At 37.1% G+C, this 72,089-nt stretch overlaps 1 long non-coding RNA gene across 1 annotated transcript; it reads right to left on the bottom strand.

Annotated features, from left to right (window-relative positions):
• Positions 1 to 16,077: 16,077 nt before the first annotated feature.
• On the bottom strand, positions 16,078 to 59,745 carry LOC146545217 (uncharacterized). Its single transcript, XR_014881600.1, has 6 exons — positions 59,356 to 59,745; positions 56,789 to 56,870; positions 47,330 to 47,524; positions 21,947 to 22,970; positions 20,506 to 20,553; positions 16,078 to 18,614 (listed from the first exon to the last, which is right to left on the bottom strand). It is a non-coding gene; the product is annotated as an uncharacterized LOC146545217 (long non-coding RNA).
• Between the last annotated feature and the right edge of the window lie 12,344 nt (positions 59,746 to 72,089).

The raw sequence follows: 72,089 nt of genomic DNA, 5'->3' as shown, positions 1-72,089 counted from the left end.
CTTCATAACAAATGCACTAACTCAGGATGGTTTATCAGGAAAGAAATAATTAAGGAGAAAGTCATGCAAAAATGTATTCTACTTAGGAAAACACAGTTATATAATTTACTACCCAGATGAGTATTAATGCTGTTTTCTTTTGTTTTATTTTCTAGTGAAATGAAAGATAGCAACATTATAACACCGTAATGAACAATCTTTACAGAGACAAGCCATGCAGATATTTATTTGGAAGGAGATAGCATATTATTGAAAAGTACTGAGTTAGTTCATAGTTATGCATGCTTGATTTGCTACAGGTAACAGATCACACTGTACACAGGAACATGTCCTTGAAAGAAAATAATTTCAGTCCGTTTTTTGATTTCATTCTGGCATATCAAACTATGAGCTGGAGTGAAAGCTTCTGAATGCATCTACCCTTCCTTAGTGAGAAGTCTGAATTCCATTTTTCTGCTTCAGAGTCATCAGTAGAGGAGCTGGAAAAGAAGGCTTTCAATATCTGCCTTTGGTATTTGCATATGTAAGAAAGAAAAGAATCTAAGTCATAGGGAATTTTTTCCCATACTGTTTGAATCACTGATGACTGATTTTTTCCACCAGAGTGCTTGACCTTGCAACCTCAAATCTAAGTGACCTCTCACAAAATACCATTTCCAGGACTTGGGAAACTACAGTGATGCAAGTATTATGTTTGCTGATTTTCATTTGAATTTTATTCATGCTAGACTTCATGCCAGGGTAGTTCTAGGGGAACTATCCTGGATCGAGAAGTGGAAATACTTGTCCATATTACACAATAATTAAAAGCAGAAAAGAAGAACTATGTGCATCTGATGCAAGTCTGGAATATTTTACTACATACTTTAAGGAGTTATATTAATAAGCAAACAGCAAATACATCGGCTAGGTCTATCTGACACATTCTGCACATCCTGTAATTTCTGCAGTTTCTACATAGACACCCTTATTAAGGAAATAAGTAACAAGTTTGCATATTTACCTTTAAAGGACACATCAGTTTACACCTGATGTCACTATGCAGGAAGTTTTCTATGGCAATACAGTGATTTTTCTAGATGGAAGATGATTTTTGCTGCTTTTTTTTGTTTTTGTTTTTGTTGTTTGTTTTTTTCTGTTTTTGTTTGTTTATTTGTTTTTAATCTTATGTATGGACACTGGACTGGGTTTAATTGCTGTTTCAGTGAAGAGTCTTCAGCAAATTCTTTGTTTCCTCTTGGTAAAATGGGGATTTCTTACTTTGTTTAGTCTGTCCTAGTGAGAATCGAAAATATTACTTTTTCTTCAAGTGTAGAAAAAATTCCTAGAATAGGACTGGACTCCATGTCTGTCCATAACTCACAATAGTGTTTTTGCTTACTACTTGTCAGTTCCTCTGATTGGATTCTCCTAAAGATACAGGGGTAACATGTCCGAATATTTGCTTGAAGTGTTTCACATGATGCAAAATGCTAGATGAAGCAGGAAGAAAACTGTGGTCATTAACATCCTCTTAAAATTGCCTTTAGCTTTGACTGGAAGCCATCAGGATACATCCTGCACTCAAAATGTAGTGTAGTCCGACTCTCAATACTCCCCTACAACGGCTCTTAGGCATGCTCCCATTCTGATTCACCTTTTGTGTGAAAGAGCCAAATAGCAAATATATATCACAAATTTAGACTGGATCTCCTCTTTCTCCTTTTTCAATTCCCAGAAAAGCAACACACGGCTGTCCAAAGCACTGCAGGGATCCAAAACAGACAAACAAACAAAAAAAGAAAAAAAAAAAAAAAAAAAAAAACCACTACAATTCTTTCTGAACATTTTCTAGAGACATTATTCCCATTAAGAAAGGATATTTCTCACTGCTGAAACTCCACAGTTTGTAGTAACAAGTACAAATTGTTCATTTGAAATTGATATTGAAATTAAATGTTAAATAAGTACTACACTTGCTAACATGCATATGCCCTCAAAATATGCTAAGAACATTTAATAATTTGTGATTGAGAATCTGTCTCAGTTTACATCCATCTGTCAATCTAATGAATTCAGCACAGACATTCTGCCTTATACAGGTATTATGTTTAACTGAGAGAAGAATCTGAACTCAACTGAATTTATTTGATTTTAAATACAGTATTTGTATCCTGGAAAACTTCAGAAAACAAACATGCTCCAGTTTAGGATAAAAAGCTGAGCCCATTAATCAATCAAGAATACATAGTGCATCTTTCTGGCAATTTCCTCAATTATCCTTTTTGTTGACATTGTCAGTCATTTGAAATTTCAATTTAAAATTTCAATTGTCTATGGAGCTAAGTAAGTCTCTCTGTGTAACATCTTCTTTCAGGGTTTGAATCACCAGCTATGGAAGAAAAATATATATATAAGTTGTTTCAAAATATAAAGATGCATACTGTACTTAAATCATATCTTTTGGACAGTTTGTGGAATTAGAACCAGAGCTGTTGTTGAGTATGTTTAAGTTCAGAGATACCAGGCAATGCACATCTCTCTTGATATCATCTTCCCCACTAATGATAAGTGAAGGTCAGTTAACAAAAAGAGGAAGAAGCAAAACTCAGAGGAAACTACCTGGGATTTTCTATAAAAATTTGACCGCCCATACATGGATTACAGCCTGAATGAAAAACACCATCTGCTTTAGAATTCAATAAAAGAGAACAAAGGGATCACTTTTGTCTTGTGTTTTGTTTTCCTCATCTAGTATCATTCCATAAAAGAGAACATAAAACAGTGAAAGATATTCTCTACAAACGTAGCACCACTTTTTTCTCTTGATATTTTTTTCCCTTTAGCAGAAGAAAAGGGGAAGTTGCTTTTGTGCTGCTCCTCCATTTCTGAGAATAGAAGGTAACATTATGGAAAAGAGGGAGACAAAACATAATCGTATCAATAGTAGATTTCTAAAGGAGGAGAAAAAGTTTTCTCTTCCACCTGTCTCCTAGTAGTCCTTGTTTCTTCTGATCAATTACAGGACTGAGTAGAGGCTTTAACTAGCCTCAACCAGCAATTCACATGATTATGAAATTGTTCTTATTTCCAGAAAACAAAATCCTCCAAATGATTAATTGTATTTATCTCCTTTGTACGTGATATCCTACCTTGAGGTAGGATTTAGCTCTCAAATAAAGACACTAAAATTGAGTTGTTCAGTCATGAAATACATCTCTCTCTTGGCAAAGCATTGGGATTTGATTACTATTGTAGTGAAATTTTAAGAAACAAGATACAAGAAATCTTAAGATGTATGCACTTAGGTATGCACATAAAGTTTTGTTTATCTAGATACCTAAGGACAGGCATTTTACTTTGCATTCGGAATTCTATCCTTGAAGTGGGATCCAGCTATCAAAGCATAAGTGTTAAGTGTTGTTCCTCTTGCCTTACTCGGGCTATCCTATCTGTCCTCCACCTGCTACTTGGCAGAATGATGTCTCTCATAGGCCCCATGTTGTATGCAGCTGTCACTGACAATCTAAATGCTGAAGTATCAAATAGCACATGACAGTATTTTAGGGCAACTGAGTCTTACACAGACACTTAAGCAAAATTTAGAAATTAATGCTTATCATGATATAGTTCTGCCAACCTTGTCTAACCAATCTGTCCATAACTTGGGATAGAAGAAAATGGCAGTGTTCTGCAACAAATAATTTAATTGTACTTAATTATTTTTTTCATAGCTCTAATTATAATTTCATCATTACTTTTCAGATATGTTGTATGTTATTATGCAAAATCCCTTGGGTTTTGTATTGCTTTATTTTTTTTAGCCCAACCATTAATCTTCCGTTTTCCTAGGAAAGGGTGTTTATTCTTCTAGTGGCATTTTGTGTTCAACGACACTATAAAGAAAACATAACACCATACAATCTGGATAAGAACCCATGTGAAAATTAATATCTAATGCAGATATTGCAAACTAGAGTAGTGTCCAGCTAATGGCCCTCACTTGTTTTCAGATGGTCACCAGAGGTCAGTTCAACAATGTTCCCATTGATCTCTTTCTATCCGTTTAACTTTCACTACTACAAGAACCAAGCACACAAAAGAGAGAAGGAAGAATGTGCTCATTGTGGTTCAGCCGGAATTCACAAACACAGAAAAGATCTTCTCTATTGACTGTTTCCTCCTGCAACTTCCGAAATAAGGCTACCCTTTTGTACGAGATACAAAAACAGAAATGCACCAGAAAGCATGTGACTTCCAGAATTGCCTGTAGCTTTCCTGGCACTGAATTGAGAAATATTTCTTCATCGCATGTTACATAATCATCCCTGACGCATTGTTTGTTCCAGTTCAGTACTGTTTTCATCAGATAGGAACCAAAAATCTAATGGAATATGAAGAGTGCCCCCCTGACTTCTTTCCTGCAAGTTTCATAATTACCAAAGTTATTTAAAAATGTGTGCTGGAAGGAGTACTTTTTGAAACCGTATTTCTTGTTAGCTAATGTTCTTCTTCATAGTGCACATTTCCTCTTTTTTTCCAGTAAGCGTGCAGTTTACTGAACACTGAGGTCTTGTTCGAATGAATGAAAGGAAGAGTTAGTGAATGAATGAATGTTTGCAGGTCCCTCCAAAAGTAATGCCTCCTATTTTTTTCCATGGAAGCAACAACATATACAAAGAACACAGTAACACCATTTGATAGAACAAATTCTCAGCCACAAACAACTGTTTTTCAACGTAGTCACCACCTCTGATTCACCTACGTGAGCTGATCCAGGTCCTCTTCATTTTGTGATGTGACACCTGTGCATGTCCATCTGGAGCACTGCTTGTCTTTCACACTGCTGTTGCCACTGCTTAAACACATCACTCACTGCCTCACTATGTTCACGTCCACTGTTTGGTCTCCATATTCATTCAGCAATCATCAATGAATATCAGTGGGTGCAAATTTTTCTGCATGGGGGAATTCTGTTTCACATTTTCACTTCATACACACTTCCATGTCAGACACTGGTCAGACAACTGCTCTGCTGCCATCTATCACATAGGAACAAAACTTATTGGAATGTTGGTGGGAAGGTGTAACCTCTACTGCCAAACCACTAACATCCTGGTGACCATCCTCTGATCTCGTAGGACAACATAATAAAATAGCAGGCATTGCTTTCAGAGCAGCCCTTTTATGATTTACTCTTAGAATAAATTAGCAGAGGAGTAACTCAGTTTACTTGAATAAAATTAAAATCTGGAGATGAATTTGTTCTGTAGTGTTTCAATGACACATTTTAAGGGGTCTGCACATGAAACCATATGAAGTCATTGTAGCATTTCCATTAATTTCTATTGGTATAAGTGAAGTTTCAGAAAAATTAAGCAAATGACTCTTCTTTTTTAATTCACTAAATAAATCAGTACAGGCAGACCATTTCACTAGTTCCTTGAACTGTGTGTGAAGACAGCTCTCCAGTATCCTTATCAAACTATGATTTCCTTCTGCGTACTTTTCTTTAATGTTCAGCTGCTCAGATGTTCTCAGCTGCAGTTAGGAATATAGTACAATTATTAACCTGTTTGAATGTTACATTTCTGAAATATTCTATGGCATACTTTTATTGCTTTGTCTACCAAAGAAAAACAAATACATTTTTGCTTACATTTCTCCCCCAAAAAAAGAAAAAAACAAAACAAAACATATAGCTAAGTTCTAACACAATGGACATACACAGAAATAAGTCCGTGTATGAAGACCCCTCATAAACCTTCACACTGAAAAGTCTCTAGTCTCATGTGTCTTGGAACTCAACCCATCAAGGAAATATATCTTATTTATTACCTCTGGGAAAGAAACTTACTATTTTTACCATCTTTATAGTTAGGGAAATAATAGTGATGGAATTGAATCAGTTTCTTAGAAATAAAAAAATATGTAAGAAAGATACACTTCAGAGTTTGAATTTATATCTGTTAAAAAATTCAAGAGAATCTTATTGTAACCAAACTAAACTCTTTGTCCAGAAGCTGATGGAACTGGGGTTGTATATTCTGGAGAAGCAGAGGCTCAAGGGAGGCCTTATAGCTCTCTACAATTACCTGAAACGAGGCTGTGACAAAGTGGGGGTCAGCCTCTTCTCCCACATAAGTAGCAACAGGTCTAGAGGAAATGGCATCAAGTTGCACTAGGAGAGATTCAGGTTGGAACCTGAAAGAGCAATCTGGCAATGGTGGTTGAGTCGTTGTCCCTGGAGTTGTTCAAGAAACATTTAGATGTTGTACTAAGGGACATGGTTTGGTGGGAAATACTGGTGGTGGGTGGATGGTTGGACTGGATGATCTTAGAGATCTCTTCCAACCCTAGTGATTCTGTGATTCTATGGACATTCTTAATCCACAAGATAAGGCACTCATAGAGAAGTACAAAATTTAGAAAATTCAGGATAACATTTGATAATTTGTAGTGGTAGATTTCTCCTGTTATCAGAAGAACTGCTAAGATCTAGGAAAACTCAGGTTCTCCTTTTTTCAGAAAATATTGCAATGAAGAATATAGTATGTAAGGAGATAGATAAGAAATGACTGGTCTACATCCCTGTTGCTCAAAGCTAGAAGCTGAAGACCAAATGTTACTTGAGAAATACCAATTTTTTATAAAAGTGTTTTACAGTGTAGTAAAATCAAGAGGATATAGGCTTGAATAAATCAGTGACTCTTTTATTTTTCCCGTGAAATATAGTATGTTACTGAAGATAGTATGACCATCTGTAATTCAATTAACTTTTCCATGTTAGTATATCCATTTTCTCTCTGTAACAATATTTGAATCATAGGCAATTACTATGAATATATTCAATTTAGAATACTTCTATGAAATATATTTAGGTCTTACAAGGTGGCTTTTCTGAATTGGTCTCTAAGTCTTGATCTTGCATAATCACTGTTCAAGGGCAAGTTTTCTTCCAAAGATGTGAGTAAACAGAAGAGAATAATGGTCTCAAAGGGAATCATATTGCAACTGGTGTTGTCAGAAAATAATCTGATTTCTCTCGATTTCTTCTGCTGGGATATAGAGAACTCTTCTGCTCTCAGAAAGGTGTCCTTAAAGACTTGCCAGCTCTGCTCCATTTCATTGTCCCTAAGAATATTTTCCCAAGGGATTTCATCCAATGATTCCTTATACAGCCAGACTTCTGCTCTTTTGAAGTTCAAGGTCCTGAGTCAGCTCTTTCCCAGGTTTATATTCTTTGAGATCACAAACTCATCCTCCTGTCATAACCTCTTTAATGATCTCCTCTGCATTAGTGAGCACCAGGTCTGGAAACAATTCAAGTCTGGTTTGCTTTGTCAAATACCTGGACCAGTTATCCTCAGTGGACTCCAGAAGTCTCCTGGATTTCTATTTATCAGTTGGCCTCAAATACTGACTAAAAGGTGCAGTGGAGAGGCTGATTATAGATGTAAGTGAATTCATTCAAATCCTATAAGTTTTTTGAGCCTTAATTTAGTCAAGGCACATCTCTGTACTAACCTGAGTTATTACTACTATCCAAGCTGGATTGTCTAGGGTTGGCTCAGGTATTTGTGCGTGATACTTCATTATTTCTACCACTAGGAAGAAGTCTCATTTGTTATCCTTTTCAAGGAGAGAGAAAGCACAGCTTGCGTTCTCTAAACTGTGTATAATCTAGAGCAATGCGTGGAAAAACAATACAAATACAAATATCAAAACTGCAGGCCTACAAAATTATCGTTAATAATGGACTGACATTGTTTTATACACTGAACATCTGAGAAACATGCCCTTAAATGGGATGCAAATTCATTCTGAAAAAAAAAAACCAACAAAAAAACAACATTAAAATCACACAGAAAGGTCATTTCCACATAAATAAAAAACTAAGAAATGCAAGCAAATACCAGGACAAGAGACTCACCATACTGATAATTTAGTATGGACTGTAAGCCATGCTTCAGCTGTTACAGCTACGATGATGAATTGGAATGCCAGAAAATTGATCACAATGACTATTAGCCATATTAGCTTGTCTGAATTCCAGTTTGCAAGTTTTATCTGTTCTTGGCAAGTACACACTGACAGCAAGGAAATGTCAGTGTTGGCCCTTTTACCTAAGGGAGGCAGTTAGCAATGTCAACCATGCAAATAAGAATAGTAATGCATCAGGTTCAGTTTCTGTAGACTGTTACATTTACCTCTTCCACTGCACCAGTGCAGAACTGCACAGCATAGAGAAATGCAGAGGAGAGATTACAAAGATTAATGAACATTGAATGGTTAACAGTCCATATTTCTAACTTCTGTGCACAGTGACCAGCAAAGAACAGGATTCCTGCACTGTGAGCAAATGTGTTGTATGCCTCGTCCTCCTTTTGGCATGGAGATACATATGCACTCTGTGAAGCAATGCTTTTCTTGGTCAACAGGCTTCTTTTTTCTCTAGCAAGAATCATGAGTAACCTTTGAACGGAGTGAGAAAATCAAGTCAGCTGTCAGATATTAGAGCAAACTAGAGAGGAGGCCTGAGAAGTGGGCCAGTTTTATTCACTTAGCTGACTGCATGATAGAAGTTGCTGATAAAGGAGCCATTGGATGATATAAAAAGGTCCCAAACATTCTTTGACAAATCCTCCTATCAGGCTTTCATTAGTTCACATCAGGTCACTGTGGGATTCTTCTTGTCTCATAACACTGACTTCATTAATTTTCATGACCTATCTGAAACAGTATCATTTATGGAAAAAAAAAAAAAAACAAAACCTAAATTTAGATATATGACTAATCTGCTTTTGTTTTCCCTTTCTTGGGTTCTCTTTCACATACAAAGTGCTGCAAAACATTGTTTTACTAGTTATATTTCCAGAACATTGGTCTTATATCTGGTGCTTTTTGTGCATATTGACACTAATTGAAAGTAGCAGGGCTGTGACACTGCAGGAAGTTTTCCCACAGTACAGGCAAAGCCACTGCAGGTTAGGCTGCCAGCCAAGCCAGTTAATGCTTCCCTTTGCATTCCTTTCAGCTCCCCAAGGGAGAGTAATTTTATGGACACCTGGCAGCATCCAGGACATTATTGCCTTGGTCTTTACTGTTAAAAAACTTAACTAGAAATGATATTACTGCACAGTCCTATTTCAGACACTGTCACAAAAAGATCTGAAAGACTTTAGCTACACAGTTTATCATTAAAGCTTTAAGCTAATTTAAGGAAAATTACAGTTAAACATTTTTAAAAATTACAGTAGGATACAGCTTGGCTCAAAACTGATAAAACAGTAATGAAGTGAATAGAACATATTTTTCTATGTACAGATACCAACTTCATACACTACTATCTGATTATACGACAGTGTTATTCTTATGTCTTCTAGAGCCCCTGCTTGTGCTGCAGTTTCAAAGGCAAATAAGAATAAATGAGTGGCTGGTTCACATTAATGCATTAATTTAATGCATTTAAAGTGCCTATTTTCACATAACTGAACTTGTTTATTAATCACTGCCCTGGTATTTGTGTATGCAGATTTGTCTGAGTGTCCTCAAAGTAACTCCAGTAGAAAAAAGAGTCTTGGAGCATTAAGTCATGTGATGCCTTTTTATTTTTATTTTCCCATCCATCAGATCAAAATTCTGGGATATAAAATCTGACCTACTTCTTTTCTAGCCTGACCTGAAAAAGCTTTTACGTAGAGTAAACAGAATTTTCACCCAGACAGGCAAGCCCTGGATAAGTTCCCAAATGCAAATAAAGAGATTCCCAAGATTACTGCATAAATATTGACATAAGAGAATTAATCTGCAGAGGAAAGGGGTTAAAGAGATCCGTATTCAAAGGTCAGCCTTCTAATAATCCTAAACTACACTACTCCCAGAAAGGGCACAACAGGTATTGATTAGAGGAGAGAACGGAAAAACTAGTTCTAGGTTATATACCTGATTGGTGGGGAAAGAAATTATGTGTCTTTCACAGTTTTTAGATCCAAGGCTGCCCTGTTTCAGCACTAACACGTAGAAGCTGGGGCAAGTCAGAAATATGTCTAGTAAAAGACCTGGAACATGTTGCAGATGAAACTGAGGACAATAATAATAATAATAATAAAATGTCCTCTTCCTTCTTACCCTGGAACAGTCTCTGTACAAGCTTTTGTGTTTCACTTTTAAAACTCTTCCAAGGGCTCTTCTCCATTTAAGTGCTGATGGCCCCAGCCAGAGCAGCTCAGTCAAGGCTCTGTGAAGCGCTGCTGCAGGATAACTACTATTTATTATGTTGCCTGAATTTTCTGGGGCAGTTGGTGCATTAAATGGACTTCAAACTGACCATACAGGTCTGGCGCAGGGCAATCACCTGCTAGCCAGTTAGACAAGAACATATTTGTCCATATGTCTCATGCTATGAAGACGCTATTGTGGTGGGTTGCATCAGTACTCTACAATTAATTCAGGAAGTTCCAATGGGGAAAATAAAAAAAAGAAAAAAAGAAAAAAGAAAGAAAGAAATAGAAACTTCAAAAGAAAAAAATCCATTGAAGGTTTTGGGGCTTTTGTGGGTCAAAGAGAGACACAGAGCTAAGTCATATGTTATATGGGCATGATCAGCCTGTGTCAGTTGATCTCAAAAGCAGACGAAAAGCAGAGGCATGCCCTGCTTTGCCTTGCAGTCTAGAACTGCTTGAAGTCTCCCAGTCCTGAATGAGTGCTCTCACTTTGCACTAGGACAGTGCTGTGTCCATCAGCTGTATCTTTACATGAGCATTTGCTGCCCGGTTCTTTGAAAGAACATCTCCTTCTATTCTCTAGAAAGGATGTGATAGGAATATACAGTCACATATTTTGTTACCATCCCAGTGTTTAGAAAATATTTAGAGCACATATGTAAATATGTAGCAGAATTCCCAAGCAACATTTGTCTATTATCTGTATATTTTCTATATATATATCTCCTCTTGGAATCTTAGGGCTGGTTTGTGACAGATCATCTGCACCTTCTGGAAAACATCCATGCTTCCATATTTTCTTGTCCTGTAAAATCTATGATCTTTAGCAAAAGACTAGAAGGAAGAACTAACTACACCATCACTGCACTGCTATATGATGATCTTTGTCACAGAACATTCCCCTCATCACTTCTCAGGAAAGAATAATGATACAAAGTATTGTAATGGACCATACTTCCTTGAAACTGAGTGGAAATATAAAAACAGGAAACAGTGTGACACACCCCTGGTACTCACATTTTAATTCACAAAAAATGTCAAAGTGGAAACAATCATGGAAGATGTAACCATCATTAATTTATTTATTTATTCAGATTTAGCTTTGTTCCAAAGCAGCTGCTGATGGCAGTGTTTCTGAAGGTCTTATTTTACTGTGCTATCATGAAGAAAGAATGATCACAAAAAGAAAAAACAAGCATGACAAGATCCTTGATACTACATGGTTATTGATTTTAGTTTAGCAGAAAGCAGTGTCATGGTGAAAAGAAATTGGGGAGTGTGGCAACAGAACAGGATACAGCCTGGAAAATCAGGAATAAAATGAGCTCTTATATATTTTTATTTTGCCTTTAAGGCTTTTTAATTTACAGGGAAATTACTTCCTTCTCAATCCAATACAGCAAAGCAGTTATTAGTGGCTAAAAACCAGGGACCAGAAGTGTCTAAAGGTTTTTAAGTATTTGGCATAATGTTTATTAGACTTCTAATTTTACACCTCAGAAATATATTCTCAAGGGTATCAATATAATCTAGATATGTTAATATTTGTAAAATATTGACTTTAAATAATTTTCCTTTTAAAACTACAATGCTTTGTTTCAAAAAAAAATTTTTTTTAAAGATGTATTTCTGTTTTCAATTAGGAAATGTTGTTTCATTCAGAGATTGAAGCATTAAATGAGAGAAAAAATCACAAAAAATGATATAAAATATTTAACTGAGTTGAAATCATGCTCACATCACCATTGTTAGTTATCACTGAGTTATACACTGAGGTGCTCTACAGTGTCGGTGACTAAGTTTTGGTCAAGATGCCCTTCAACAGTTAATTTTTCTGCTCGGGGGCTGCAGCAGAGAAATCCTGAGAATTCTTAGTTATGATTATTTTAGGAACAATTTTTTTTCCTGTTTGTCAAAGGAAGATGAAATAGATGGTCTGTTTAACAATTCATTCTTTTTTGCTATCAAGAACAGCAAGTGCATTTGATTAACCAACACTTTCTCTCATCAATACTCAGTTTCAAAGCAGCAGAAAAAAAAGATAAATTATGAATCAGGAGAGTCAGCTTTGTTTACATCAACAGATTCACAAAATAAGTTTCCTCCTCCCAGCTGTAAACTTCAAGAAAAGTAAATACATCAGTGTATCATTTATCTTCCGCCTGAAATGAAAATTAGGTTTAATAGGAAAAACAAACCTACCATCTTCTGCTTAGGAAGTAAAAAACAATCCATTATAGCATAATGTTATTTGTTTGAGGATTTTGAGGCAGTATAATTCTTTAACAAGATCATGCTGTGCACTGTTGATGTGGAGAACATTGTTAATTCCATTTTGTCTAGCTCGTACACAATATAACTTGTGACACAGTATTGTGCTGTTTTTGTCTGGAGAAGTCACTTGGTATAAGTGACATTAACCCTTCAAACAACAAAAACACAGGCAAAAATATTGATAAACCTGTACCTTTTTCTAATGAATGAAGGAGATAGCAGTGTCAATAATGCCATATCACCAGCTATGAGAAATTTCTGTCATCTTATTAACTCTTTTTCTGTTCCATCAGCATTTGCAGTGAAAGCCAACACATGACCCATTTTTTTCATCAAAATGCAATAGGGTCCACTAGGTATACTCATTACATGTTCCACAACTGGAAAATTATTGTAGCAGTTCGTAGCACAAGCATCTTTGCCCTCACATGATGTCAACAAGAATCATTATCTGTTGGCTGTTTCTTGAGCACACTTAATGGTAATTCTAGAAGGGAATTCAGATAAGCCGTGCCAGCAGGAGGGTACTAAAATGTGTGCAAAATTTCTAATGTGATACAGAATGCAAGCAGCTCTATGTCAACATGCTGTTTCGTAATGCTTCTGTAGGTCTGCTCATGCTCCTGTCAGTCTATTTTTTTATACCTCCGTGGCTTTTCAGTCACATTTGAATTTTTTTTCCTTTGATATTTGAATGGTATTTAAATATAAATCCCCTTACTGCTAGTATATATGATGTACATATTGCATATCTGATATGAAAACCTGATACATACACTGCACATCAGTCCTAAAATAGCATGCAGGCAGGTAAGAATTTCAGAGTCAAAACACCTAGAACACTTAGTTTGAAATGCAGCATTTTCTGCCTTGGAAAAGGCTTTTCCTCAGCCTTGGAAAAGCAAATGCTAGAAAAGTGTTTAATCTGTGTTTGTGAAGATAGTCTTGTAGAAACTCCCATTTAAGGTCTGTTGTCCATTCCAGAGTCAGGTGGCAAATACTCTCCCGTGGCTTTTTCGACATCAAATTACACATTCTGTAAGACTTAAAAATAGGTCCTGCTCCAGTACAGCTGCTGACTCAGACTGCAGGAAGATAGGGTTTCTGTTTACAGAGACAACGTAAAGCTGGTAGGCCAACCCAGTGACATATTGGAGTTCATCTGGGGGAGGAGTGCTTGAAGTGACATTGCATGTGTTAAACTGCCATACTGCACTTATTAAAAATAGAAGTGCAGTAAAGCAGATGGTTCACTTCCACCACAGACACCATTTTGATAGGCACAACTGAGAAGGAGCTTTTGATGATATGCACATATATGCATATGTACAAGCTCTCATATGTACAGTGTATGCGAGTATATGCTAGCAAGTGTACCTTGAATATGGACTATGATACAGCATTTTTGCTTACTTACATATTCTTTCAGGATACACATTTTTTTTTTAGACAGAATATTTCTTCTATTTTTAGTTTCTGCTAAGAAGTTTCAATTCTCCCACTGTTCAGATACCTCTGATGTTACAGACAGTCCACAGCACATTAACCACTTACAAAAATATCTTTTCTCATCACCTCAGCTCAGGGCAGCATTTCATCAGCTTTGATACAAGGCCCGGAAGAAGTTCAGGGATTTCTGAGTGGGGATGCATGAAAATGAAACTGTTGGGAGTGGTTATAGCTGGCAGGAGGTGGATACGAGACCCTAGGATGCATAGGGTCCTCTGGGCACCATCATAAATTCCAGCTGGGGAGCACTTTGGTTTTTTTTGGTCTTGAGGTTCTAGTAGTAAAGATCCTCATTAAAAATCTATTTATTTCCTTAAAAAAAAAAACAACACAACAACTGTCAATTTAAAAAAATATATAACTAATACTGAAAAGACACCACTTAAAACTATATCACAAAATTTTGAAAATGTTTCATTATGGATCATTTGACGTAAATATAAGTCAAAAGCATTTTGCTTATCTTAAACTCTTTTGTAGATTAAGTTTTAAGTTTAAAATAATTATATATCTTTAAGTGAAAATAAGTTAAAAGACACACATACATTTAAAAGTGCTTTTTTTTTCTGTCGTTTTCTTTTTTTCAAAATAAAATTTCATCAACATTTACATGTTTTAACAAAAAAAAAACATTGATTCTATATAAAAAGCATTTTTTTCATGAATGCAAAAAATGTTAATCATAGGAAGCAAAGTCTGTGTCTATACAAAAAAAAAAAAAAAAAAAAAAAATATATATATATATGTCATCCTTGCCAGTCCTAAAACTGGTAGAACTATAATGACTAGGAGACACCCAACTTCCTGCCTGGAAGCTTATGCCAGTTTTTGGGTAACACCACACTACTTCGCCAGGAACCAGTCAATATGTCAAATCAGCTCATTTGGTCAATTTCACATCACATCACATGGTCTTAACAGCTTGTATTTTAATTTCCTTGGGGCTCTCTGTCTGCTAGTGCATTTACTTATTTGCTGTCTCCATCCTCAGGTAGTGGGTTGCATGTAAAGCAGCTAATAATCTGAGATTTGTGCTGCCTGGTTTGTGTGAGCTTGTCCTGAGTAACTGTTGTTTGGGAGAAACGAGTTAAAATAGATGAGAAAGTAGCTCACCTCTGAAAGAAGTGGGCAAAATGAAAAAGTGAAAACAATAATACACAAATGTGTGTTGCTGCATGTGTGGCAGCAGATGGTAGCCCTTTGCCATGGCAGTCATCAGGAATTGCTCAAGGACACAGACTGCACAGCAAGAGAGTGATCACTTGCAAAGTACAAGATCCTTTGAAGCAGCGATGGGAACAGACAAGGAAAGCAAACAGGTGCACACATGCATTTGCTGCTGAAAGTATGCTGAGGATAAAAGGTGCATTCCACAGATACCACGCTGCATTTGGGAAGTGCTCTGGCTACGTGCTTGTATACAGTTGTGTATCTGCACCAGCAGAGTCATATAGCTGTGACTTGTCAATATCACCCAATAAATTTCTTGGAGACCAACTTAATATTCTGATCTAAAGATTAGAAATTATGAACTTTCTCCAGTCATGTTCTATCTGTTCAGTAGCTGGATGAGTTCTGCTTCTTTTCAGTGCACATGAATTAAAGCTATACCTCGGGATACTTATCTCAAACTCCATTCACAAAATATTCTTGTGAAACCACTCCTTGATATGAATAAGCTCCCTTTCTGAATACACTGATTGCAGATCTGAGATTCAAAATACCTAGATTTAGCACTTGACTTTGATAATGAGTTGAAATCACTATTGTATAAAACATTTCTGTGTTCTTTTTTTCACTTCTTGCTTTTGTCTTTTGAGAATCTGTTGCTATTTGTTATAACATGTATATATGCATTGGAGTTAGCTTCTACTAAGAAGGGAACTTTTAAGCAGAAAACTTTCCAGCTGAAGGGGATTTCCAGGGTGGAAACTGAATAAAGCCTGTGAATTCATATAATGCTTGGCCTTGTGAATTTATGATACATACTATTTTATGATGTTCAAAAAATGTTTGGAAAGCCATTTCAGTCTTTTGCAAGGAAAATTTCTCTACCTCTGCATTAGACTATGCAGATCAGATTCTGTCAGTGGCTTCCAAAAATCTTGGGACATAGCATCTAACTGCACAATTCATCCAAGGTCTGTAATAGGTCATTTGTGCTATTCTCTAAACTTGACATAGACCATTTCAAATCGACTTGACTATGACTATGTGAACAGCAGACTTGCCTTTGAACTGTATTGCAAGCATACCTTAAGAATTAAACAGCCAGCAATTCTCAGCCTTTACTTTTATACTGCTTATACACTGTGTTCTGACATTGTAAGAATTGGCTGACGAGGATTCTATAATACAAATAATCCACAGAAACAATTTGTGTGAGGAAATAATTGTGTTTAGAACATGGTATGTGTTAGAATTGTGACTACAGTTTCCTTTTTAAAATAAAGCTTTGCCTGCTCTTCAATGAAATATTTAAATTAATTTTTTTGGGCCATATATCACTTAAAGCTTTTTTTTTTATTCACAATTTCACAGAAAACACCCATTAAAAAACATTCAGCCATTTGAATAGAAAGGTGAACATGCATCCATTACCGCTGCTTTCTTTTACATATCTGTCTTACTTCTCACTAACTCAACAAATTCTTTATATTTTTGTACATTTCATTCCAGTACTGAAGGAAAAAAAAAAAAAAGAAAAAGATATAATTATAAAAAAACCTTTCAGAATGGAAATTTTAGTGACCCTGAATCTGACCTGGCTCTCTGAAGAGGACTTAGATGACTCCAAATATTTAAAAGCATATTTCAAAGAATTATGTAAAGCCATGCAAGGAATAATATTTCCACACTATGTTTCTTAAGATCATAAGATAGAAATGACTTCTTTGTCCCATAAAAGCTGACATCTTGGTTTGCAACCAGATGCACCAGACACATGGAGGGGCAAACAACAGAATGCAATCAGAACCCTTTGTGTTGCAGGCAAATATCCCAGTCCAACATCTGTTCAAACTGGTGTACTCAAAAGAAGTCAGTATATCATCCCTGCCCACGGCAGGGGGTTGGGACTAGATAATCTTTAAGGTCCCTTCCATTCCAAACCATTCTGTTATTCTATGATCATGGTCCTAAAAGAACTGCAATTACCCTAAGGATAACTGCACCCACACTTATGGTCTATGGAGACAGACAAGTGATGATAGGCAATTACATGGGACTCCTATGGCACATTCACCTTGGCCTTTTCTTGAAGTACTCCTAACAACAGAGAAGCAACAGGTTGTGCTGCCCAGTGGGTAGAACGGGGAGCAGCATGGAATAACAAAGGACCTTTACTTTTCCTTTTTTTTTTTTTTTTTTTTGGCAATCTCCTCATTAACATTTAGCAGGACACTTGAATCCAGAATCTGACTCTTATGCCTTTGGAAGAGGAAGTCATTATCAATTTCATGGAATAAATTTTTGTTCCACAAATTTGATTCTTGGTGTAATGTGTCACGAGTAGTAGGAATTTGTTGTTCTCCAAAAGGATCATCCTATTCATGTTGCAAAAAGTTTGTTTTCATAGCAATTGACAGGTAAAAGAACAGACCCTACAAACAGATGTGTAAATATGGCTCACTCTTCCCCAGTCTAAATGTTTACTCGGTCATCTGCATACTAGGATTGCCTGTTCCAGCTATCTGCCTCAAAAGATCTCACTGTTCCTACCACTAGTACATGGCAATAGTGTGGGTCAGCTGACTGTGCTTGAACCAACACTGATTCCAGCTAGAATTAGTTGGCACACTGGCTAACACAGACATTTACTGGTATCTCATAACTCCCGCTTTCTCATTCCAGCTACTTTTATCTAAGCTAACAGCAACTGCAGAAAATGTAACTTGATGTTTGAAAGTACTATGGCTTAGCATGGGATAAAGGGTTTGCAGGAATTGGCCAACTCTTCATGCAAAACTTTTGTTATTTTAACTATGGCAGAGCATAGCAGAAGAATTCCCTTACAAGTTTCTGTCTTTAATTTCTCCTTGGCTATACACATGTGCATAAAAAATATTTTCAGAGGAAGGAAAGGCCATTAAAACTAAAGGAATTAAAAAGGCACAGAAGCTATTGATGTTGTTTATTTCTATGCTCAGTAGTCCAAATATGATTTCTTCACACTTCATATGTATGATGGCTTTCCTACCCCATAGCTGCAAGACTCTAAAAGTGTAATGTATCCTTTGGGCATAAGTATTACAATATTTTTGTCTCCAGCACTGTTGAAGCAGAGATAAAATTATCTGCCAAGAACTGGCACACAAGAAAAAATATGTAATTCACAGATATTTTGCCTCTGTACAATGAGTTTTATTTCTAGAAATGACTTCAGGCTGTGAACACCAAATTGGGTTTTTTAGGTTAATGGAGGAAAAAGGTATTTCATTTCTATTGAGCTCACTCAAAACTATATGTAGAGCTTGTTCTACTAACAAGAGGTTTTTTGATCAAAATATTTTCTTCATAGACTCCATATCCTTAATGTAATTCCTGTCAGATGCAGACGTATTTTGCTGCTATATACAGATCCTTCATGATGTACTGAATTACTGCTGTTTCATCCATGGATCTCTCCTGTCAGTGGAAACAGAGACCAAATGAGAACCTTAGGTGTTTGGCTCAGCTAACAGCACTTTTTGGCTGCTTCTAGCCAGTATACACCAAAACACCATTTGAAAATCTCTTCATAGTTTGTCTGTTGGAAAAAAATGATTTTTTTAATTGAAAATACTGGAGGTTGGGATGTATATATAGTATATCTGCGCATATATAAACATGACGACAAGGCATGGCTGGTACATAGTAACATGTTCTTACAAAAATTGCTTTGGCTTCTGTAGTTGCTTGAAATATTTGGGTTTGTTGCTTGGCTCTTTGCCACACAAACCAGTAGCCCTGCCATCTGCCCAATACTGCTCTAACACCCACTGCAGGGGACAAATCCTAAATGAGTCATCACCAGTGAATCATTGTCCTGCTTGGGGATTTCCTCTGAATTTTCCCACTCCAACTTATCAGGAGAAGGATATTCTGCTCCTTCAATATTATAAATAAGAATCAAGCTAAAAGAGAAGGATTAAACAATGCATAGCTGCTACAGCAATAGGAAATGTGCCCAGTTCTTGAATTTCAATATCAGTTTTGCTAACTACAGTACTATCTTTTGTGGTTTTGCCTTTTTGGAAAGGAACAAAGGCCTTTGAGAGCATTCACTTAGTGTGACAGTTTTACAGATCACTTTAATCACTTCAGAAGTTGTCCATTTGTATAAGATACTAATTGTTCTCCCCTTAAGCAGTAGCACTGCTCTCTGAGGTGTGCTGTTAATCGATCCTCCTAAAGACATGAATATTTCCTCTAAATGCCAATCTAGAAGGAGTAATTAGATCAACAGTGATTACGGTGGGGATCTGTTGCCAGGCAGAAGCAAGGCAAGAAATGAGATTGCTGATACTAAGAACAATTAAGGGTGAGCCATGTAGGCAGCAGGAACAGTGGTAGACAGAGAAGAGATGGATGTAGTGGCTGATGCATGGTGTGAGGAAAGACATGGACAGCGATTTGTAGATGAAAGAAAAAAAAGAGTAAAGGGAAATTTTGGATGGAACAAATATTCTGGAGTCTTCAAATCTCTCAAAGGAATTAGTTATTAATAAGAATGGAGACTGAAGTTCTTTCTACAGCATTCATTATTATTATGTATAGCAAATCATCTGGAGAAATTCTGAAGCTTGTGCAAAATTTAATTGAACTTTTTTGCTGATGTAGCAGCAGTTGCAGTGTAACACAGAAGCCTGGAAACATTCAGCATGTGCTGATGAATCAATACACCTTTGATAAAAAGCTTTATCTAAGGGCAATTTTCTAGTTCATGCTCAGTGGCATAACAAGGTTGCCTTAGCAGATCCATGTTCTGAGCTGGCATATCTCTGTCAGCCCAGGTGTCTCTGCATCTTGCTTTGTTGCAAAATAAAACCATATCCAACTGAGAATTTGCATTGTTTTCCCTCAGTTCATGACTATTAAAAACAAACAGAATGTTAGATTCCTATCTACCTGTTCTCTCTCTCCCAAGATATATTTTTGTTTCTGTAATTTTTGGCATATAGTAATACGATCAAGCTTTTGTACTATGCTTTATGCTGAATGCATTGTGCACTAGCACAGTCTTAATGCGATGAATGAGATTATAAGTATTATAGAATAAAACCTAATAGTAATATCACAATCCAAGGTAATTATTAGATATTACGTAATGATGTATTATGTAGTTGATGACTTTTGTTTTATTTTATTTTCTCAAGGGAGGTATCAAATTTGTTCCTGTTTTTTTAACTGATTTGGAATAGGAGATCAGATCATGCTGAATTTCCAAACAATACAAAGCAAAATGAGTTCAGAACAGTCAAAGGTACAGAGTTAGCAAACATGACAAGTTCCAGACTGGCAGAAGTCCACCACTTACCTAATCAACAAATAATCTAAAGTGGGGATGCCCAGTGAAGTAGAGATGCTTGGAAAAATGAAAGCAAATTGGAAAATTGTTAGTAAACCGCAATTGTGTTAAATGTAGTGCTCTCAAAAAACAACCAATATCATTTCAGGTTTTGTGTAATCTAGGGGATCAAATAGACAATGTTTATTTTCCTACAACTTTGTCAAAAAGTTTTAATTTTACTAAGTCAAGTATTTTGGAGCTCTTTATCTGATCAGACATAACTAGTCTTTAAAAATGTAGGTGCTTTGTCTCTTCTTACAGCCTTTTTTTTTTTTTTTTTCCTCAATAATAAAGTAATTGCACACCCGAGCAATAATCCCTAAGCCATTCACAGACTCTGGTTGAAAAATTATCATGAGCCAGATTTTCATTTTGTATGACAGCCACATGGGTGACCATCCAAGTTTTAAAGTCTGCCTCCACTTTGAACAGAGATGTGCCAGAAGCCATTGGAAAAGACTATAAAAGGTGAAGTCCATTACTAGAGCTCCTTCTCAGTGTAGATGTATTAGAGAACTATATGTTTTTTTCTTTTTTTCTTTTTTTTCTTTTTTTTTCTTCCGGTGGATAATGATACATGACAGGAGATTATTCTTATCTTTCAGTAGCAAAATAACAGATTAGGAAGCAAGATCCAATGACAACTCTTATGATTATTAAAATCTTTTTAAAGTAGTGAGAACTTATATTTGAAGTAATTCATAATATGGGAGGTACTGGTAATATATACAGAAAGACCTTTATTTCTCAAATGTCTAAAATGCATTGTGGGCTGATTATTCAAACATAACAATATCAGATTAAAACAATATCTAGTTATTGATGTGTAGACACCCAACCAAAGTATTTCTGTAGAGAACAGAGCCTAATGAGAGCCCTTATGAAACTAGGACGGCCACTCATTAACGTATTGTCAACTTTCCTTCACATTGCCCTCCACCCAAGAGTATCACCAAAAAAATATCCACTTTGGAAGAACACTGTGTCTAGTCAGAAAGTTCAATGACATCTGGCTGTAAAGCAGGTGAAATTTTTTCTTTTAGGAAACATTGTTCTGCCTATGTGAAAGAAAACTACAGTGTTCATGAGTGCTAGGAAATGCTGATCTCAATCACAAAATAATTAGACTTAATAACACCAGTAAATACTGTAAGTGTTAATGCTCCAGGGGATATTTAAAGATTCCTCTGATTACAACTACATTCAAGTCCGTGACAGTCAGAGCACGTAACTTACAGTAATGATAGTAAGTATTGACTGGTAAAACCAAAAATATAAAGAGAAGAAAATAGAATTTGTTTATCATTTTTAAATCATTTTCAGACTACTTCTTTCCTTTTTATTTTATTTCCACAGTAGATGCTGCAATATTTCAGAAGGAAAAGTTACACCACGTTATCCAACTTACTTTCAAACAATTGAAATTGAGCTTCCCAAGATGACACCACAGTTTAGACCTGTTGCTAAAATAGTGATGAAATGTCTTCAGACATGCTGTAACACTCCCAGGTGTGAGCTGGAACCTCTGTGAGAGACATTGCCTCATACTCTTGTCAGAAATACCTTCTGTAGCTGAAAGCAATACCTTCAGCTGTTCTGGTCAAAATAGAAGCTATCATTTTATCTATGCTTAGCCTGGATAAGATATTTGAGCTAGTTTCCAGTCAACAAACATGACGCTACATTCTCAGCTGGTGTAAACCGACTTCAATGAACCTACATCAATTTATACAGGTGGGGATTTAGCCTGAGCTTTGTTTTCTTTTAAATCAAAGTTTCAACAAAGATAAACCCCAAACCTGGTCACATGGACTCAAAGCTTGTTGACATTCTCTGGAAGTGCTGTCTGTTGTGACCAGTATATTGCCTAAATATGAGACAGAGCAAGAATGCCTCTGTGTTTATTGACTGTACTTGTCAGCAGTGCTGTTGCACGGGCACAAGGCTAGTCCATCTGTTTGTCTATAGGCAAAACAATGTGGGTCTTGCAGTCAAGCTCACACAGAGAAGTAAAAGGGAAGTGAACATGTCATATAATTCTGTGATGCTGTAGCCGAGCTTTTAAAGATTAACAAAACCTTATCTTTTTTAAATGCTTGATTTCAGTACGGAGCAAAGATTATCAATTTTGCAAATGATACAAAAAAAGAAGTTATTCTCTGAAGATGAAAACTGTTTATAGAAGGGAGTATAAGATTGCTTTTAAAACCCTACAGAAAAATATAGTACTTTGGGGCGGGGATCACATTTCATTGTGACCAACACTTTACTCAGTAAAGACCAGAATCAAACACACAAAGTCCCTCTAGACATCAGTACAACCACTTAATAAAGCACACTGATACGCAGACTTGTTGTTGTAATCTTGTTGATGCCAGCAGGAGATTACTGTCAATCCATTTTATCGTTGTTAGGACAGGTCAGCTGAGCAGCTAGGAAAAAAAAGCCAATCAGGAGTGTTGTAACATATTTCAGAACAAAGTAGTTTAGTAATTGAAGACAGAAACTGGAAATGAGTTTAAGTGACATTTAATTCATCTGCCAATTCTGACAAGGCCATTACAAGTATCTGACAGAGCTCTGGACAAGTAGTAAAAACATTTTGAGGTCCTATCCCCTGTAGCCTGACCACAGTTGCTATCCTTGGGAGATCCTAGTGAGATCCACTAGGAACTAGGAAAAAATGTCTGTTACCCCAGGTAAACAGGGTGAAAAAAACAGCTTCTGTCATGAACTTCAGTATCCAAGGGAGGAAGCAGAGGAAAAGTAGCATCCACTTCTGCTCTGAGGAGAATGCAACTTGTGCATTCTTCCATGCTCAGCACAGTGAACCAAGAGCCATTGTCCTTATGATAACCATTTTATTTATCTTTGAAGATTGTTCCAAGGCTAGGGTTCTAATACAATGGCAAATGTGCTCTTCATTTTTATTATATGAAACAATGTCAATTTTGCATAATTTTCTTACAAAGTAAAAATGTCTTTAAGTACATTTTGGAGCAAAGTCACATTTTAGGAGCACCATAACCTACTTTTGTTTTTCACAGTTCATGTCAGTTTGCATTTGTCATTCAGTTTCTCTCAAATGTTTTGCATAGGCACACATGCAGGATTGTGTCCGTACGTGTGTGAAGGTTTGTAAGAAATGCTGCTAACTGTTAATTAGAGAAAGAAATATATTTTTCTGTGACATGGAAGCAGGAACAGTACTACAGGGCAACAGGTTCTGCATCATACAGTGCTTTGAAATCCTCATGTTGAATTTCTCTACTGTCCACAGTTTCTCTTGGGATAAATTAAACAAGATACCATAGTACTATAATTCAAGCATACTCCTTCAAAATTCTTGCCAAAGCCAGTGTGCTTCAGAGAAAGGATGGATGTTTCCAGCCCTGTTGCCAGATCTCAAGAAAACTTGTGATCTTTGCCACGGTAGAGGACTTTACCAGCTTCTTCCCTATAACTACTGGGGATTCGGATGATCTAACTGTCCTTGAACAAGGATATCTGCCTTGCTGACTGCTCCGCCCACCCTGGGCACAGAAACTGCAGCTGAACTGCTTTCAAGTATGTAGACTGAATGGCAGTGGGACACTTAAGATCCAGCAGGTTTCAGCTGTTATGTCTCACAGATCACTATCAGAGGCTGGAGCTGATGTGCAGTAGGAAGCCTAAGAATCTTTTTGTGGTGGGAATTTGAGCGTGTGTGAGCTCCACAGGCCATCCATTTCCCATCCTTAGGGTCTGAGGATCTGAGGCAGCCTTTTGGGCCACTGCTGTCCTTATGCACCAGTTGTGCCTTACCCCATGCTTCAGCTGTCTCTTCCATAGCAGAGATCAACGACTTTCTGCAGCTATGCCAGAGGAAGGATGGCTGACATGCCTACTAGATTTAATGTGTTTCTGACCCAGTTCTCTTTCCCTGGCAAATCAGTGCACTGCACCCCTCAGACACTTCAGCTGACATGAGGTAATGCTACAGCATTTGTAGTGTTCCCTAGGAGTTCCCTGTAACCCAGAAATAGCACAGCAACACTAGCTGCTTATCAAAGAAGTGACAGGTTTGGAAAGCCGACCCCTATAACAGAAAACGTCAGACTGTGGCCTGCATGCACAGAGCCATGTCACCAGCACTCAGCACATAGGTGTGTAACCCCTAGCATGCAAGCTCTAAGAGGGAGCTAAAAAGGGAGCTAAAAAGGGAGCATGAGGACAGCCTGCTGCAGCTGCTCACACCTCCCAGCAATGCTGGCTGTCACGGACCATGCCAAGCAGTCACATGCGCTGAGCTGTGGAAAGAATGTGTGGTGCCCGGGATGGAGAAGTGTCACTCCGTGTGACTCCTTTGTGGATGGTGTTTGACAGCAGTTAGCAGGCCCGTTTCCCTAGCTGACCCCTGAGCACAAAGGGGCTCCTGATAGATGCTGTACCCAGCCTGCATTTCAGAGTGTGTTTTTTCAATATCTAAGGTGATTATTTAAGGTTAAACTGCAGATCTACAGGCCTTGCTGGATTTTGGTATTGTTACCCTCAAGCTACCTCTGGTTGGGTTCATTAATTCAGCAAAGGCAACATTTTGGCCTTGAAATACTGCACAGTCATATTAGCAAGGTCTTATACCCGAAAACATCTGTTCAGACAGAGTGCTATGATCACAAAATCATGGAAAATAAGATGAGAAAGGACCTCATGAGAGGGCATCCAGCTCATCTCTCTGCCCAAAGTCAGGTTCAGCTCTGTCCAAATAATTCATGACAGATATTTTTCTAAATCAATTCTTAAAAATCTCCAGTGATGGACATCCCATAAGTTCCCTGAGAAATCTACTCCAGCATTTAACTGTTCGTTATGTCTAAAACTTTTATTATTTCTAGTCTTGGAGATGGCAGACTTAGCAATATTTATTTTTCATCTATTTTCTGATTTATATTTTGGAGTTGACTATCTTCACCAGTTTTTCCAGATTATGCATTACTGTGTACCTCAGCTTTTCCTTCCAGACCAGTCTTTTAGTCAATGGTCTGATCATTTTTGCCAGTTTCCTCTGGACTCTCTTGATTGCTCTTATGTTTCTGGTTTCAAAGAAAGCACAAGGTAGATAAACTTTAAGGGTTCTCTAAGGAAGTATAAAATAGATACATTTTCTCTGCTTTTATAGATACTTTTCTGCTGTTCTGTGGCTATCTTCTGATCACTGGAAATCATACAATTTGTGTATATTCGTGGAAAGGGAACTGCTAAGTGACTACAATTCCTTGTTTTGGGACAACTCAGACAGTGTCACATCAGAAGTGATATGTGAATTATAAGCCTGAGGTGGCCAAACAGGAAAACTCAGATACAAATTATTTGCAGTAAATCTCCAATTCAAAACAACATATTCAGGACATACCACTTCAAGAAGGCCTGCCGCCTGGGCTTAACCCCTTGTCCTGGAGTCTCACGAAAATACTTGCTTATGTGTCAGAACCATGCTCATGCTTCTAAGAATCACATCAAATGTACTGCCTAAAAGGTCTGTATTCGTGAATGTGGAAGCGGGTGCTACATCTGCTACAAATGAACTTGCTTTATGAGAAGTATTAATTGAATCAACAAATCAGAATTGTGTTATGTGTGAAGGTCAAATTCTTAGATTTGCCCAAAGCAACAGCTATAATTCATGTAACAACAATAACGCAATGTAGACTTACCAAAAAACTTCATGTTATTCTAGCAATGTAGCCCTAATCACATGTATAACTTTAGGGTCTTAGGATAATACATCTTGTCCTTAGACAAAATTCTTCCAATTCCTTTCTTATCTGAGCTTATCTCCTCTCTGTTAGAGGCATATCCAAACACTTCATGACACTTTCTTATTTATGTTACAGTTAAACCTCTTAATAATTTCTTAAAGGGAGTGTTTTGTACAGTTCAGTATGTACTCAGATGACTACTCTAAGAATGAATTCAATCATGCATCTTCACACAACCATCTAAATGTTTGTGATTATATTCTCATTTGTGATACTTTTTTCATTCTTTATTACTTTTATATCTTCACCACTGTTGTCTGAAACATTTAAACAATTCCTGACAAAGTCACTTGCATCAACAGCATTTCTACAATGCTCTTGTTTTTCTGAAAATATAGTGGCATGTAGTTAAAGTGACAGCTTTTTTCTTGTCCTGCTTTACAGAACTATTAAGCATCTTGAAATCATCCAATTTCAATCAGAGATATGAGTAATTTGTATTTAAAAACATATATGCTTTTCAAGTCCTGTGTGTTGTAGTCACAGGTTCTTGTATTTTTAACATACTTCAGGATAATGTCATAATCAACACCACTATCAGAGAAATGCTCTTGTGACAAAAAATAATTATCATCAGAGGAATAGCAAGTGTAGATAGTTGGCATTTGTGCAATGATAAGGAAGGCAGAGAAACAAGTTTTCAGTGAGTGTCAACCAGAGAGAAGCATGCATGAATCCAGGCACAACATATGTCTGTAGGCATGCAGCTCTTTGGCCCACATTAGCTTTGCAGCCAAACCAAGCTCTGAGAAGTGATCTGCTGTCTGGAGACCCTCTCCAAGTTCTGTGATCAGGTTAAATATTGAAATTCCAAGTGTTACACTGTTCTTGGGATTAGCTTGAAGTACAGGCATCAGCAGGAAAAATAAAATTAAGTTATCTGATAAGTCATTAGTTCTCAAGTTGTGGTCTGAAACCATGATGGTTTGTGAGAGAGCATGTAAAGCATTCTTAAGAGCGAGATAAACAAATGGGTTAATTAGAAATATGATAATACACGTGGAGAGTAGCCCATGAGAATGAAGAAAGTTCATCCATCAAGTGGAAATTACTGTGACCTAAGAAAAGGTCATAGAATAATTCAATTTTATCTGTAACAAGCATGTGAAACATGAAATATAATAGCTTTTCAAAATTCCTCCAAAGTTTGGAAGCTTTTGTTTTACTGCAACAATGGCGTGGGAACAAACATTTGCTTTCTTTCTGTTTCTAGATCTACTCTAATTCATGGGTGGGAATGGAACAAAATCCTTGTGAGAGATCTGTAGTTAGTTTTGTTTCTGAGCTAACTTGAGTTCAAATTATGGTAATTTGGATGTGAACCAAACAAATCATCTGCTATATCTGAACAAATCTCACTTCCTTTACACTAGAATTCATTCCTCATGCACACATGATGATGTCTAACCATATTCTAGAAAAAGGCAGAGAATTTACTAGGCACATTTTTACAGCTGAATGAAAAATCTGCAGAAGGAAAAATTATCTCACGCTTCAAACCAAGCATATATATACGATACAGTTGAAAAGAAATAAAGGATTTAACTCACTCCCAGATTTTTTATTTTTTTATTTTAATCGCATAAAGTGGAAAAAAAAGTAGTCCAGTGTTAGAATGTAATCATTTTCCTAATGGGGCCAAAGTCCTACCTTTCCCACCACACAGTGGGCACTGAGGCTGCGCCTTTATTAGTGAACTAACAAAGCCAGGGCACGATTTATTTAGACAAAAGGTATGGCCTTACTTCTGTCAGTAAAGCTAAATTCTTTGGACTTGGTCTCTGTCCTGGCTCTCTTTAGTTGCCTAGAATAAATATAACCTAATAGATTGTTAAGGAAAGATTATAAGTAATAGATCAAGTAAAATGATCCTTTATTCTGATGTAGAGTCCCAATTCTTGCAGTTCAGCACCTTTGGGAACCAGAAGCTGCAGTCACGATTCTTAAAAAATGCAGATGAACTCTCTTCCATTTCTTTTTCAGTTTTTTGGTTTTTTTTTTGTTTGTTTGTTTTTTTTTTTTTTTTTTTTGTGAAAATGTGCTTCCAAGTCTAATATATGCCTTCTTAATTCTTACGCTATAAGAAATGGAATAATACTTTTTTATTACTCTTTTCCAAACTTTTCTTCTATATATATATTTATTTATTTTTCATTTTGCAGGTCTTATCACTTTCCTTCAATCGTATCTCTTCCAGGCCGAAAAGACCCATCTACTTAATCTCTGTTTGTACAGAAATCATTCTGTAGTACAGCTCATTCTCGTCACTCTTCTCTGTGCTCTCTCAAGTTCTATCATAGCCTTTTAGAAAAGTATTACCCCAATCCACGTTATTGTTCAGATAGAGGTGTACAGTAGATTTAAGTAGCTATCTCAAGCTCTAAATTCCTCATAGTTTTCCCAATAATTCCTACTTTGTCTTTTTTTTTTTTTTTTTTTTTCTTGCAGAAGACATAGCAATTTAACATTTCACTGAAGTTCTCAGGGTCTTTAAGATGGCTTTTAAGTGTAGTAATGGTGAATTTAGAGTCCGCACTGTGCATGAACAGTGATGGCTATTTTTTTTACTCAGTGTGTGACTTTCCATTTATTGACATTGATTTCTTCTCTCACATCATTGCTAAATATCATGAGACTTTTCTGTCACTCCACACATCCAATTTATGCTTTTGCTATCACGATTAACTCTGTATCATTACAGAAATCACCTCACAGCTCACTATCCTTTCCAAGGCATTTATGAACCCCAGCATTCCCTTCAGAGCAGATCCCTACAGCACTGATGGATCCTTGGCGTGATTATTCATCCCACTCTGTTTCCTATCTTTCACCAAATAATCTGGGGGAGGCTTTACTTTTACCCCATGACAATTCTGTTTCATTAATATTATTCATCTACCTTTGAAAACTCAAGTTAATAAGTCTGAGTCAACACTGTCTAAATGATCCTTTTGACTTCAGAGGATTTCCATAATTTTGCGAAGTATGGCTTTCTTCTACAAAAGTTGTTCTGATTTTTCCATAATATCTTTTCTCATCTTTCTACTTATTATTTTTATACTAACACTTAGCAATTTTCTTGATAAGCAAGTTAGAATTACTGGTCTGCTGGAGCAAGGAAGAGACCAGTTTAACAGCTGATTGCCCATTTGTCACTTTCCATTATGTTAGTAGCAAATTGGTTGGCATCAGTCTCTCCAATTACCAGTTCACAATGGTAATTGTGTCCTCAGGACTATAGGTACCTCTTTAATCTTCCCCACTATGAGCACAAATGCAAAAAAAAAAAAAAAAAAAAAATTTAATGTATTTGATCTATAGACTTGCGCCAGATTTTTTGTTTACTACAGTCCCATTGAATTAGTTAAAAAGCTCAATTCCATTTCTGAGAGATGATTTTACTTTTTCTTTTAATAATTCCTCTGCTATTCAGTGATGAGCTTAGGGAAGAAAAACTGAAGAGCACTGTCCTTTCACAAGCATATTTTGATGAGTTATACATATGATCTGAGGTCCTAAGGTGGTATAAAAATGTAAGAATTTTACCCTTTTAGCTAGCTAATCATTTTGATTAGTTTCCTAACTTTTAAGTAACTTTATTCCTTAATTGTAAATATTAAATTAGTGTGTGAGATTTGTTGTATGTTTATTCCTGCTCTGTGAGACTTTTTGTCATACTCACAGTCCTATAAAATTTGACTATACTATGTCCACTGTTACACAGTGTTGCATTAAATCCTGAGCTCCAAATTTAGAAACGTTCCTTATTTTGTAGTTTTCCAACTGATAATTTCAGTATGCAATCAGTCACAATGATGTATATAGTCAGTTAAGGTTCGTCAAATGTGGATTTGAGGACACTGTTTTTAATAATTTAGACACTTCAGTTGTGCTTTGGATGTCAGTGCTCTTTTTTGAACCCTTGTTTCTCTATTGTTTAGTTCTCCATCTGTTGAATGGGAACAACTGCATTTATTTACATTGCATTGATATTACAAAGATAAATATACCATAAATTCAACTATGATTTGGAGATGCAGCAATAACAGAGTTCATAAAAGCACTCAAGAAAAAAGAAGAAACTTTGAAAAGCATCTGTTTCATGCATATGGTGCTGTACTGAATACTGTACATTGGTAGTAATGCTTATAGACTTTACTTCTCTGTCTTTGCTAATCTCTACGTCTGTAATGTGGAAGTTGTGTTAAAATTAGTGAGATTATTTTGAGAATAGTTAACTTTAGAGAAAAATATAAATATTAAGAATGTGGACAAAGGCAAAAATATCCAGAAGAAATATTCAACATATTCCATACATTCATAGTTTTGCTTTGGACCTTGTGAATGTATTAATTGGCTGAGTGTTGTAGCCGTATTGGTCGATTTTTCACAGAGGAAAGGAGTGAGCTATGTTGAGATATGAAAGCAAAGCACTAATTAAATACTCCAGAGTGAAGGATAAGCTGATAGAAATAAAATGAGCTGAGTTAAATGGATGAACCAGACAGACCACAATGATATTTTCAGTGAGCTGAAATAGGGTAAGCTGAAAGATGACAGCAGCAACCTCACTCATGAATAGAGCTGAAGGGCCAACAGTGACATGGTGGTGTTCCATCATGAGAGGAAGGAAGATGTACTGTCAGACATAAGTATGTAAAATAAGTAAGTATGTTATATAAGTATGGAAGAAACTGTTATGCATCAGGTTGAAAAATTGTAAAATATTATGTCATCATCTTACGTCCTGTAGTATACTGAGCAGAACCCAATAATTCAACATCCAATTTAGGAGACTAAGTTCAAAACTAATTTGCTGTGAAAAAATAATTTAACAATCAGAGCTCTTAACCAGATGCATTGTAAAAAACTTGTATATGAACAAGATTAGAGACAATTTTATAATATATGCAGATAAATTTTCTACATCTAGAAATCATTTTTTCTTATTTTAATAGCATACAATAAAGTTTCTATTAAAATACATATATTTTTGTCAGAGATGAAGATTAGAATTATATATTTTATGGGCAACAGGAAACATATCATCATATAAGGAAGGTAGATGTTCCTGATCATTCTTAGCAATATTTAAAAGTATAAGGACAGTGCACTTATATTTCTAATAAAAATCAGGGATTGTGCTGTTTATTTAGGTTCTTTAACCATTCTTAGAAATCAAATTGTTGTTATGAGAATTCTTAATAAATTCTTGTTGCAATTCTTATCTATCCTACCTTCTGAAGGAATAAACAAGAAGCGTTTATCTCAACACAGCTAATATGGACTTCACCCAACCTATTCCCTAACTGTCTGCTATTTTCAGAGAGATGGGTCACAACAGTACTGTCTATTCCTGCAAACAGTTGTCAAAGGCAGCCTGGATGACCAGTTCAGATGTAGGCATATGCCTTGTAAAAATCTTAGGGGAATTGAAACCCCTTCAGGGAGGCTGATGACATTAGTTGCATGAAAAGAAAAGTGGCATCATGAGCAACAAAGAGGTTACTGAAAGCAAGATGAGCAGATCTTCATCTGATGGCAAGAATTATGCAGAGGAGCAAATCTAGGAAAGGAAGTTCAAGTTAAAGTTTCTTAGAAGCTGGCAAACAGGAAGCCAAGCCAAAGTAAAAAATGTCCAATAAAGTTTCACATCAGGCAGTGGTGAAGGAAAGGTAATGAGGAGGCTATCAAAATGCTCAATGAAAAATGCACAGGGAAGAGGAAGACATAGGAAAAAGGAATACATGGGATAAACTGGAAAGGGGCCTCCTTGCTCAAACCACAAGTAGTGGGCACACCTTCCTCTTCTTGCAGGGAAACAATTTGTGCTCTTCTGACAGATGCATTAGGAAGGATAAAATAGAGGGACTTGAACAACTCTAACATTATGCAACTTCCCTATCAGTAATGCTGCTACCCTTGTCTGCAACCCACGGTCACTTTAATAATAATCTCAGCTATCAGATTTGCCTTAAAACTCCCTATAGTCAAAGAGAGTATTTTTTTCCTTTGGTTTTCTCTATGGTCAGCTACATTATTTCTATAATAACAGACTATATCAAAATGCTGATTTTGATCCAAATTTTCTGTCACAGTCATGCACCACTTTGCTGGTGGGTTTATAACACATCCTTAAAATTAATTAAATGCAGAGGAGGTTTGGTTTTGTTTTTTTTTTCACATTAATTTTCTTTTCTCAGATTTGTTCCTTTCTTTTCTTTTTCCCAGTAGTTGCAGAAGAATTAACCGCATTGTTAAAGTTAGAGTTCCGAATACAAATAAGAGGGTTTTTCCCTTTTTCTTCCCTGACTACATTTCTATTACTGCAATCACAAATATTGTTAACAACATTAAAGCCCACAGCAGCTGTAAACCAGTCTATGGTAGAGAATATTTTGATTTTACAAAAAGGTTCAGTGCTGAAACATAATGTTCTTGCTTCCCAGCTATCGCAGGCAGACTTGCATGCACTTTTGAAAGTTAATATCTAATTTTCTAGATGCCTGCTGCCAGTTTGTTTTCATTCGACTTCAATGTAGTAAGCAATGAGAAGGGATTTTGCAAAGATTACTACTGGGCTGATTATTATTGCACTAGTTGTTCTGGAAAACAAAATACCAAAACTCAGCTGATGATGACATAGTTATACAACAAAACAGCCTGCTTAGAAATCAGACCTTGGAACGAGTCCCCAGAGAAGACTTTAAGCTCACATTCTGCAAGTTAAATAACTCAAACTTATCTTTTATGCTATATTCCTTGTTTTGTTGCAAAACTGGAATTATTGTAGGAGCTGAGAGGCTATGCAGTCTTTAACCTCTCTTTTTGCCTAGTGTTTGGAATACAAATCAGGCCAGGAGTGACAACTGAAAACTACTGCCATCTGATGGCTGCAAGATTACAAGTGCAAAAACAAGCTTCCCACAAGCAGATGGAAATTTTACAAGGTAGTTACTGCCACTGGCAGAAGTCGAGGCCCTTTCAAGCAAGCATAGCAGAAGACATCAGGTATTCAACAGGCATGATAGGTAAACTCACTTCCCAGCCTGAGCACTGCTGTCCACAGATCCATAATAGTTACATGCCTCTTGTGCTCCCTCACTCCCTCAGCCATCATGCAGAAAATGAATAAAATAAAGGAGGGTCGGTTTTTTAACTCTGTAGGAAACACTGTGTTATAAAATATGAGTAATTTAAGAACTCTGTTGCTGTCGATAAATGGAGTAGCTGATTCCAGAAAACAATGTTAAATAAGGAGATTTCCTTTTCCCTGGATCATTTGCTGCAAAAGAGGAGGTTGGTTTAGCCCCTTCTGTTGAAAGAGATGATTTACTAAGTCTGACCTGAAACAATGTCTGAATTTCAAGCTGACAAATTTTGTGAAGTCTTCTATCATATGGAGCATTTTAGTTCAATTTTATTACAGCCCTTATCCACCCGTAATCATTTGATTACTATAATAACCATCTGGAATGAACATTCCAGTGCGTCAAGGCTGAAGTTGGGACAATTGTGGGACAATTGTGATTAACCTATCATTAACTGACAGGTTAATTAAATCCAAAAACATGTTAGAAGCCCATTTGAAATCTGTAAGATTGACTGGAAGAATTGCATGAAAATTGATTCAAATTTAAACAATAAAAATGATTCTGTAATGTCTTCTTTACCATAAGTGGATATAAGTAAGCTTCAGTAGTCCTGAAATGCTATTTCATTTTCTAGTTAAGTACAAAAGCTTTCTAGGGATGTCTACAGAATGATACAAGATGCTCTGAGAGGCTGCCAAATTATAGTGGAAATGTGTTTGCCCTCAGTATGAGCAGAAACACTTGAGATCCTAGTTGTTTGGAGGAACAGAGATCATGTTGTCATTAATGTTTTCTGTTTTCCTTCAGATAACTCAGCAGCCCTGGTTATTTTACTCTAGGCTAATTCCTTTAAACAACACTTAAACCTAATGAACACAGTAGAGTCCAGAAACTCCATAAAGGAATACTGACAGACGACAAGCAAGCCAGGTACCACATGTTAAGAAGATCCCTTCTCCTTGTTCAGATGTAGCTGAGTTAACTGCGTGCATGCTCCTCAATCCATTGTGAAACAAACTGACACTAATGGATCCCTTCCCAGTTCTGACAGCATGCTTTTTGCAAATTTCGTTGTCTTGTTTTTCACATGGATGTAGAGTGATCTTTTCCTTCACGTATGACAAGAGATCTCAATTACCACAGAAGTGGTTGTAAAAGATCCAAATATATTTGCAGATGATAATGAAAGATCTGGAAATTGAAACATCTGATTTTCAGCTCCATAAAATTTCTTTAATTGAGACACAATGTAGTAAAGACCATCTTCATCAAATCATATTTACCTCCCTCCACTTAATTCCTTCCTCATCTCAGAATGTATTTTATAATCTCAAGATTGGAAAATAAGTACTAATACATGAGCTAAAATATTAAAGAGTCTGTAATGATGGTTGCTGGAAAGGAGAGAAGGAAGGCATGATCTTCACAAGTAGTAGTATTAAATCCTCTATGAAGTAATTAATAACATTTTAAAATGTCTCCTACTCACAGTACATTTGATTCTGTAATTGTGATACACTAAGAAATTCAGTGTTCAATTGCCCTGAAACTCATTCACAAGTCCCTTGGCAGCAGCTAAGTAATTCCTGTACATTCCCAATGACAGAGAACATTTTTAACCTGCATTTCCATATTAATCTGGTAATGCTTCCATACCATTTCAAGGAAAATGCTGCTTGCTTTGCAAGGTCAGTCCCCAGAGAGAAGCTCAGAAGTGACAACGATGTGTAAATGCACTCTGTGCCCCTGTGCATCTCATCTCTTGCTCTTACTGTTCCAACACATCCTAAAACCAGATGACTTGCTGATCCCAAGAGTCAGGGAGTGAATTATTCAAATAACAGTGGCTTTTTCTTAATGGTGGAGAAAAACTTCTTCCAACTAAATTCTTATTACTGAGTTTTTGTTTGCTCGTTTGTCTGCTTGTTTGCTTGCTTTCACAAGATCATCAGGATAATTTCTCTGCTTGTTTTGCAAGTTCACCAGAATGGTTTCTGTCAAGTTTTTTTTTTCGAAACAGAAGGATACAGAAAACTTCCTTCGGCTGCTGATCACTTAAACCAGCCATTACCTAAGGTGTCTTCTATTTTCAGAATGTCTACTAGGCAAGAAAGCTTTATTTGACTTTCTGTCTAACCTGTAAGTTAATTTTAGAGCTGTTATCCTGGAAGTCCCTCAATGCTGGGGTTGGCATTCAGCTGAGAAAAAAATCTGTTCTTCTGTAGGAATACTGGGAATTACTTTATGCTCTTAATAGATCCCCTGACAGCAATTAGTTGACATAGGTTAGGCAAAGTCAGTGACACTTTCACTGGAAAAAGGACATGCCTAGGTAGCTAAACTACTATTCTGTGACCTGAAAAAGCATGACCCTATAGAGTAGACCAGGTGTCTTTAAAAATAAAAAAATTAAGAGAGCTTCAGCATATCAGCAACTACATCTTGCTGCATCTAGACTGTGCTCTTTGATACCCTGTAACTGCTTTCCTATTATATGCCTGTTCCTCCAGGGCAGTAGATATCAATTCTTTCAGCCAGGGAGTACAATGAGGCACATCTCAGTTCCTGATATTCAGTACAAACCACTTCTACCCCAAGTCATTAACTATGGTACAAACTCTTTGATTGATTCACTGAATAGCCAAATGGTTAAAACCTCCATTTACAACTATAGCATACTGTTCTTCGCTCGCAACTATTTAATGTTGGGTTGGGTTTTGCTGGATTTTTCTCAAGCTTTTAGTGAGCCTCAACCAGACTGGTGGGAGCCATCAATGCTGGGAGCCCTTCAGGGAGCACAAAGGGAAATAAGTACAGCAAATCTGGCCACCATCCAAAATTCAATGCATTTACACTACAGTAGATAATTTCTGAATGGCTTCCTGTAAAGATTTTGTCACAGTATTGTTTGCTGCATTCAAAAGCTTATCCAAATAGATCGTCTACACAATTCACGAGGAGATGCTGGATAAGTCTGTGACAGTAGATATTAGACTGTACTCAAAGGTTTTTCCCCTTTCAAAGAAGAATATTCACATGTATACTGAACTACTGGTTATGAAATGAAAGTGTATTTTGCTTGAGCACAAGCAAGCATTGCACAGTAACTGCCTAAGATGAAGTACGACATTAAGAACACATCAGTGTGTTCAGAGTTATGGAGAAAGGAAAAGTTGAAATTGCCTTTCAATGCCACTTGTGTAAATGAATAGAAGTCCATGTAAATGAAGTACTTTACATCTGTCTGTGATAAATGTAAGTAGGAGCAGAATAAAGCATGAATCCCTCCCCAAATAACGATGTTTCAGAAGGCCTGTGAGCTTTTTATCTCCCTCACATATACTTACATTTTTAATGCCACAAGGCGTACATTAAATTAAGGATTCTTGTATATGCAATTATAGCATTTTAAAGAGTTTGTTCAGCAGCTGTTGAAAATAAGTATCAGCCACTCTGGGCAATTAAATTTCACAGCTCAAAACGACAGAAGGAGCATTCTCCATTAGCACAAGCAGTAGGGAAGCAGATATTATCTGAACTCGGAAATTATTCTCTCTAAAGGAAAACTGGAAAGGCATTTGCCAAATAAAATCAGTAATTTTAAAATATGCATTAATTAATTCTAAATATTGGAAGGACAAAGAATTGCTAAGTCTATTATCTGCATCATTTAGCTGTGGTCTGTATCAGAAAGATTATTTGAGTTTTCAAGAGCAAGGACTTTCCTCTTGCCACTTTTTGTGTGATACTCAATACAAATGAACTCTGGTACCTGCAAATGAGCCATGTAGTTTATCACCAGGACAATTATTTCATTAATATAATGATGGAAAAGGTAGTCAGGCTACTGTGTTTTCTGTTTTCATTTTCAGAATAGAACAAAAATGTCAATGAAACAAAATACACCCTTACAAGATTCTCACCCTTCCCAAATCATAGGTTGTCTAAACATTATATATTGCTTAAAATTACTTGGCTGATCAGGACAACAAAGTTGCCATATGTTTTCTCATATTCTGTAGAACTCCAGATGGTATGATTAACAATATACTCTAATTACATTAACATACAAGATTGAAATTATTTACATTTGTTGTATAAAACCATAATTAATAAAGGGGATAGTGGCAGAGATGCTTTCTGGCATCAGCTACTAACTTGTCACCCAGAAAGGTACATACAGTATCTGCCCATCTTCACATACAGTTGCAGATGAGTACGTAGTGTCACGTAATCTCTTGGAAAGCATATGAGGCATACACAAAAGATATGACATAAACAGATTAAGTCACATGCAAGGTGAAACCTTGAGAATAAAACTTGTCTGAAAGTAAAATTAAGGTAAAGGGTCCTATTGTTACTCTATTCCGGGGGGCAGAAGGGGGAAAGTATTTAGAGATTAGAGGGGTTTTTCTAATGGATTGCCCCTAAGACAGGAATGGCAAAACCCAGCAGTGGTAGAGACTGCATAAGTAGGACAACACGTGCTACAAGTTGAGGGTGACACCAGGAGATCTGAGCTTCATTAAATGCTCTGGCAAATGGGATTTACAGAGAATGGGGTGATGAAGACATTTATCTTTAGTCTTCTAAAATATAAGATTGCTTTTTTTTTTTTTTTACTACAGTGATATCCTGCAGTGTGTAAGGTGGAAGCAGGCTGCATCATATCAGCATACCTGTGCATCCCTGTTGCTTGTGCAGGGAACTAGGGTGTGCCAATCCTGGGCAAGGGAAGTTTAGTTTACTCAACACCTTGCAGACCTTAAATGTCAGACCAGCTCCTAAATCAGAGTCACATGGCACATCATCTGAATACAGCCCAGTGTTCCCTCTCAGCACATCTTTAAATTAACATACTTTCAGTTAACATTCACAGTGCACTTTGGCATTGCATGGCCATGACAGGAGTACAGGGAGAACTGTTCTCTATTGTGTTATTTTACATCTTAATCTTACAATTTATACTTTTTTTCCATCAGCCACACTCTGGGCATGAAGATCAAGTGCAGAATATTTAATCTCTTATACAAGAGCTCATTTTTGTGTTTTTCCTATAATTTCAGGTTAATTGCTATTCTGCAAAATTTAGTTATATTCTCAATGTGTTATCCAGGGATTTGCATACATAAGTCTTATCTCTCTTAATGGTGCTCAGAAGGATGTGTCCATAGGGAGATGAAATAATGGGACTCTTAAGGCTTATTTATTTCACACTGGAAAACACATTATAGTTACTACAATAATCGGTACAGCTCAGATATGGTATATGAAAGAAACAGGTATTCTATATATTGCTATTTAACTTCTTCTTTGATTACCGTAAAACCCGCAAAAACCTTGTTATAATAAGTTTTGATGTATTTTAAATCCTTCTTTCCATTATGATATATTTATCAACCGGTAATTAATACTCCTTTTTCTGCATGCATATCATTTTTTAATATTATTTTAATACAGTCTAGGTACAGTGTATGCCATTATAGGTTAATAAAATTAGATTCCTTCAATTATTCTTCACAGAAGTCAGTGATAGTATTAATCATTCCTTCAAATTGGTCTTCCAGACAACGTAATGTTCTTCCAGTAAAATATACAGATGCTCTTGTACATTTCATTAACTAGTTCCCTTAGTGCTCTTTGGAGATGCACTTATTGTGGCATCTGTTTATATATATAAAATATTTAGTGCTTTACTTTCAACTCTTCATGTGTGCTCACCTTGATATATAGATTTTCCTTTTTTTTTTTTTTTTTGCCACCACAAAAGCTTATGTATACATTACGCTATAGTTATATAGCTCTGTTTTGAATTTCTGCTATAATCTACCAATTTCTGTTGTACGTGTGCAGCAGAAAAATGTGGGTGAAGGGTAAAATCTTTGCCCAGTGGCAGTGAACAGTGAAAGCTGAACTTATCTGATCTGGTAGGTGTCTATAATCATGTGAGCTGAAATTGCTGTGGATCAGATGTTGAATATTTGGAGAATTAGCAAAGTGAACTTGCTGTTAGACAATAAATGTTTGTTAACTATAGTGGTTAATTTTTAACTGGAGAAGGAGGGCTAAAGGTATGGTAAGTTATTAAAGCCTCTGTTTTTTAAAGTAAAATGCTACTCTGCTTCTCTGATTTTGGTGGCTAATGACAGCAAATCAATATCTTAGAGTATGTTCATATATTCATGGGCTCAGCAAATACACTTTCTTGAACTTTAATCTATGGGCTATCTTACTTCACTAGGAAGCATGGCCAATAGGGTTTAGAAAAACACTGAAGCCTGAAAACATTTTCTTTTCTGAAAAACAGAAGGGTGTTACCCCTTGCCCTTGGTTAAGATATTTGTTCAAATATTTAAGTTTCTGAATGGTTCAAAGAGCTTAACCAGCACATGCCTCAGTCCCAAGTGAGCCCCCATCCACGTCACAGCATACAAAATAAAGGTATTTGCAGAGGAAATTTTCAAGTTACATTTCTGCAAAGATATAAACTCCAGAACATGAAAAGGAGCAGAGAATCCTTGAGAAATAAGGCAAAAAAAGCTATAGAAAAAAAAAAAAAAGTAAGAGGATTTCTGTGAGAGAGACATATTTATACATATAAAAATACCTGAAGAGAGCATCCAGGGAGGACAGAGCTGGGCTCTTCTCAGTGGTGCCCAGTGAAAGGACAAGAGCCACTGTGAGCAAACTGAAGTATGGAAGGTTCTGTCTAAACATGAGAAAACTCCTCCTTACTGTGCTGATGATGGAGCACTGGCACAAGTTGCCCTGAGAAGCTGTAGGGTGCTCCTCCTCAAAGATCTCCAAAAGCCACCTGGACCTGGACGTGGGCAGGGATTGGGTCAGATGGACCCAGAGGTCCCTGCCAGGCTCTTCTATTCTGTGGTTCTAAGATATGGAAGAATATCTAAACTGACTGCTGGAGAAAAGGCAGTCCCTTAGAGCTCCATCCCTACTCGTGCCTGGAGCTGGAGTGCACATGGGTTCAGCCACACATGCTGGGTGCTTCACCCCTGCCAGGTAGTTCCCTTTGCCAGCTGTTCCCACTCCATGACAGCCCGTGAGCAAGACAGGATATTTCCAGACTTTATCAGACCACCTTGTAGTTTAATAAGTTGGCATTTATGTGGATGTTGCAGATCTGAAATACTGCAGGATATCTACTTTCATCTTACCATACATGTAGCACCATCAGGTTGACAGTCAGTCTGGCTACAAATACACCAGATTTTCTGGTTAGACAGAATTTAGGCTGCTTACCGTAACAGAATTTATACAAGAAATGGACCTACTAAGGGAAATTGCAAAAAGGTCTTGGGAAGTTTCTAACATAAACTAGTATAGAAAGGAATGGGCTGCAGGCACACTTTGGATTGTTGTTTGGGATGTAAGTATAGTGAAGGTATTTCTGCTGTAAGGCAGGATTTCACAGGATTTGATTTAATCTGCATGATCTCATTTGCATAGGTGGTGAAATCCTGCTACTCCTTTTGGCTTCAACATTTAGATCAGTGATATTATGTGATATGATAAGTTATAGGTTGAAAAACACAATTTGTAACAGCCATTTTCCAGAACTCTCTTTTGCTGCAAATGCTTATTTTAATACACCTACAAAAAAGAACCATCTCCATAGAAACCTCCTGAATCTTATGTCTTAAATAACTGCTTTAAAGGGCTTATCTTGAGAGTTACTGAGGACACTCAACTCTCACTGTCTTCTAAAACAACAATAACCCTAGAAACTGTACTGTTATTTTCCACTCTATATTGACAAAAGTATAGCCATTTGAATCAGATTAATATAAAGAGTTCAATATTTTAACAAATTTAAAAATAAATCCATTTACATATTCAGCTATATCCAAATCTTCTTTAACTTGTTTTGTATGTATTTTGGTCTGAGAACATTAATTAAATTCATATAAAAACTTAGATACTTTTCCACTAGCAGGAATTAAACACCAGATATTAGTCTCAGGCAGTCAACTCATTCTCTGTAGTCAGTGCAGAGAAACAGATGCTTGCAGACAAATATTTATCCTATCTGGTTAAGTGATCTTCTTTGCACAAGAAGTCTTCTTGAAAAGCACAGACAAGATGCCTGCCTTTAGGCATGATCAAAATTGAACGAGATTAATTCTATTTCATGGTAGTCAATGACTAGAGACACATCTACCATCATCCTTGCTAAAACCAACAAGAGGAATCTAGCTGACGTTGCTTGTTTCCTATAAAAATCCAGTAAGAAAAAGCTCTTTGTAAGTGGCTTGCATAGAAGTCTTCTAGTACCAATAGTAAACATATTTGGTGAGAAGATATAATTCTTTACAAATCTTTATTACGAGATTTTTCTTGCTGGAGGGAAAATTAAGCAGTTTATTCAAACCCTGCGTATGTCTCTTTTTACTGGTTATGAATATATACTCCTTGAAATCAGCAGGAATTTAATTGTTCCCTGACAGCAGTGTAATGCAATACATGGTGTAACATAGGGCATGATTGGACAAGGTATCAAAAAATGGTGCATTCAGCTCAAAGTGCTTCTGAATAGTAATTGGACTTGGACTCCTCCAAGCTTCACTCTTAGGAAGGCTATCCAGCTTTCTCACCTACGCTGTACCTACATGAGAATTAATCAGAAATTTTAGGAAAATGTTTGCTTTTTGGGAAACTGATAGGACTAAGCTTTTACATCTCCGAATCCTGTATCGTATTTTGGCCAGTAGTTTTATAACACCCTACATTACTCCTACAGTGCTATCCTTGAGCTCCTTGGCTAGTCTTCACAAAATCACAGAATCACAGAATGGCCTAGGTTGAAAAGGACCATAATGATCATCTAGTTTCAACCCCCCTGCTATCTGCAGGATTGCCAACCACGAGACCAGGCTGCCCAGAGCCACATCCAGCCTGGCCTTGAATGCTTCCAGGGATGGGGCATCCACAACCTCTCTGGGCAACCTGTTCCAGTGCGTCACTACCCTCTGAGTGAAAAACTTCCTCCTAATATCTCATCTAAACCTCTCCGTCTCAGTTTAAAACCATTCCCCCTTGTCCTATTACTATCCACCCTCATAAACAGTCGTAATTTTATGTGGCTTTTGACAGAACGCTGTGTTAGCAGGAAGGTACTGTACTGTGGCTGTAAGTCCTAAAAATCTGTCACCAGCTCTTTGTCCCTCCACAACTCCAGGGAAAATCTTGAGCTCTATTTCTTAACATGATGAATGATGCACGTTAAAAACCAAAATTCTCTTTCTCCTTTCTATCTGTCCCTCAAGTTCTGGCCAAAGCTTTAGGCCACTTCAGCTCTCTCCTGCTCTGCAACAGTGATAGGCAGAAGAGCTGGTAGGACTTGTGACCTTTTAATTTTAGAGTCCTATGTTTTAGCTAAGAGCAAAAGTGAAACTCTGAATTTTTTGTTCAAACCTCTTAAGGTTCAAACAGTACTGTGTGAACTTGGTACTGTTTAATATAGTTCATATTATAGAGGCTGAGCTGTCAGGCAGTGTGTTGTGAAGTCTTCCAGAGAGACCTGCTCCCTCTGGGAATGAGATGACCTGCATCACAATGACAACCAGGGTTCCACATTCACTGCCAGCACCTGCTCCTGACTGGCCTCAGTGAGTGGGTTTCCCAGAGGACACATTGCACGTGTTGAAAGCGTTGGTCAAACACCTCTTCTGTTAGTTGACAGTACGGTACTGTAATAAACATTTAAAATAGAACTGAGTTCCTTGGTAAAATATGACTTTCTCAGCAAAAAGTTGAGACTTTTGCTCAAAAAAGTTTGAAGAAATCTATTTTTTCTATTTAATGTGTATGAGAATCAACTTGAAGGTACTGTATCAGTGTAGCCTACAGAACATTCAGTCAGAAGTCACAACACTGCAATTGCGTGTTGTTCCGGAAGTTTGCACAGAATTTCATTTCAGATAGGTAACTCATGCATTTTCTGTTTTAACATCTGATTTCCCCCTTGTGAGTATATAACTCCATCTGTATCTGATTTCATAGACCTTTTCTAGAATTTTCCTTTTTTTCTTCTGTAGCAGTGAAGGCTATTCAATTTAAACACATGGTCCTAAGGCTATGTGGAGCAAGAAGACATAGTAAATACATTTGTTCTATTTTGTTAACTTTCCCACCTGCTAGAACATTGCTATTTTCTTACAGTCAAAGGACTGCATTTTCTGACTCAGATAAAATCAGAAATTTTTAAAGCTGTTTTGCACTGTCCTGTAAGTGCTGGAGAGCAAAATGTTTCCATCAACTGCACTACTCAGAGATGCAGAAAAGAACAGCACAGAATCAGATTTTTCACACTCTGTTCTTGCGTATGTAAACTTTTTCTGATAGTATCTATAGTTACAACTTCTGCAAAATCAGAGTTGTGTGAACTTTTCATAACAGCAGAATTTAGTTACCATGGCAGGGTCAGAGGAACCAGATATGTCTTTTCTGATACCTGCTTGGAGAATTATCTTCATGTTCATCTAACGGAAAGCCACTGTCCCTGACAGTATTGATAATAAATTTATTACTGACATCAGTTGTTGCATCACTCATTAGGCTCTTTTTGAAAACAGGAGTTAGAATAATACTACTCTGTAGATATTTGGAAAGTTAAAATGAATATTCTCAAAATTATTCCCTCTGTGCTTCTCTTAGATTTTTCTAATTTATACATTTCTAAAGAAACTTGGGAAAGTATTCACTACGTTACGTATAGCTCTATGTTAATTTTTTAAACTTGAGATTTTCCTTACCCTGAGAGCCAAATGAGTAATGCTGAAGTCAAATATCACAATGCAGACTTCCTGAACAGAAAAGAAGATAGAACAGAGAAGATTGAACAGAAAGCCTGGCAAATGCACCACTTGATGCTGAGCGAAGGATATCCTGGACTATATTTAATAAAGCACCTTCTCCACCTGGTTCTTGAAGGCCTAAAGTTGTCCTAGAGCATCATGCCTTAAATATAGCTGCACAGTATGTTCTCAAGGAGACTTGGGTGAGCAGATAGGATTATTAGCAGCTCTGCTAATGCTTTGGAACTGGAGCCAGTATGTCTGTGAGGTTATGCTTTTGCCATATACACTTACTGCCACAAGACAGCTTTGGTTTTAGTTTTAGAACTGTGCTCTGTACCCATAAAATTGTGCAAAAATACCTGAAAGTTTGCAAAAAGTCCATGAGCTAAATGGGAATACTACAGGATCATAGAACAGACTTTTTTTAGAACAGACATCTGGAGGTTATCTAGCCCCAGCCTTGCTTAAAAAAAGCTTTGTCAAGTTAATCAGAGCTATGTCTAGTGGATTTTCTTTTAAAATCATGAGGATGGAGCCTTTCTACAGCCTTTCTCAATGACATGTTCCCATGCACGATGGCTCTTACTGTGAAATTTACATTTAAGAACAATTAAAAGTAAAATAAAATGAAGAGAAAAAAAAAAGCCTTCTTCACTGGCTGTCTCCAAAAATAAAAAGAAAAAAAAAAATAATTTCAGACCAGCTCTGTTGTTTGCTCCTGGAAATCTAAACAACTTAATCCTGAAACATCTAAAAGCAATAGTTGGTATCAAGGCATAAATAACAAGATTTGTAGATAGAATTAGATGCTGAATTGAAGACTATCTCAGATTTATTTTCAAGCAAGGATTTTCCTCGGACTCAGTCTTGAAGTATTACTCAAGAATACTTCCCCCAGTGACAATGTCTCAAAACAACTAGCATCAAGCTGCCTGGAAGGCAAATAGAGTTGTGCCATGCTGCCATGGGCTCTAAAACAGAGTAATAAAGCAGATGTCTGCTCAGGATTAGAGGGCACTGGAGAAGCAAGTGTTGGTGATAAGTATGCAGGAGATTATCCCCATAATATCCAAGCAGCTTTGGAGCATATGATCATTTACTGCTGTCTTTATTTTAAAGGATGTAATAAAATGCATTTTCAGTTAGGTGAAGATTTTTTTTAAATTAACTTGTGATTTAATTTTCTGGGATTTTTCAGGGATCTCACTAACTGGTCCATTTAAAGAAAGAACACTGGCCATTTGGAATTACCCAGCTCCTCATAGTTGTTCAGAGTTATGCACCCAAAAACAATGTTCACAAAGAATTTAGCTTACAAATGTAAGAATAAACATTGCTTTAGGAAAAAAAAAAAAGCAAAAAACAAAAAACAACAAAAAAAAAAGACTTTCATTGACAGTAATAGCCTCTGCGCGTAGCTTCAAGTATCATCTACCATAAACAGCCACTCTTTTGGCCCAGAGAATTACGGCTTTCCATAATCAACTACAACTCCAGTTAATATGTAACATAACATATGTTTAACAGCAGACTATGGCATAAAGGGGAAAGTCTAACTCTGCTTCAAAATAGCTTTGGCTATGCAGTTTCTGCAATCTGCTCTACTGCTTTGTAAGTGTGCATACACCTTTAATTTTATTTACCAATTCCACTAAGGCTGTATTAAAATAAGTATAAATAAGTTTTAATCACCAAGACCAAAAAGGAAATGTTGTTCTTAATGCCTTACTTGGGCACATGAGTGTTTTATGTATGACTTTAAACCCTGAAAAGACACTTTTTGCATCATCCCAAGGAAAATACAGGAAGTTGATGAGATAGGTGGCCAGTTTTCTCAACCCAAGAGTGACTTTGATGTAGTACAACAGGCTCTTTTGTCCCAGTTACTCTTCTACCTTTTGCAAGATCACAGGCTTCTACTTAATACAGCAGGAGCCAGGGTCTTCTGGATGATCCCACAAAATGGCTCTGATAAATACATGTTTGGATACTGAGAAATGTGACAGGAGTAAACACATTTTTGAACATTTTGCCCTGCAGTTAGAATAGGTGTTTACTTGTTGCAGCAGAGCATGTTAGCTGAGGTTCAGTGACTCACTAAACTGCAGTCACGTGGGCTTTTTGTGAGCTTAGAGTGTGGACAGAGGTTGCTTGTGTCTGCCTACAGTGCATGCATGGACGTACTCTGAATCCTTTGTGGGTCTGAATTCTAGAGCTGCACAGATAATGGATCTTTTTCAGCATTGTTGACAAGACAAAAAGTGTGTATGTATGCATATGTGTGGGGAAGGCTGCAGTGTGCAAGCAACAGTATTTGATTCTGCTTTAGCATGAGAAATTTCATTTGAGGGGAACCCTCCAAATGGGTTTATTTCTGATAGTGTTGAGGAGTTCCTTCTTTTGAACAGCTACAAGCTCTAGTTCAAACAGCAGTAGCAAAAGTAGTAGTAACTGCATATTTGCAAGCAAGATCCACTACTGTCATTGAAAAGGAATCTGAGTAGCTGAAATTCTTGTACCTAGGAAAGGTGCAAAGTGCAGCTAGCACAGCAATATCAGCTCTTCTGTCCCATCCAACTGCATGTTGCTACAGTATTAATGCAGCGCTTTAGGGAATTCTTCATTTTGACTAGAGGCAAACTTCCTTTAGGACATTCAGACTTTCCATGTTGAAATCATATAGTGCATTCAGAGGTCCAAATTATGAAGTATGAAAGCTGTTGCAGAGCCTGTCTTTTCCTCCTTTGATGCTGGAGTTCTGTGCAGCAGTATGTGCATCTACTTGTGACAAGTAAGATGAACACTAACCTACTTTCTTTGCTCAAAGACAATTTTTTTCCTTCTCCAAGTTAACAGGACAGTTTTGCTACTGAAACAATCAGAGCCTGTTTGTTACTCATCAGCTGGTTTCATGATAAAATCATCACAAGAGATGGGCACAAAAGCCAGAGTTTTTTTCCAGCCATATGTAAGACACTCATAGGCAATGCTATTGGTCTGGCAAATTAAGTCTGGTGTATCTATTGCATTGCTAATCCTCAAGTTAGCTGCATCCAAAACACATGAAGAAAATGCATATTACCTGTGCTGGGAATTTCATTTCAGCATGCTCATCATGCAGGGTTATTCTGAGCTCATGCAGTAACTCTTAGTATTAAAAATTGTTTTGTATGAACAAAAGTTGCAGCCAATCTGTTGAAATTGGTTTGTGGTTTACAAGAGCTACTTGACGCCCTCCTTGGTGTCTTCATCTCTTTCACATTGTCATCACTGATACCTGCACATAAAAAGAGATTTTTAAAAAGAATTTCTGACATCTTCAAGTTACTATTCTTAACAGATTGCATCATACTTCCTACAGCCCATGTCACTGGTTTGGCTGTCCGGAGGCAGGCTCTGTCTAAGGCAACCAGAGTGCTAAAAAGCAAGTCAGCTCAACACCCAGCATGATATGGCCCAGTTCGACAAGATGACCCAGCAAAGAGCAAGCTTGCAATCAGTGTAGCTCTTTGGAAACAGGTAGTAGAGTGATAATGTCATTTCCTTTCCAGCAGCAGCCTGGCAGCTACCCTCTACTCCAGACTCAGAGCTCTGGATTCATTCCAGCTCAGGTTTGTCAGCTCCTGCTCTAAAGGTCAGCTGCAGCTACCCCCTGCAAAAGCTGCTCCCCTCAGCAAAACTAAATAAAGAAAGAGAGAAAGAAAGAGATGAAAGAAAAGGAAAGAAAGAGAAGACAGAAAAAGAAAAAAAGAAGGAAGGAAGGGAAGGGAAGGGAAGGGAAGGGAAGGGAAGGGAAGGGAAGGAAGGGAAGGGAAGGGAAGGGAAGGGAAGGGAAGGGAAGGGAAGGGAAGGGAAGGGAAGGGAAGGGAAGGGAAGGGAAGGGAAGGGAAGGAAAGGAAGGAAAGGAAAGGAAAGGAAAGGAAAGGAAAGGAAAGGAAAGGAAAGGAAAGGAAAGGAAAGGAAAGGAAAGGAAAGAAAGGAAAGGAAAGGAAAGGAAAGGAAAGGAAAGGAAGGAGGAGAGGCCAAGGGAGGGAGGGAGGGAGGGAGGGAGGAAGGAAGGAAGGAAGGAAGGAAGGAAGGAAGGAAGGAAGGAAGGAAGGAAGGAAGGAAGGAAGGAAGGAAGGAAGGAAGGAAGGAAGGAAGGAAGGAAGGAAGGAAGGAAGACATTAAAAATTTGTCTCAATGCAAATGGACAGCTATGTGCTAAAGGTCAAATTCCAGTGAATAGAACTCACTTTTGTTGGGATCCTGCACAAGCAGTGAGCAGACCCTAAGAGTGAGCAGACCCTAAGTAGGGCCAAAGAATGAATCTCTGACATTTGAGGAAACCACTAAGAAACTACTGTATTAAACAAACAAACAAACAAACAAACAAACAAAAACTTGTTCCTGCAACACTAAACATACCAGTTAATGTGACAGACTAGGAAGATTTCTTCACAACTAAACATACATCCTGATTTTTTTTAATGGCACAGTTAAGTCAGTTATGATAACTATTTTAGAAAGCACAAATTCTACCTGTACGTGATCAAATAGCCACAGTTTCATCATATATTGTTGCTTTAGATAATGTGTCTAAGTTTCCATGTTTTTATTTTTTATAGTTTTCCCTAAATTGCTAGAAAATATTTTCCCCTCTGACAAACTTTTTACTTTCAGGTAACATAGTTCACTTATTTCAAAAGTAACAAACAACAAAGATAAAAAATAGAAAAAAAACAGTCTATTAATCTTCAGAAATTGTTAAAACTCCTTTATAGAAAGACCATGCATCTGAACAGATAACTAATGCATTGTAGTATTTGCTAAATGTCTTTGTTTTCATAAACTTCTACCTTTATCTAATCATTGTGCATTTACAAAATCCACATTCAGGGGAAACTTGAAATCTAACAGCAGAATTCTCTGAAGATTTTAGTTACAATGGGTACTCACTGTCCCCTCAAATTCCCCAGATGTCTATAGACAACAAGTGGGACAAAAATCTTATGAAACAACTGTGATTTCCAGATGAAATACAGAGCATCATTCACACTTGCCAATAGATTGCAAGAGTGAGTTTAATTCTGGCACATACTCATTTCCTAATATATACTTCCTTGGGCCATTTTTAGTATTTTTATGATTTTTATGATCATTTATGTAATGCATTTGTGCTGAGTTGAAATACAGATATATCAGAAGCGAAGGAGTTATATTTACCCTGCACCTGGAACATGAGAAGATACTCTGGCTAGTGCCTTACAAGTTGGCTCTCAAATTGGAAGCCACATAGCCATATCAGCAGAAACTCTGTGCTGAGGCCTGGCTGTAAAATTATGCCAATGCAATTCTTTTGGGATTTACTCGTGTCAAGTCCCTATATAGCACTGATCAAGAATATCTAGATATAGCCAAAAATAGCATCACAGCTGTAGTATGAGACTTGTGGCAGGCAAAGGTAAACATATCAATGCGAGATGAAGCCATACCTTGGCACTCCCCCATGAGAATGCAGACTACCACGTGTACACAGAAAAAAGCATTATTTCCCAAGCCAAGCCATCAAAAATGTGAAATTGGTCTTTGGGAGAAATGGGATAGGACATTTTAAGAATATTTTAATATATAAAATAAAACAATGTCTATGGGGAAACCATTTTCAAAATGCTGAACACTTCCTAACATTAGTTCAGACTACAGATACTGATCTCAAAATAGTGTAGAAATTGAAAGACCTCCCCAAAGTTGCTGAATAATTTTCATTAATCAGTTGGATTTTATGCTGCTGACAAATAAGTCTGGTCTAAGCCATGAGTATTGTAACCTCAGAGGATGAATGGATGAATGAGTGAATGAATGAATGAGTAAATCATTACAAGATCTATTATAAGCACTCTGTTATATCCAAGCCTGGAAACAGCCTGAGATTTCTTAGGTAACTGCTACCATTAAAATAAAAAGGCAGACATTTAGAGAGTCTTTTACAGGAAGCTTTTTCCAAAATTATTTAGTGTTATATTTGAGATGATTTAGCAGATTCAGCCAGATGTGTAAATTTTAAGCTGTGAAATAGTATAAGTAAAGGTGAGAGGAGAAAAAAAAAAATTAAGCCCTTAGAAAACTTAGAAAATATTATTTGATTATGTCAGCTTTTTGAATAAAAGTCTCTATGTTAAAGGTAATTTAGATTTTACTTCTTGCTTTGCAGTAGTGCATCTGTGGACAAATCACTCAACCTTTCTGGATGGATTTCTTTGGCTTTATTCTGTTCCTGCCTTTGCCGTGGGTCATATATTGCTCAAGCTTGTAATAGTAATTAAGGTCTTAGAGACATGACCCGACTCTTGAAATGGGTTGAAAGTAGTTGATAGGTTCATTAATTATGTAATCCCATAAACTTAATTTCTTAGGCTAAAAATATGCCATTTACTGCAACTATTAAGATTAAAACAGTCTGAGGATGCATATTTATATACTTTAGTAAGTGTTTGAGGGAGAGAAAGGTCTTAATTAATCTTAATGTCTACTTCTGACACCCAAAAAGCAGAAGTGTTTGTGTCTTGGACAGTCTGAAATCTAGGACCAGATCTGTATTTCTTGACTTCACCGATGGTCCATATTATAGTGCTTTTTTTCCATCTAATTTAATCTTGAAATCATGACGCACAGGAAGAAAGTGTTTTCAAATTTATCAGTTTATCTATCTATCTATTTATTTAGTTGTTTGTTTATTCTCAATAATGCTACAATTTCTAGTTGGCAGAATAAGTTCTGAGTGGACAGAACACAGCAATACTGTGAGTTCACTGATTTAGGCTCAGTTTCAGAACAGTGGCTGAAACATTTAATTTATGTGTATGTACCTGTCAGAGAAACATGCTCAGTTCTGTTTTTTATAATGCTCTTCAGAATCACACAAAAAAAAGACATCTACTTAATCATTTACATTATTACATTATTATTTTACATTATTTTTATGTTACCAGGAACCTCAAATACAAATTTGAAAGAAATTCACCAGCCATATTGGCCGGATGAAAAAAAATATATTTTTTATTTCCTTAAAAATATTACAGTTTGAAGAAACATCAGGGAAAAATTTACACCTGGAGAGCAGTTAGCCAATTTGATCAGCACAAATTGTGACAAATAGCAAAGATTTTCTACAGCAAGAGCATAAATGCTCAGCTCACTGTGCAGTTAGTTGAGGTTACTTGAAAGTAATGTAGCAGTGATAAATAGCTATTTTTTCTAGATGATTCTGGGAACACAGTCTTGATTTTAAAATTAATTTTTAATTTTAAATCTTTTTCTAAGAGTGCAGTCATTTCTATCATTTGCATTCTATTCATAAAGTGAACAAAATGCCAAAAAATCACTTTTTCATCATCACTCTTTTTGTTCTTAGGACAAGGAAGTCTTACAGTTGTGAAAAAGGTCAAGGGCCTCCTAAATCTTCAAGTACCTAACACATCAAGTGACACTCCTCTGATCAGAAGATTAAATCAAGTCACAGGATGTGTGCCCTAAGGGTACTGGTTAAACTATTCTGGAGCTGAGTGGATTAGACTGGCATCCTGCATTTCATTTGAAAGTGTACTATGCCAGAAAGGTCAACAGTGTTTCAAGGAAGTTGTTAATTGAAATCAACCAAATGAGACAACTCTGTTCCTGGAGGAAAATTTTACCCAGCCCTGCTTTGCCTTTGGAATCTGTATCAGAATTGTCAATTAGGCATTTTGACCAGAGTTTTGCTGTTGCTCAGACTCCACGATGAAAGCTAAGATTTCAAGAAATCTCCGCTGGGTTTTAGAAAACTGCAGATTTTCTTCTATGTATCTTTGCTACTCTCATTAAGGAAAAAGAATTAAGATTAAAAACAATACTTTATGGTAGTAAGTTTGTGAATTTGCAATTGTGAATTTGCAATTGTGAATTTGTCTTGATCCTATAAGCTCTTGCAGAAAAGGTTTGGATTAGATCAATTATTTCTGGGTACTTCCCAAGGAGTTACTTACTAGTAGTGGCTTCCAGGAAGAGTTTTATAGGCTTTATATTTTCAACAGGCACAAAAAAAATGCTAATTCTCGAAGGAAATATAAAGTGGAGGCTGTGACAGCTACAGTTAGTGTATTGGTATATTTTATTTTCCAGCAGAAATGAAAACTACCTTCATTTCTGGAAAAATGCCAATTCAGTAAGATTTTCCTTTTGCCTACAGCTGGGATCAGACTCTGATAGCTGAGGCCCTTGGGAAGGTTACAGACAGTCCTTATATCTGTGCCATTTCCAGGAGAACACAATCAAAAATTCCAATAGTCATAACTGAAACAAGATTAAGGCCTTAAGTATTTTCCCCATTTTATCACAATGACAGCAACTACATTTTGGTTTTAAAGAAGGGATCCCAGTCTAACCTAATTTAAGCTAAGTGGTGAATGGCTCAGTTACTGAATTTTTAGAAAGCACTTTGAAAATCCTTCATGAAAGATGTGCCATTAACACACTGCCCTTGTTGGAAAGAGTTGCATTGACTGTATCATGGCCAAGTTGTTGACTCTTCATGCTATTTCAAGGCCAAATCATGCTACGTGCATATCCTCCCCATAGTTTCACTTCCACCAGCAGATAGTTGGCAAAATGCAATGCTTCACTCAGTGTATCCAGCATGTCATCCTAAATGTCTGCTTCCTGGAAACTGGAAACATTCACTTCCCAGAAATAATTTTCTCTGACTGTGTGTTTCTGGTGGCACCAAGTTCCTGGAAAGAGACAGCTTCTCCTATTAGGCCAATGAGTACAACTGGGAAGAAAAAAAAAAAAAAAAAAAAAAAAGGACAAAATACAAACTTTTTTAAATTTTCCCCTGGGCTCTTCTGGGATGAATTGGGATTCCCTTATCTCCTATGAAACATTATCTCAAAAATGCTGCTGCTTTGAGGGGAAATCTTACTTTAGACCCCTACAAGTTTATTCTTCTATTTTTTGTGCTCTTGGAAAAATTTATTCTCAATTCTTAAATTATTCCCATCTCACTGGATTGCATGTTGTATTTCAGAAGTTCTTTAACAGGTATAGAACTGGAATAAATAAATGTTCTTCACAAATATTTCCTCAAAATGTTGATGCAGATCATCTTGATATCCATAGGATCCATTTGGGGTCACTCATATGTCAAGGGCAATAAGGTTCTTCTTACCTAATTTGTTATGTTTACGTTATTAATATCTACACCCAAATTTGTGATCTAGAGCACTTTTGTACTGAATGGCCTGTAGTTTGTGTTTATCCAACAGAACTAATTACATGTAGTTCAGATGTCTAGTTTTGAATGAGATGAATTGGATTCTGGAACTGCAAGATTTATTTAAAGGAGTGAGAGGGGTAGTTTAGATACAGAGTGGTCTGCACTGCAAGTATTTAAAATCTTGCATTTAATCACACCCAGATTGTCAAATGAACCAGTCATAAAAACTTCTTAGTTTCAACTTGCCAGAATTCAGCCTAAAATTCTATTCCCCAACCCTTTTGTTGCAACATAACCATTTGATTCCTTGTGACCTAACCACTTGATTCTGATCCACACTTCTTAGAAATCTATTAAAATAAAAGCATAACCAGAGAAAACTTTGAGCCTAGAATAAATGTAATTTATATTTATACTGGAGCAGTCTGTTACTGGGATTGATATCGGCAGACCTGTGTCTAAAGAGGTGTCTGTCAAAGATCTGGCAAAACTTGTCAGGTATCTGGCTAAATCAGATGTATACTCGTTTGCTATGAACAGAAATAATTTTTTTCCCAACACTCTGTAACGTGATTTTGCAGACTGTGGATTACTGTAAAGAAAGCTAAATAAGTAAAAAAGAATATATTATACTGTGAAGGTCTGGATATCCTTTTGCACAGTGGTAGTACTGTCGTTTAACTGAAAACCATAATAATGTGTTAAATGGATAGTGTCAATGTGTATCCTCAAATTTCTAATAAACAGCCTCAGGAACAATCTTATTTTCTTTACTCCTTTCAAATACAACCCTGCTATCAAAATACCTAACTAAAAATAACTATTATCAGTATAATTGAAATAAATATGTGTACAATCCAGTGAACATCTGAATTCCATGTGGAGTTCTCTAACTTCTTCACAAAGCTATGATAAATATGCAGGTGATTATAACTAGAGAAAGAGTGAATATGAATCTCAGATATTTTAGAAGTTTCTTTAAGGAATATGTACCAAATGCTACCCATAGGTGTTTTACAAAAGTATCCTGACTCAAGTCAGAATATTTAATTATTTATTTAGACCCATAGTCTTGAATGAAGTGCTGCAACAACTTCTATCAATTAGAAATCACTGCTTATTAATGTCAGGAAATCAGCTTTTCAAATCAGCGACAAAAATAATTTTATTACCAGCATTTAAACATACAGTTTTCCTCATGTTCCTGTTTCTACACTGTTTGCTTCTCTATGTCCAAGAAGTGGTGGAAAAGGTTGGCTTAATAACTATGGCTGATGATTTATACCAGGTTCTTCTTTAGAAAAAAAAAAAAAAAAGACAACATTTGCTCTTATAAATCACCCTCTAGATTGAGCATAACCCTGCAAATATAATACAAACACAATGACAGTAGTATACTGTCATTTGACTTCCTCACTCTTGCCAAAGACAGAGTTCAGCAGTAGCATCATAGATCTGCTGAGACAGTCACATGGCTGAAACAGAAAAGATGCAGCAGAATATTGGAGAAAAAAATTGTTTCATGCCTGGAGGATCTGTGCTTTACATTCACACCATCGAGACTTTTTGCCTACAGCTATTGCTTTTTCACAAGTGTTTATCAGAAAGGTAGTAACACTGGTACACCTGCGCATTAACTCCACTTCCCTAAATAGTCCAGCCTAAGTTGTGTTTATTTATATGTTCCATACCTACAGAATGGCTTCCTTCAGAAGGACAGCTTAATGACAAGGAGGCTGGGACCTAATTTTAAATATTAATGATCTTCCTAAATCCAAGGTCTGATTAATGTGGGGGAGTTTTAAATAATATGTGAAGCACTAGAATTCAGTGCTCTACCAAATATGTGGGTATTTTCTACCCTTGACATTTGACAGGACAGCAAAGTTTTCCTCTGAAAAGAAAAAAAAAAACAAAACTGCTGCTGTAAGAGAAATGGTTTCAGTAGCTTTCAACTGCTATTTCCAGAGAACACCCAAAATAGTTTGGCTAAGATGAGTCAGAAAGACAGAAGCACTTGAAGAAATTTCTATTGCCAATTCAGCTGGGGGCATCTAAACAAACAGCCTTTCCCAGTTTGTGTGTTAATGTTTCTGCACTTGCTGTGTATATGGGGACACAGCAGTGGCTTCTCTCTGCTAAATGCTGTAGCACTCATCCCTGGAAATTGGTGTTAAGGCTGAGAGGGATCTGAGTGACGCAGGGAATAAGAAAGCAGTGGGTTAACAGTGCACTAGGCAGTGTGCAGTGAGAATGCACGGGGAACCCTGCATAGACTTAGCTGTGGCCTAACGCATATAAGCAGAGCAACTGCAGTGTTCCTAAGGAGCTCTCATTTTGTAATTGCTACATCATGGTGACATTATCTTAAAATATGTTGTTAACTTAAATAGTTAAGGACATTAGTATAGCGTTTTAGTATAATGTATGTACATATGCAATACAGTTAAGAAATACAAGGAAGTTCTTTCACAGTGACTAACGAATATCTGAGAAATTGAGCTCTTCTCTGAGAAGTGCCTCTGCTCAGGAGTGACCCAGCGCCTGGAAAGATGCTGAAAGAAGGGAAGAGCTGGCCATGTCAGTGACAAGGGTTATTCAGTTTTCAGGCGTTATCTCAAGATAACGTTTACCATTCAACAGAACACCTTGTTAGTATGTCAGCATGAAACAACCCCAGCTGCACTGGCACGCTCTCAAAAATTATATCTATCTGCATGTGACACTCTCTGAACTACCACACACAAACATTCCTGGTCTGAACTGCTTTTAGGCATTCTGCCACCAGCTTCTGCAGGCCTGACCTGAGTGCTCCTCATTCTGAATCACATGTTGGTCACTGCAATCATCTGAGTGAAAGAAAAAAAAAAAATTCCAGAGTACAAACTGGAATGAATTCAATTCTCATGTGACTGTGTCCTGTTCATTGTATGCTTCATTGACTTTAGCACAGACACACTGTACTCTGTATTTTGTAAATACCATCAGCAACATAATTTAAGCCTGCTCAGATGAGAGTGCAAGAATTTTCTTATGCTGATGGCACTTTTAATTATCTGTTTTTTTTTTCTTCTTTTTTCTGAAAGGTACAAAGCTCAGTCCATAATTGCCTGAGAACACTGTGAGTCCCATTAGAATCACTGCACACAATAAATGAAGGTTACATAGTTACAGAAATAACCCAGAACATCACCTTACATTATTGTAAGTGGTATTTTACCATGTGTAATTAACTATAAATTACTAGATAGAAGTAAATCCTCTCACTTTCTTAGCAAATAAATATTTTAAAACATTAATGAGAAGTACCTCATATTTCTTGATTCACATTCTTCATGACAATGCTTATTTATTTGTTTGTTGTTTTTTTAAATCCATCTCTTAGCTGAACCTTGGAAAACACAAAGTTAAGAGGTAAAGTGATTTTCACTGCAAAACAGCAGTAGTAATAATAACCAAAAACAAGTAGGAAAATACGAGCACTCTTGGAAATGCAAACAATAACAGTTGAGTACAGTGATCTGAAGTATTTTCTGGTTTACACTGCTGTTAATGGGATTACTCTGGGTTTATATGAGCATGACTGAGGAGCAGAGCTTGCTCCATTCAGAGATCAGTTTTATCTCTGAATCAGTTGCTGTCTCTTCTGAACACTGGGCCTTATTTTCCATCAACTGGCATTTAAGTATTTCATAATTTCTGTACAGCATGAAAAAAATGTGAGTAAAAATGTTAAGTCACTGTTAGGTCAGTGATATCATCAGTCACCCTGATTAGGCATATTGATTCCACGAGCACTAGGGAGATAAGAAAGGATGAGACTTCATCAAAATTAGCCATCAGGTATCTGGTCTAAAGAAGTAATGGTGCTACAGTGGAAAGTAAGAGACAAGTATTCCAACAGGGAGTTTTCCAGCAAGGGTTACATCTGTCCTACATAACTATCTTCAAAGGAGGTGAACACTTTTAAAAATAGTGCTATTCTTAAAAGGACATTTTACCCCCATAAAGGACATGGGCAAAGGCATGAGGATGTTTCTTTGGTTCATAAATTTAATTAAGCCACAGCTATGCCTTTTTTTTTTCCCTCACTAATTGGGAATTATGAGAAGTTGGCAAGCCCTTTGAGCACTCCCCTCTCAGACATGTAACCCTTAGTATTCCAAAGTTACCAGATAATAAATGAACATTTTTACAATTTACAGTATTTAGACACAGGAAAAAAAGTGCAGGTTTGCTTAAACTGGCACTGGAACATATCTATAACAAGAATAAATGTGATGGAGTAAAAATGACATAGGTAAAAAGAACTATAGTAAGAAATTACTTTTTTTAATTTGCCATTTCTAAATAAATAAAAATACTACTTCAAAGCAGAAACAGATTCCAAAAGTATTCCTCCAGTTATCTCATGTCTGTCTCACTGGTTAGTGTATGAACCATGCTGACAAAACTATCAGATAAATAGCCTTTTCTTCCCTCGTTTTCTATCACCATGGATTTTCTAAAGCTCTTACAGCAAGCGCACAAAAAACATACAGTTTTTTTAACAAGTGTTTTCATATTTTAAGTTAGGTTGGCTAAGATGGATCTATATGCCTTCATAGTGCTAGAAAAGGCAAGTTTAATTTGTTGTCATCTTTATCTGGACATAGATGAAACAAGCTGTCCTCTAAGGAAATAGGAACATAGTTCTGTAAACCATCTGAGTCTGTTTACTGTAGGGTCTCCATTGTCACAGCTTAAGTTGCCACCCCATAAAAAGCCTAAACCTGCTATCATTAGGAAATTAGACAATAGCATTGCTGGTAAGAATTCTCTTGTAAGGCTTCTACTACCACCTACCATCCCAGGGAGTTAACAGTTTGGAGCACTATGTTCAGGCCCAATTGTCAGTTAATGTAAGTCATCTTACATTCTTGAAAAAGAATGGATCTCTCTATACACAATTAAAAGGCTCAACTAAAGAGCTGAACTAAACCCCTTGTAAATAAGCTAAAATACATGTTCATAGAGAGTTCTATGCATGTTCAAACAGCAGGCTACAACCTACTTTAAAGTGGCATATGGCCAGCCAGGCATAGATGGATAGGATTAGGATAGGATTAGGATAGGATGGGATGGGATGGGATGGGATGGGATGGGATGGGATGGGATGGGATGGATGGATGCGATGGGATAGGATAGGATAGGATAGGATAGGATAGGATAGGATAGGATAGGATAGGATAGGATAGGATAGGATGTCCTGAGGAGAAGTGTTGTGTATCTGTCATTTCAAAAGGTGTCTTGTGCTCATTGACTGACCCTTAAATGGCAAGATACTTGCTATATATCTTCTTATAATGGACATTTCCAAACAACTCCCTTAAAATTCCAATATTCAGTGTAAATAAGAAAGTATCTAATAATTTTTGTGTCTATTCTTTGATGGATTAAAATCTATTATTAGCTTTCCTTTACATTGTTTCTGTCTGATAATAGATATATTATTCACCTCTGTAGTCTGGACTTCTGAATTCTGGAATGTAGGTACAATCCAGAGTTCAAAACTGCTCTTCTGTAGGACAAGCTTACGGTAGGAATGTGGGATTTGAGATCTAGTATTAATGCAGTACTAGGTCTACCATTCATTCATTCTATGAAATAATTCCACATTATATAAACTATATTTCTTCTCAAAATAATGACACATGTTGCATTCATCAAGACAAGTAAAATGAAACTAAAATCAAAACACTTGAAAATCTCACAAGATGTAAATATGCCACAAGTAAGACTCTGTACTGTATTATAACTACAACTTTCTACTGCCTCTCACCATTCTCCTCTGCAAATCTGGTTGCTCTGCTTGCTGCATCTAGGCTATGAATTACCTGGCATGGGAGCTGGGTCCTTGTTCTATTCTTCACATGCAGATCATATCAGTAAATTCTAGGGTAGAGTTTCATACTGTTCCTACAGCTGTGAATGGACATATTACTTTGAGCACTGCGTGAGAAGAGTATGACCCATACAGCACACTTCTAAAAAATCCAAGGCCTCCACGCATGAGAAGTAGTTAATCCAGTTTAGTTTGTTCCTCTTCCCTGTTCTGATCACTTTAACCACCTTCAGCACAGAAGGAAAGAAACTTTCACAATTCAGTTTGCAGATCACTCTAGGTTGCTCATTTTTAGGTAATAGTTCTTTTGCAAACCAGAAGTATTATTCAAGTTCATTAAGCTGATTTTATACTGTTATTCATTTCAGTGGTCTGAGAAGGTTATGAGGTCTGGTGATTTCAACAAGTCTTAGAAGCAAAAGGCCAAAGTTCAAACAAAGGAGAAGGGTTGATTCACTGAAAAAAAAAAAAAACAACCATGAGTAAGCCATCTTGTACTCCTTTGTCAAGGTCAGCTCCTCTGTAAGTTTGAGGAAATGAGAAACGTTACAACGTATGACTGCGTTAGACTACCTGATTCTGACATGCTGGTTGAGATTTCCAAAGCTGATGAGGGGAATTCCCTCACTAGGCTTGAAAACCTCAATTGCTTCTAAAAAATGCATTTGCATTTCATATGTGGAAAATGTAGCATATTTTATGGATCATTCACTGAATGCTTTGTTCATTACAAGAGCAGGAATTTGGTGTTCACTGTGAAATACTTGTTTCATACACTGCCTTGCACTTTCATAATGCCCTTGCAAAAAATGTCATTGTATTTTAATCATTATTAGAAATCAGCATGTGAAAGCATAGTTAACCAGAATTTGACATTTTAAAGGTGACCTTGTAATCTTTTTGTATATATTGCATTGGAGTGGGCAAATCAGAGGCATCTTCACTTCCAACGAATTTCAACTTTCCCCCAGTTGTCATGCAATTATTTACCAGCAGGACAGTGGGAATGCTGATTGTGACACAGAAGTCATGCTTTGTAACACCTGTTTGTTCAGAAAATATTCAACATACATTTCAGGCAGACAAAATGTAAAAGAATTATCTAGAGCAGGAAATTTCTGAGAAGCTATGCTTTTCCCTGTGAATTCAGATTCAAGGCAGGAAAAGCCTGTGGATAATGAAGGTTGTCCAAAGGCATAGCTTTACTTACAATGGAGGGAATATGAATCAGCAAAAGAACAAGCGCCCACTTATGCCTGAGAATGATATACACAAACCCATAAATCATCTTAATGAGGAAAGCTAGAAGTGGAAGTCAGGAATGCCACATGTGCCATGACACATGGAGCATTATTCAAAGATCCTCTTAGAGAACGATTTCAAGTACTGTCACAGCTATCCAGAATAGGAAACTTAGTCAATTAGAGGGCAACTGAGCTAACGCTTGCAAACATCACAAATTATTCACCATCATACTGTAGTGATTGTAGAGTTGCTGAACTGAGTTATTAGCATGGGTTCCTGACTTAATCCCTTATTTACAAACTAATGTGTTTGCCCATTGTGAGCTCAGCCTTCCAGTCTTGGGGCAGCAATTAGTGCTGCCTCCTCCAGAAACATTCACTGGATGTCAGGGCTGTGGAGGAGGCTACCACGAATTCCCTCTCCCTGGACACTACTGCCACCCACAGTTTAAGGGACAATCGATAACAGAAACAGCGGGTTTTTTTTTTGTTTGTTTGTTTTTTGTTTTTTGCTTTTTTTCTCTTTTTTTTCTCCAGCAGCTTTTAGAGATTTGTTCATTTTTCTCGACAAGGTGACTATATCTTAAAACAGACCGCCCTGAATCAGTCAAACCACACACAGTACACAGAGCCACAACCCTGACCAACCCTGACTGTGCTGCTACTCATAGCTTGTAGGTTCAGGTCAGCTCCTCAGTGCAAATTACGTAGCATTTACAAAACTAACTGATATGCAGGTTATGAAAACTCCTTGCTAAAAATGACATGATGTTCATAGGGAGAATAATATGAAGTCATAATCAACACAGAGTTATATCTGCTGTAGATAGGAATCTATCTGTACTTTCAGCTGTTTCAATGCAAAGCACAGGGATTTGCTGCTTGAATTCCTGTGTTTGAATTTGTGACTCTAAAGCTTTGTTTAGCTTGATAAGCCTTGTTTTCCTTAAAAGCTCTGTTACCAGCAGGATAAGACCTGGTCCTTAGGAACATCAGAGGATGTTTCAGTCTCCACAGGGAAATGACAGACTTTTTTAAAGACTGCTTCTATCTTCTATAGAATAAGCACTATGCTCAACTTACTACCTCAGTGCTACTCAATATAAGCAGGGCCACTGCTCTGGACTACGGTGCATGGGATGAGAGGAGGAACAATTCCTGTTCCGTTGGGCCAAAGTCATGTCAGAGCAGCAGTCCCCACCCACTGTGGGACTGCCCTGCACAGTGTGAGGATGTGAGGTGGCAGAGAAGGTCCTCTTCCCCTCATCGAGTTGTGGATAGATAAATAAATACTGAAGGTCTGAGCACAAGAGGAGGCTGTAGGAGGCAGACAGCTCAGGCTCTCAGGGGCTGCTTTAAACCCATGCAGGCCTGTGGCTATTTTGTGGTGTAATTTTGCCCTAAAGTTGTATGCTATTTATTTTTCTTATTTCCTATTTTATGAGGTAAAGTCAAACCTGGAGATGACCTATGGCAGAGCAGATCTGCAAACACAACAAGGTTATCTTCCTGTTATTTGTTATTTGTCACCACATTTTGGTTTCTGTTTTATTTCTCAGAAGTGCTGGAGAAAGTAATCCGAAGATGCCTCCACTCTGTGAAGCATCTCAGTAACTGTCACTTCTGAAAACACTTTTTCTGTGTTATCTCAGACTGAATTCTAGTGTTATTGGTGCTGATAGGAAGTCTTAAATATGCATTCTTTGTATTTTGGAATTAGAAATGCAGAAATGCTTAAGAACATATTAATTTTTTAATATTTTTTAAAATGTTAACCATTATATTTGTGCCTTTCTTTCAATCTTCTATTGATTTAATATTTAAATCTATAAAATCCTTGTGTAACACATTACCTATCCCTTAAATGTCTGGGCTGAAAACACACATCACACTCTGCTCTGTGATTTCAACCTGATTTACAGTTGAACTGTATTCCTTGATGGCTTGCATGAGCACAGATCCACCAATCACATGCTAAGGATGTGGACATCTGAGTTTTTTAAGATATTTTGGATAAATAGGTGAAATTAAGCATTCAAAGAAAAAATGCACCACCATCATCAACAAAAATGTATAAACAAAAATCAACCAAATAATCAAACAAAAAAGGCCACAACATGGCCTTAAACAAATTGCTATGGTTAAAAAAAAACTTACTCAACATTATGAGTTAAACTAGCAATACAAAAAGTTCCATGCACACTTCTGCTTCAGTGTCCACATGCCCCACACTGGTAGCACACCGTACTTCTAATACACTTCTAATATTGCACAGCCATGGTTGTAGCTTAGAGAACATCACAGACAATCAGAGCTGTATTCCGCAGTTGCAGAAAGCATTCTTGCTTGAAAGGAAATACACAGAGCTGAAAAGCAGTGCTGAGTTCATTTGATATTTATGTAAACAACTCTTTTTTTTTACATGGATTTTTTTTTTTTAATTTTTTACATTAGATCTGAACAAATAAGTTTCTCTCCTGCTCTCCATGTCACTATAGTCATGAGACCATAAAGAAACCTGAGTTTTTTAAGGGGACATTTCTCATAAAATTTGTGATGTATTTAAATGTTTTCAGAATGAAAATAGACATAACGGATGCATCCCCATTCATTATAATTCCATTCAAGTATCCAAATTTTGTATGCCTGCTTGTATCTCTATACCTGAAACCACTTATGTTTTTCACAGAAGATGAAGACTGTGATTTAACAATATTATGTAAATTGTGGTTGTTTAGAGTGATACTTGAGATTTTCATCACTTTGTTCTGAGAAAAGTACATTCCTTGTTCATTAACACTATTATTCAAATGATATAGGACCATGCCTGCACTAAATTAAAATGTTTATTTACCTGATTATCTATCAGAATCATTTATCAGCATTAAGACCTTCATTTGTAGGAAATCAACTTACACAAGAAATTTCCTGTTTCATATCAAAGAAGAGGAATGTTTGGAGCATGAAGAAACTTTCTTTTAATTGATAAAAGAAATTTGACTAGAATTCTTTGTGTTACTGGCACAATACTTGCTAGATGAAATGCTACGTGAACATTATTATTTAAAACAAGATTGCTAAAATCATAAAAGATAAAACCATAATCATAACAAAGCTTTGACTGTCAAGTTAAACCATGAAAGATAGTTTTAAGGAATACAGAATGAAGCTCTGCTCTACATGCCAGGATTAGGCCATGTGAGTGTAATCTGATTTTTTGGGGAATTTGTCTATGAGGTAATTTAAGTAATCCTTGTTGTTGTTATTGCTGTCAATAAATGCTTCAGTGCATAGCTAGCCATCAGAACTAGTTTTCCAACATACCTCCCCACCCTTTTGGAAAAAGTTACAGCACAAACAAAAATATCATTATCAAGAGGATGAACTAAAGAGAATATATGCTGGAAAACCTGTTTAAGCTTCTCTCTGGGAAACTACACAGGAAAAATATGGAAAATCCCCAAACTAAAGAACAAAGAAGCTTTGTTTTGTAGCAGAGGGTTCTTATTGAAAGTACAGAGTAAAAGAGAGAGGGAAAAACCCATAGGAAATAAAAGGATTTGGGAAACCAGTTTTATGGGGAAGGGGAACTTGGCACAGACTTAGAGAATAACGAAGAAAAGCAGGAGAATTGATTGGTCCCAGACTCATAGCTACATTGATTCCTACACATGTACAACTAGGGAATTATCAGCAGAAATAACCTGCATAGCTTTCTGAGCTCTTTGGTTGCATCTCCACAAGAAACAGTGTCAGGTCATAGAATCATCATAGAATGGCCTGGGTTGAAAAGGACCACAGTGATCATCTAGTTTCAAACCCCCTGCCATGTGCAGGGCCGCCAACCTGCCCAGAGTCACATCCAGCCTGGCCTTGAATGCCTCCAAGGATGGGGCATCCACAACCTCCTTGGGTAACTTGTTCCAGTGCGTCACCACCCTCTGTGTGAAAAACTTCCTCCTAATATATAACCTAAACTTCCCCTGTCTCAGTTTAAAACCATTCCCCTTTGTCCTATCACTATCCACTCATGTAAACAGGGTGGATAGTTTTGTTCCCCCTCCTGTTTATATGCTCCCTTCAAGTACTGGAAGGCCACAATGAGGTCTCCAAGAGCCTTCTCTCCTCCAAGCTAAACAAGCCTGGTTCCCTCAACCTTTCCTCATAGGAGAAGTGCTCCAGCCCTCTGATCATCTTAGTAGCCCTCCTCTGGACCTTCTCCAAGAGCTCCACGTCCTTCCTGTACTGAGGCCTGGATGCAGTACTCCAGATGGGGCCTCACAAGAGCCGAGTAGAGGGCAACAATCACCTCCCTCTCCCTGCTGGCCACTCCTTTTTTAATGCAGTCCAGAACACAGTTGGCCTTCTGGGCTGTAAGCGCTCACTTCTGGCTCATGTCCAACTTCTCATCTACCAGGACCCCCAAGTCCTTCTCTGCAGGGTTACTCGTGTTCTCATACTTCAAATGTCACTCTTTTGCCATTGTAAACTGCTAGGATTTGCTGTACTGGAGGCTCCCCCAGCATAAGACCATCCCAAGGAGTCAATTTGGATTGGATCACCTTAGTACTTTTATTGTTATATCTCTGAGCCCATCCTGTATGAAGAGCCTACGAACAATACCAGAAATTATTATTTTACTAGTAGACAATATCTTTGCCTCCACAGATCTTCTTTGGATCTTTGGTCTTTTCCCAGGCTCCCTTTTGTGTTCCAATGAGGAGGTGTGTTTGGTTGACATACAATAGCAATGGTACAGGAGATGTAGAGAAGAAAATTTCTTCTCTGGTCTCTGCATCATTTTAAGTGGCAGTATGGTAGTGGTAAGAGTAATGGTAATGGTAATAGTAATAATGCTAAGTAAATCAGAAAAAAAGTGCTTGCACTGATTGCCTCTTTTGTTCTCTGTGAGGGAAGCCTTGCAAATTTTTCAGTGAAAGAAAAAATCCAAAAACTTCATACTAGTATAGGCTGATGCGGCTGAAAAGCCAAGGCAGCTTACAGTCACTGAGTGGCCAGTCTATGATATTAAGAGGTTGAGGAATGTGTTTTAATACCTCGCTTTGCTCTGGTTCATTCCAAATAAGAGTATTTTTTGTCCAGACTGTCAACATCCATGTTCTCTTAAAAATCCTGACATAGTTCTTTGGCAAGAGGATATTATTTTATTGGATAGCTTTTTGAAATCCTAGATAGTGACATCAACACTGTCATAGGCACCACCAGAAAGTGGAGGCACACAAGCTCAAAGAAGAAGAGTAAATGGCAGAGATAAGGGAGTAGTCAGAATGCCACAGTGGAAAGTAGATTTACCATTATCCATAATTTCTTTTTGATGTTCTAAACTCCTTATTAGTTTAAAACATCAAAATTGACAAATTGAAATCTCCACCTGCTGTATCTGTAGTATGAACTCCTTTTGTGTATTGTACAACTTCCACATCCCATAGTACATTGCATCAAAAGGTGCCAAAAAGACCTACAAGGTCTTTCACCAGCAAAAGTGCAAATGGTGAAGACATGCAGTGCAGCTACAGATACTTTGACCTATGCTGCTCTTGCAACTCAATTTTGTCATTACAGATGATGAGTCAACAGAAGTATGAATGCCAAATTCTGTAAAACAGGAAGCATGTGTTGAATTAAATTTGATTCCTTTAATATAAATTAGCCAGAAAATAATGTCATGGATCATGTTTTAAATTATTAGTCTGAATCACACCCCAAAACTGATAACATTCATTTTTAAGGGAACAAATGTTTTCTACCTTTGTGAATACCCATACTAGCAGTAACAAGATGCTTTTAAGTTAATGTTGGTTCCTCACAACCCACAGTGTGTTATCCAGATGACTAAATCACAAATACATGCTCAAAACTCCTATTTAGAATTGGCTTGACTGTCTCTGCACACACTGCATCTGTCATGTTTAGTTACTGCTGGTACTTTGCTATCAATATAAATGAATCATCCTCTGAATCACTTCAGATTTTCTCTCAGAGCTCTTTTAAGAGTCATTATAATATTGTTATTCTGAATGTCAGCTCTCAATGAACTGAAATGTCTGAAGTCAGTGGTAAGACTCATCATGACTTGAATGGACTCTAGATGTCACATGGTAAATCAGCTTTCTGGTGCTCCTTTTTTTTTACTGCTTTTTCCTCTATCACTTAATCTCTTTACTTTTCCTACCCTGAATGTCAGATTCATAAAGCTTCAGGATGCAGAATTTCTCTGATTATTGAATCTGCAATGCGTAACTAATGCCCAGCCTAGCACAGATACTAACAATAAGTCTGAGAGGTGAAGATTGAATCCTATGCCTTTGAGGAAGGCATCTTGTGTTCTTTGAAAGTATTCTCCTTCTCAGTTTGAATAGATTTCAAATAATGCTTCAAAATTAGAATTGTTTCCTTTCTTTTACTGAAATCTTAAAATATAAAATTTACCATTTGAAAAGAAACCAAGGTCCTGGAAGTGCAACACTGTCCTCTGAATTTCAACCCCTGATTTCACATCAGCTCTTATTCTCAGTTGTGTTTTAATTCACCTGATTTGACTCCTTACCATGTTTTTTTTCTTGAGGACTGTTTATAGAAGAGACACTTAGCACAGAAGAGCTGGATGAAGTATTTGACTGAATATATTTTTATTTAAAAATATGCATTTTTTCTAATATCTACATATTTCAAAGAAATGTGCTGATCTCAAAAAAAAAAAAGTTCAAACTGAGCAAAAGGAAAACACCAACAAGCCTACAATATAATGACATGATTAATTATTATTTCTTGTTGCTGTTGTTGTTTAAGTTTAGCAAGAAGCTATGACCATTTCCTTGTTGAGACTCAAACATTAGTGTTTTTAAAACATCATAGTCTCCTTTAGAATAAAAATGCTTATTTTCATCTAGTTCCATATAACAATATATTGGTGAAACAAAGCATCCTAGGGAAGCACCTTTTGTTTTATGCAGTACATATGAGAAATTTTGCCAAGGGCAATGATCCATGGCATAAATACTAAGAAGCCCAAAGATGCAAGACTGCAGACAAGGACGGTTAATGTCTCCAGAAGGATGATGCCCACACAGATCAGGTTCAAAGGCTTGCCAGGTCCACAGAGAGATGTGAGTGGCAACCTGCAGCTTCTGTGCCACTGCTCCTTGTGCAAGACTAGAGCATCTTCAGGACAGAAGACCCACGCAGCTGGATCTAGGTCAATGCCTCCTACTGTGATATATCCAATACTTCTGCCACTATTTATCAAGTCTCTTTTCAAATGACCAGCTACCCAAATCTCAGCAAGGAACAAACAGAATAAGTTTACCAGCTGGTAATGCTCTTTATTTTATTTGTAAATCTCTTGGCTTTAAATTAATTTTTCTGTAGTCTTTGCACAGCACATGAGAAGAGGTTTCACTGTGCCTTCCATCACTCTGAACTAACAGTGATAATAATAATGCTTAACCTTTGTAGAGTTCTTTCTGTCTTCGCAGTGCTTAGCTAACATTAGCTAATCACATTACAATAGCTGGATGCTTATCATTCCTACTCTTTACAGTGCCATGAATAATCTGACAATTATTTCTTTAGCTCACATAAACAGCTTGTCCACTCTCATGTCATTTTCTATTCTGCTTAAGCTATAAATATTTGATATTAACTGAGAAATAGTAAACATTGCCAAGCTCACCCTAAACTAAAGCATATCATTACATTAATAAGGTACATCTGAGAGTGAATATAACCACACTCCATGCATTTTCTTTACAGTATTTTTACATCTGTATCCTTAATTATGGGCATCTGCTAAGGATTATATTGTTTAAGAATGAGAATGTTTGAACTAGTTTACCTGGAATCTGTTCATGTTGATTACTTAAAATTTAAATTTAATATTTATTATTTATTCTTTCAAACATTAAGAACTGAATTATTATGCTGATAACATATTGTGGCTGTATATACACAGTAGCAGGTAGAAACTGTGGTTCAAGCAGCTCATAGTTCAGTATTTAGATACTATTTTATTGTTGATGATAACAAAACTCTGTCTTCCCCACACACTTGCCAATAAATTCGTAACATCAACTCATAGGTAATCAGCAGAAGAACTAGGAACAGGAACTAAGAACTTGTTACACTTTTTCTAGAGAAACTCTTCTTGTGGGATGATCATTCTGAAGGCAAGAAATAATTTTATTTCCATATTTGGGGTGAAATTGATCTATTTGGAAAATAACATTCTCTGTTCCTTAATTTTCTCCCTTTTTAGTGGAATAGTGTCATTGGGTTATCCCTTCAGGTATGCAGTGGATTGGATCATGGTCACTTCCCAGAGGCATTTTGACTCCCAACAGGAGGTAATGCAAATTGTTTACATTGATGATGCATCTTCTTTGGGGCCCTGTCCCTGGTTTCTATTTTAAAATGATCTTTCATCCTTTGGCCTTTAAACTGCCTGATCCAAGGTAGACAAGCACAATACTACTACATCTTTACTAGCACCTGCAACTGAATCAGTTATCTCTGCCCCAGTCAGAAAAGCAGATCCCTTTATTATTACTATATTAATACAGTTTTGCGTGCATGATTCTTTATAAGGAAAAGATGAGTCACTGCTCCAAGAGACCTCATGTTATAAATTAGATGTGGCACATGGAATGACGACAATGAAATAATTAGAGAAGAAATACATTTTAACATACAAATTTATTGAATTATTTTGTGACAAATTCACATTATGTTCTTATCTTGTTTCTCTAAGATACATAGCTCAGACCTAAATGCTAAAGAACTATGTTCAAAATGGGACCAGACTCATTCCTGCTGCAATCTCAGCTTTTCTGTACGTGCACATTGGTCAGCTCTTGTTCCAAAGAAGCTTCCATAGCACTTTGGCAAAAACTTTATTCTTAGTCACCAAAAGAGATATTAAAATGAATGGTGACTCATCTCAGCAGGCATTCAACTGCAGCCTTAATCTCAATCCTAGTGGAAGAAAGTTAACAATCTCAGTGCTCCAGTGTAGGAAGCATACATTCTTATAAAATTACAGATACACACAGGAGAACATTTCTCTTGTTTCAGTCTGTGAAAGAGCAGCCTCCCTCCTTCCTGTGCGAGGGCACACAAATCTGACAGAAAATCTATTCCAGCACTGAGAATACTCCCTGAATATGCTCCTCTCAGCCACCTGAGTGCCTCTGCACCATCTAGTGGTACAAGTCCCTACCGGCAGGAATCAGGACAAGGAAAGGGTTTTTTATTTTTAAGGCAAACACAATTATTTATGGCGAAAAACTCAGCAGTTTTTATTGCCCTACCCATACACTATAAGCATCTTGTGTTCCTGTATGCATGAACTACAGAAAGTACTTATCATCCTAGATGTTCCAAGGAATTTCTCTCCTAGGAAACCTTCATAAGTTGCCTGGATATGGGCCTAGGCACCTTGCTCTGGGTATCCCTGTTTGAGCAGAGATTGGACAAATGGATGCAGAGGTCCTTGTCAATCTCAGCCATCCAGTGATTCTGTGAAAGTACAGACAGAAAGGATTTAGGATATAAGCAGAGGAAGAGAAAGTGGAATTAAGGAATCACTAGCACTCTTGGACAGTGTCTGTCATGTTGTAACAGACAGCTACCTTTCAAATCCTGCAATATGGTATAGATGCTTTAAGTTCCTAGCAATGCAGACCCAGCAGGCTGTATGGGATACAGAAGCTCTGGAGGAGAACGTCAGAGGAGCGACTCCCAGCACACATCATGAGGCTGCCTGCTCTATTTCCTCTGGCAGACCTGGAAGAAGTACAGCCTGGGATGAGCACAACTGAACAGCAAATAAGCAGAGTGTATTTGTCTCTGTCTGGAACGTTTTGTGTGTATGAGACAGTCCCATGTGTTTTTTCAGGACCACCCTGTCTTGTTTTGAATGGTGTTCACAGAAACCTGAGTGTGATTCTAGTAAATAAAGAAAAGACTGTGGCTGTGTTGGGGAAGCTCCTCTAGCTGGCCTTCTGCTTATTTGTGTTCTTACATTGCCACCCTCTGGATTTAAACACTGCCACTCTACGGGCAGTTGACGTTTGAGAAAGGCATGCTTATAAAGTACAAGCCTGAACATACCACTGTAGAAATGCATCGTTACTATCATTATTCAAGTACACTTATCTCCTGTAAATTTTTTATCTGTTGCTATAATGATTTTTTTAATTTGACAAAGTGTAGCAGAGAGAGACATCAGCTCAGTGCAAAACCACAAATCTCTTGAATGTTCTCCAAACCCTCAGAAAAAAATAGATATGTGAAATGATGATGGTCTGCGTGAGTTGAAGAAACAACACCCTTCTCTATACTGAATAAGAGCAGAGAGCATTAATTGAACTTTTTATGGAGATAAGAATACACTATAAGTTCTAACTATGGTTATAGGTATAAGGTTATTTGTCCAAATCATCCAAGTAGGAGGTTCAACAAGGACAAGTATAGGGTCTTGCACACACATCTACACACATCAGTAAAGGTTAGAGGATGACCTGCTGGAAATGATCTGTGAGCAGAAGGACCTGGGTGTACTACTGGACAACAGGCTGGTCATGAGCCGGCAGTGTGCCCTTGCAGCCAAGAAGGCTTATGGTACCTTGGGGTGCATCAGAATAAATCCTCATAGAAGAGTGTGGCCAGCAGGTCAAGGGGGTGATCCTCTGCCCTGGTTAGGTCACATCTGGAGTATCATGTCAAGTTCTGGGCTCCTCAGTTCAAAAAAAGACAGGAACTTCTAGAGAGAGTCCAGCAAAGAGCCATAATGATGATTAAGGTCCTAGAGCATCTTCTCTATGAGAAAAGGCTACGAAACCTGCGACTTCTCAGTATGGAGAAGAGTGAGAGGGCATATCATAACCTTTTATGAATATCTAAAATGTGGGAGTTAAGTCAACAGGGGCAATAGAACAAGAGCAGAAACTGGAACACAGAAAGTTCATTCAAGCACAGGGAAGAACTTTGCTGCGAGTGACAGAGCACTGGAACAAACTGCCCATATAGTTTGAGGAATTTCCTTTTCAGGAGATATTCACAGCCCATCTGGATGCCTTCCTGTGCAACATTCTGTTGGGAATCTTCTTTAGCAGAGGTGTTGGACTCGGTGGTCTCCAGAAGTCCCTTCCAACCCTCATAATTCTGTGTATCTGTGAAGTACACTGAATACAGATGCTGTGAATACTAATCATCACACAAGAAAAACAGCTACTGCTGCACCATGTTGAAACTTGCTCTTTCCCAGATATTGAAGGATATATTCAATCTTCATTACCTCCTTTTCTATCAAGAGATTGCCAGTGAAATTCTAACATTTGTATGTCAGATATACAAAACTGAAAGGGAAGAAAGTGCAGGATACGAAGTAAACACTTGTATCTTTTCATTTGAAATATAAAAACTAATTTTATATAATGAATACCTTCATTCAGATTGCTCACAT

This window comes from Meleagris gallopavo, chromosome 1, assembly GCF_905368555.1.
Source record: "Meleagris gallopavo chromosome 1, MGAL_WU_HG_1.1, whole genome shotgun sequence".
Taxonomy (NCBI): Eukaryota; Metazoa; Chordata; class Aves; order Galliformes; family Phasianidae; genus Meleagris; species Meleagris gallopavo.
Note: the sequence above shows the minus strand (reverse complement) of the source record. Positions and strands in the feature narration are given on the sequence as shown.